We start from the raw sequence: 71,345 nt of genomic DNA, 5'->3' as shown, positions 1-71,345 counted from the left end.
CTGATACAAAATGAATACTCAAAATGTCATAGCCTAAGTAAAACAGATGTCTTTTTTAAAAACACATTTGAAACAGGGTCTCACTAGGTAGTTCAGGCTAGCCTCAAAGTCAATTCTGCCTCCCAAGTATTGGGATTACAGGTGTGTACCACCAAGCCTGTTAGATGACTTTTTGAAGAAACACAATACCAAAATTTATTTATTCAAATGAAAGTCGTTGTTTTAGGGTGAAGGGAGCTGCAAAAATCAAAGGAAGGAGCTCTGAAAAGACACCCCCAGGACTGGAGAGATGGCTCAGAGATTAAAAGCACCCACTGCTCTTCCAGAGGTCCTGAGTTCAATTCCCAGCAACCACATGGTGGCTCACAACCATCTGTAATGGGATCTGATGCCCTCTTCTGGTGTGTACTCATATAAATAAAATAAATTAAAAAAAAAAAAAGATGCCTCCAAAATTATAGGACTGCTTGAGCATTGGCCTGTGTTTTAGTTAGTATACATATTTAAAAGAATAGTTTCGTTATTTTCATAAAAAAGTAACTCAAAGGATAAAACTGGGCTGGTGAGGTAGTGACATACTTAAGAGCACTCACTGCTCTTACAGACGACCTACATTCAGTTCCCAGCACCCACATGACAGCTCACAACCATTTATCATCTCTAACTTCAGCCCCAGGGATGTGATGCTTCTTCCGTCTTCTGAAGGCTCCTGCATGCATGTAGTACACAGACATACACTCAGTCATATACACAGATAAATAAAATAAGTAATAAATAAACATTTTAAAAAGAAAAAGAAATATTTGCTCCTGGGAGCTGGGAAGAGGGCCTAGTAATTAAGTACTTACTGTGAGGTCCTGAGTTTGAATCCTCAAAGCCCACATAAAATCAGATGGTGATGGAAGTCTGTAACCCAAGCACTCCTGCAGCAAGACTGAAGGCAGAGACAGAAGAATCCTCAGAAGCTTGCAGACCAGCTAGCCTGGTGGACACAGTGACACCCAATAGAGATTCTATGTCATACAAAGTGCAAAGTGAAGACCAGTCCATGGTTCTCCTATGACTGCCACACACATGCTGTGGCACATATGTGCCCTCACACCCAGACATGCACATACATACACATACGCAAACACACATACACACTCAATTTGAGAGAGAGAGAGAGAAAGAGAAAGAGAGAGAGAGGGAGAGAGAGAGAGAGGGAGAGAGAGGGGGAGATGGAGGGAAGGAGAGGGAGAGGGAGAAAGGTCGCTTCTCGGCCTTTTGGCTAAGATCAAGTGTAGAAAGAAAAAGAAAGAAAGAAAGAAAGAAGAGAGAGAGAGAGAGAGAGAGAGAGAGAGAGAGGGAGGGAGGGAGGGAGGGAGGGAGGGAGGGAGGAAGGGAAGAAGGGAGGAAGGGAGGAAGGAAGGAAGGAAAACCATTTGCTTCTGCTCTTATTCAAACCTCAGCACTTTGCTCCTACTCCTGAACTGACAGACTGCTCAGTCCTCAGGAAATCAGTCCTGCAGTCCTCAGGTGTTCAGAAAAGTCCCCTGTCAGGTTCTGCCATTGTCCTCAGTCTCCTGTTCCCAGTTCTGGCTCTGCACTGACTCTGTAGTTATCTCCTGGGACAATGTCAGTGGTTCAGCTAAGGCAGCGCCCTTCATGACCCAAGGCTGGCGTAGCTGCCCAGACTATTACACCAGTGGGATCAGGCCACAAGACCTTGATTAGAGCAAGCTTGTAGTAAAAATAATAATAATAAAAAAAATCTCACTTTGGAGCTATGCCGCTTCTGTCACTGTGAGTGAAAGAATACTCTTGGCCTTGGGGCAGTTATGGAAGGGCAAAATGATTAGCATGGAGAATATCCTGAGTTAGGACTTCCAAAGCAAAGGCTCTCAGAATGCCTCTGAGACTGGCCTCCATTAACACAGCCAAGCAGACAAGGGACAGGCTGTTGTTTGCCCATTCCTGAGTCCCCTTCGGCATTGCTAAGCTTGGATTCCACCCAAGACTGACCTCCCCAGCCTGACATAACGGCTCATGAGAGAGTGAAATGGGGATTAGAAGCTCATGGGATACGTTCTGGTAACACACAGCTGGACCAACTGCCGAGGAACTGAATGCAAAGAACAAGTTAGCCCTCGGTGAAACCAGGAAAGCAACAGGGGAAGCTGTGCAGCGATATCTTTTAGAGGTACCAGGGGAACATTCTACTTGTAATAAAATAAAACTTCTCAAGAGTCTCCCTCCCCATCCTCTTCCTACTGTCACGGAGCACAGACATGCTATCAGTTTCATGCCTGACGCTCCCCCCAAACACCCCCAGGACCTCAGGTCTCAGCCTGCCTTGCTGTCATCCTTCCTTGCTGTTTCTGCTGAGATGCTCTCCTCTCCCTCCACTACTGCTCAGTCCTTACCAACAACGGTCACCCAGCTATCCCTAAATGTTGCCACGCATATAAGAACCTGATTCTTTTTACAATGCTGATGTTTTGAATGTGCTTGTGTCCGTTTCTTTCCTTCACCACACTGGCTCACTGAAATGAAGACTTAGATGGGAATCTGAGATCTGAAGTCAGCTAACCTGGGTTGTCTGTCACTGCATGTGACTTTGAAGCAATCAACCTAAATTCTCTTCCCTCATTTCCTTTACCATAAAACACATTAGCAGTAATATCTTCTTCACCGGAATGTGCTGATGACTAAATAGAAAAGCATGTTTTATCATAAAAATTGCAACTATAAAGCATTCCGAGAATATTAGTCCCTCAGTCTTGTCAACTTTAATTCTTTACATTGGCTAAGATATATAAATATATAATCTAATATATAATCTAATATCATTGTAAAGGTTTGGTTATCTACTTAGAGATCATTTGTTTTCCAAAGAAATCATTCTTTTCAATTTGTCTAGATTCTGCAAAGTTGGTTTTTCTTTCTTGCATTTTGAGCCATCTGACCTACCAGCCTGTGGTAGGGTATTTCATGAATTGGAATTCAGAATCTGTACACCTTCAATTCTAACTCTGAACTCTAATTCTCGGACCATATAACATTTCTAAGCTTCAGTCAACCAAAGTACAACAGTATTTCTGATCTAAGTATCTCTTTCTTTAATTCACTTCTGGAACCTCACAATGCTAAGTAAGTACTGTACCAATGAGCTACACCCCTGGCCCATAAGTTACCTTTGAAAAAACCTCTTCTGTTCAAGAAAGCAGAAGCCTAACAATATGAGTTTGATCCCCTGGACAAATATGGTAGAAGGAGCAAACTGACATCTGCATATTATCCTTTTTTTAGACTTCTACACATACACACACAAGCACATACACACACACACACACACACTCGCATACATGCGTACATGCATACATGCATACAATATGTCAATAAAAATTGAAAGAGGATAAGAAATGAAAAGGCCTATATTAGAAATGGAAAGTATATAGAATACAGGACTAGAGGAACAAAGAATCAAGGTGAGTCCCCGGAGTACTCAACAACAACAAAAATTACCAAAATCTTTCCTTTATGGCCAGACCATGATGGTGCATGTCTTTAATCCCAGCGCCAGCCTGGTCTACAGAGCAAGCTCCAGAACAGGCAGGATTGTTCCATAGAGAAACGAAAATAAAAACAAATAAACAAATCTTTCCTTCTAAAATAACCAGAGAGGAGCTGAAGAGATGGCCGGGTGGTTAAGAATGCTCACTTCTCTTACAGAGGATACAGGTTCAGTTCCCAGCACCCACATGGCAGTTCACAACCAACAGGAACTCCAGTTCTAGAGAATCCAATGCCTGCTTCTGGCCTTCCAGGAACTAGGCACACACATGTTGCATGCACACACAGACAAGCAAACACTCATATACATAAAATAGAAATAAATAAAACTTTTTAGTTAGCAGGTTGAATGGCTGGGTATATAACTCAATGAGTAAGAATGTTTGCTGCACAAACATGAACCCATATTTGAAATTTAAAAAAAAAAAGCTTAACATGGTCAAAAGCATTTGTAAGCTTTGAAGATGTAAAGACAGGAGGATTGCTGGAACTTGAACTTGCTAGTCACTAACCTAGATTGTCTCCAGATTCAACCCGTTTCCATGGAATTCCATGGAGAGTAATAGACCAGGACAACTGGTGTTCTACCCTGACCTCAACCCTCAGTATGTACATATGGGCACATATAGCACATAAACACCACACACACACACACACACACACACACACACACACACATAAAATTAATTTAATTAAAAAATAAGAATGTGAGCACACAGGAATCTACTTATTTGCAGCAAAAACCCTTCCAAATTAACCCCTTTAATTTTGATATAGAAAGATCTCAGTGGACTATATCGAAGACTACATATAGAGTTGAGGGGATGTAAAAAAAAAAGGGTGTTGGGAACAAACTGGGGGTTCTGCGGGTAAATTACTTCCTATATGGGGACTAGAAGCACCTTGCATGTAATAAAGTGGTTAATGGCTGCCCAGGGCCAAGCCTGACGTTGGGAAGAGGGAAGAACATGGCTAAGAAAGATGAGAAGAAACTGTTGGGAGCATATGCTGTCTTCATTATAGAAGACCCAGGAAAATTACATTTGCTGCTGACTTTGTCTGGTATAGGATCTGACAAAGAAAGCAACTAAATTGTCCTTTTCTTCTTTATTCCAAAGGAGTTTAATTCTACTATAGCTGGTAAGACACTAAGAGCGCTCACTGCCTGTGTGCTCGAATTAGAAGGTTTAAATGTAACACTGAAGGATACACAAATAAAATCCCGTAAAACATTTTCCACTGGTCTCTCCCTGAAGCTCCACTGCATCTTGTTTAACAAACAACTCGTCCACATGTGCCCAGAGAGGAAAATACCCTCAGAGGCGAGTGAGAAGCCGTGGAAACTCCACACTCAAGATTGGATTTCACAAGCGGACAGTCAGGCACCACCAAACTGGGTTCAGCAACCTGGCTATGGCCTCTAGTTCCCTAATCTGGCTCTATCTATGGGTCAAAGGAAACCCTAGAAATGCTATACAGTCACCAAACATGAAGATGTTCCCAAGGGATCCAGATCCCAGGCCCCAAACAGCACCTTGTCTTTCATCTGTGTGTTTCCCTGCCTTGGAAACATGTGAGAACATCCCTGAAGAGGATGAAGACACTGACTGGCTCAAGAACAACTAGGCCGGATGCTGAGATGCTCTAAAGAACTTAAGACCTCAAACAAGAATATTCTTCTGTAGAGTATGTCTGAGGAACCAAATGCCTAGCTCCACCCTTCTGTGGAAGACACTGACACTCCTCATAACGAACTTTTCTTTTTTTTTTTTTTTTTTTTTTTTTTTTTTTTTTTTTGGTTTTTTTGGTTTTTTTGTTTTGTTTTGTTTTTCAAGACAGGGTTTCTCTGTGTAGCCCTGGCTGTCCTAGAACTCACTCTGTAGACCAGGCTGGCCTCGAACTCAGAAATCTGCCTGCCTCTGCCTCCCAAGTGCTAGGATTAAAGGTGTTAGCCACCACTGCCTGGTTCATAACTAACTTTTCTTAAATCTTATCCATGGGTCTTCAGCACCCAAGCTGAAAGGGGGAGATCCTATGGAGGCTTAGTCTGAAGAGAAAATTAAAAAGAGATGACAGATGCTGACAGTGACATCCGTTGTTCATTTGTTCCTTCAATAAATATTCTTAGGACTGGAGCAACTGCTTAGCAGTTAAGAGAGCATACTGCTCTTACTGAAGACCTGAGCCTGGCCCCCAGCATCCACAGCAGGAGGCTCACAACCCCCTGCAACCTGATGCTTCCTTCTGGCTTCTGCAGACACTTATGCTCAGATACCCACATGAAGACCCAGATATATACACTTATTTAAAAATAAAAATATTCAGAACAACATCCACAACGAATATTATGTGATAAGGAAATGAGAAAAATAAAAATAGTTGATACTCCTTGTCCCTAGATAAAGAGCTACAGGCAATCAATGGTTGCTGAGAGAGAACCAGTCTTTTCCAGGGTATAGCTCCCTGATAAGTTATCCAATTCCAAATGGCCAGCCCTAATAAAATACATAGAAGAACAACACTAAATGGCCTCGGAATATTGTATTTCCATATATGTGTAACATCAATGATTAAAAACAGGTCACAAAGTTGAGGGGGACTGGGTACACAGAAAGAGCTATGTGGGAGAAGAGTGTGGATTGAAAATTATGTGAATACAGAACTAATATGGGAAATTCTGAAAAAAGAAAAGAAAAGAAAAGAAAAGAACAGTTGATACATCTGGACCCGGGGATACAGCTCAGCTCAGTGGTTAAATACATGCCTAGCACGAGTAAGGCCCTAAATTTAATCTCTAGTGACACCAAAAAAGCATGGGGTGGTGGGATTTATCCTCTCTCTCTCTCTCTCTCTCTCTCTCTCTCTCTCTCTCTCTCTCTCTCTCTCTCTCCTATCTTTTAAAGCTAAGAAAATGTGTATGTGTCCTTGTCTTTTAAAGCTAAGAAAATGTGTATGTGCCCTTGTCTTTTAAAGCTAAGAAAATGTGTATGTGTCCTTGTCTTTTAAAGCTAAGAAAATGTGTATGTGTCTTAAAATAATAAGAGAGAAAGCATCAACTTCTCAGTGAGTAGTACACAGAAAGCACCATACTCAGGACAGCTTGGACACATCTGGAATTATTGATGGTAGAGGGAATTAGGAAAAGCTTCAGAGGGGAAAAGGCATTTAAGATGACCTTTGAGAGGCGTCAGGGTTTGGATCTGAAAGATCGAACACTGAAGTGGAAGGGCGGTGTATGCAATGAGTCTGGCAAGACTCACACAGAGCAAGGCCTTTGCCTCAGTCTAGCTTGAGACTAGCTTCAGCTTCTGATAAGAACTAGGATTATGTGCTAAACAACCCAGGCCATTGAAGGTTTGTGAGCTGGTGTGTGGCGTGGCGAGACCTCAGGAATAAGTGGGCGAGGTAGGTTAGAGAAGAATACAGAGGAGGCAAGATACAAATTGCGACAGAAACACAGTTGGACAAAAAACAAAGACAGAGAGGGAGGGAGAGCTAAGGGCATCAGGGAAGGCTTGAAGGCTTGATGGGTAGATGAGAGACACTGGCAAATCCACATCAAAGATTATCCTGAAGTGGGTCTCCTGGTCTTCTGGTTGTCTATAAGGCTAGTCATACTGCTATCCTGGACTTGTTAATAAAATGATTTAGAAACAGATTCAAAAGAAACCTGGATAACAATTTTATTAGCATTTAGGAAAACAGTAGATTATACAGGCTATGTGACAATCCTGGCAGCCACCAAGAAGGGAGATGGGGGAAAGGCCACACCTTTTAAGTTAGACATGAAATAAAAACAGCTTGTTTAGAAAGGGAAAACTACATCTAGTAATCCAACTGCCCACCCCATCTCACCTCTTTATATTTCTTGGGCTTTGTTCAGAATGTTCTGTTGTCAGATGACAGCAGGGCAAGAAAAGGTTTCTGGTCTCCCTCTGCATTGGCTTCTTTTGTGTGCTAATCTTTGCAGCTCTTTTTGTCCATATTCTCCTATCACAATACTATCAACAGAAAAAGGGACCTTAAAGGTGAAGCTGCCTGTGGGGCATGTATGTGTGATGTCTACCAGGATGCAGAGCAGGCACACAGACACACACACACACACACACTCACACACCTCTTGGATCTCTGAAGCACATCCTCTCCCTCCTCCCCTTCCTCGGTGGCACTCTGTCCTGGTCTCCACATGGTCCTTTTCTCCTGGTCCCACAGATGGCACTGTTCCCAGAGCTTCAGCCTCAGTCCTCAAGGCCTAGCACCTGTCAATACAAGTCTCATTTCCACACCTGCTGCATCAGGTACCACTTGCTTGGAGATCACTCCTGTAGAATTCGCAGATAGAGGGTGTGGTGATACACAGTCACATGTTCTGCCCCTTGCTGGGGCTATACAATTAACAAAAAAAGTCATATGCCTCAATCTGTGTCGTCTATAAAACATGACTACAACATTGTTAAGAAAATTAGACATAGGAATTAAAGCATAATTGGGTACATAATTCATCCTTAGTAAATGGTGAATAGTATTAAACTGGAAATGAAAAATCTACCTCTTTTTTGATGACCACTTCCATGCAGCTAGCTATCACGTGGACAAGATCATGGCCTTCTTCATCCTCTATTCTACTGATATCCCAGCATTCATCCTATTATCTGAGGTAGAAGCCTGAGAATCATCACACTCTCTCTCTCTCTCTCTCTCTCTCTCTCTCTCTCTCTCTCCTTAGCCCAACATCCATGTGCCAATAGCTTAACTTATAGGATCAAAAGGTTTTAAGGTTTAGCTTCTGGAACAATAGAAAAATAGTTTTCTACACTGATTATGTATACATACATAGAGGGAAGAGAGATAGTGATGTATAAATAGAATTTTTTATTTTCTCATGGGTAATTTTACAAATTTTCCAAATATTCTCTGTCAATCACTTGATTATACTAAATTAGTAAGTTGGACCCACCTGATGAAAACTAACCAATTTAAAGAAAAAAACGTCCTTACATCCTGAGCTAAGGATCTCCTGTCACTGTCTTTCAGGGCCCCTACAATTTCTTAGTTGGTTCTTTAACTCCGGGCCTGTCAGTCTTCCCCTGTACAGTGACAGCTCTCTTCAGGCTTTCCCCAAGCCCCTTCCCTGAAATACTGGCAGCTGAGCTTGCAGTCTGGAGTTTAGAGAGTTGTAGACAAAAAGGTTTCTTCCTGATTGAGCTCGGTACATGGCCCAGGAAGTAGAGGGGAAATAACACAGCAGCTCATGACTTAGACAATGCTGCCACCCATAGGTCATAACTGAAACTGCCTCTGGTCTTCACCCCTAATTAAGAGTGACTTAATGGAACATTTCCCAAGGACTTGGAGTTGTTACAGGAATTGTAACTGAATTGTTACTGCCATTATTGCTAGTGCTTCAACAATAAGCTTTTGATATTTGTGACACAATTATAAAACATGCCTATGAGCTTGAGCTGCTGCAGAAATGAGGTTCTGGGATGCAAAATAAGAAATCACTTGGAGCCCAAAAAGAGAATACAGGGAGAGAGGAGTGGGCAAAGTGCCCTGAGGGGGGATAAAGGGAAGAAGAAGACACTTCTCATACAGCACGCACAAATGCAGCAGGTACTGTGTGGGACACAGAGCTTACTCCAGAGAGCAGCACTGCTGCTCTGACCTCAGCTCTCTCCACCCTGTCCTCTGTCTATTCTCAGTCGCACATCAAACCTCCTGTGCTGTTGTCGCTTTTGAGGACTCTGAGTATCTAAACTTGTTCTGATTGCAGTTTCCCGCTGGAGTGTTAGGTAAAGCTTTAAAATGATGCTTTAGGTTTACATTTTATTTATCTGAGTACACTGTAGCTGTCTTCAGACACACCAGAAGAGGGCATCGGATCCCATTACAGATGGTTATGAGCCACCCTGTGGTTGCTAGGAATTGAACTCAAGACCTCTGGAAGAAGAGTCAGTGCTCTTAACTGCTGAGCCATCTCTCCAGCCCTAGGTTTACATTTTAGACACTATTCCACATTCCAGGGCAGTTATCCTGGAAATTTTGGTGCCCCAGATTCTCCTAATTTGGGGAAGTCTTTGACCTGTTTCCACTCTCCCTCTAAAACCTTGTGCATGGCAGTGGATTCGGGCATAGTTGAAGGCTGTATCACCCAATCTGACAGCCACAACTTATCAATGATTATTGGTACCTGAAATGTGGACAGCCCAAATTGATATACACCTTGCCTATAAAACCACATTGACGTCTAAGAAGTCTTTGTGTAAAAGCCAAAATATAAACTGTCTCCTTAATGGTTTTTATATTGGCAGTACACTAATATCCACTAATTTTGGATATGTTAGGTTAAGAATATCATTAAAATTAATTTCACTGATACCTTTTTACTTTGTTATGAGTAAGTTTTCTATTGCATGGATGGGTACCACTATATTTCTATTGGGCATCTGTGGTTCAAAGATATACACATGTAAAGAAAAGCATTTCTTACATTAATTAGTACAAGGTCTCAAGCATGAAACAGAAATCTATTTCCTACTTAGTTGATGGGCAAAAAGCTGCCCCCTGAGGCTCAATTAAGACAACTATAATTATTAGTCAAGAGTTTCATGTCATTGTGGAAACTAATGAAGCTAGACTTTCTCTGGTTGTGTCTCTTGTGGGTGGGTGACTGGTTTTCTAATTATCCTAAAGTTCTCATCCTACAAATTCCATTAATAATACTGTAATTTATATGCTAAATCAAGCTCAATAAATAACAGAATATTTCCATTAAAGAAAATAGAGGGGCTGGAGAAATGGCTCTGTAGTTAGAGATTTCAGTGGAAGAATAAAGACCAGAGTTCAGTTCCCAGTACCCACTCAAATTCCCTACCTCAATGAATAAAGTGAAAAATTAAAGGAGAATGATTCCCAACACCATGCCTACACACAGGGGTGGGGGTGCACACATGTGTGTGCGCACAACATGTCTAAGGCATGTGTACACCACACAGAGAAGGAAGTGGCAGTCTTCTTCATGGAGCTGCTATATTCTACCACAAGTGCGCCCCAAAGAGAGGCTGCAGAGCCTTCCCACCCTTGCCTAGGCAGATGTCTTCAGGGAGATGAAATGCTACTGTGAATTAAAAACTTCTCACATCCTAGTTAAACCAACTCAGCCCAAAAGCTCTTTCTCAGACTAACCAGAGTTTCTTTGCTTATTATAACAACCTTGGAAACTTGTTGGATTCCTAAACAGAACCCAAATTCAAAGCACCTAACTAGGAGTTAAAAGAGTTACTTTTTTGAGGGGCCCTTGCAACAATGGTAGCCTGAGTCTCCAGTGTCACATGAATGGGCCCTGTCCGCCTGAGAATTCTAATGATGTTCCTTTCACCCTTTATGATTGTCTAAAAACAGCATATGTTCCACACGTACATGCTTTATATTTCAAATTACTCCAAATGAAATGAAACTGTTAAGCCCTGTCCCTAACCCCACCCATCACGACACTGACTTTTGGGATATGAAAGCTGATTTCTCAAGTTCATCTTAAAAACTGGACTCTGGTTCCTTGCCCTGTGCAAGAAGGAGCACTCCCAACTCGTTAAACCAGAAAGAGCAAGCAACCGTAGCCCGAGGTCCCCTAGGAACTCATTTGAATGCTGCGCAATATAAACTCAACAGATACCTTCTGCCAGCTCTTTTCCATTTTCTTTGCTATGTGTGATATTTTCCATGGATGAGACCAGAGATGTTTGGTTGCAAATGACTGTCAGATGTTTAAACAATTTTGTTGCTGAAACATGATAATTTCCAGAAGCTCTCTTTCTGTCTGTGGTGTCTTTTGGTAAGACCCACCACAAAGAAAATGGGTTGTACAAGAAAAATGGCAGAAGATCTGGGAATTAACCAGAAAAACTAGACTATAGCATGCCTCCAATAACAAAAAAATCATTAATAGGAAACAGGCCAGCTTCTAAGGGTCACGGAAAGAACGCATGCTGGCTTCTCAGCAACTGGCCGCATCTCAGAGTCGGTAACCTCCAAGTTGTCAGGGAGGATTGTGGTTAATGCTGTGAAAGATGTGTGCTGAAAGATTTCTAGTTGCCCTTGAATTCCTGAGTTTCAAGTCAGGACATCATACCACACATGTGCAAAACAGAAAGTCTGGTAAGGTCTAAATGGGTCCTGCTATAAGTAAACCTACTATATAAAATCTCAACTCATAAAATCTAGAAATCTAGAAAGCAATCATTAATTTTTTTTTTTTTTTTGGTTTTTCGAGACAGGGTTTCTCTGTGTGGCTCTGGCTGTCCTGGAACTCACTCTGTAGACCAGGCTGGCCTCAAACTCAGAAATCCGCCTGCCTCTCTGCCTCCCATGTGCTGGGATTAAAGGTGTGTGCCACCACCACCCGGCAGGAATCATTAATATTAAAAGGGGAATTGATTTTAAAATATTTTAGTGAAATGTTCCCTATTCATATATTTGTTTAAGTTATATGAAAATACCACTATTTGATTATTTTAACCCTCCCTCAAAAATAAAACTCCCACATTCTGGTCATTTTGTATGATTTAACCTACATATTGCATTATATAGGTGCTGAAGATGTTTCATGTGTATGCATGTTTTGCCCTCATATCTGTATATGCACCAAATGCCTGGTGCCTGAAGGTCAGAGGAGTGTGTCTGATTCCTGGAACCAGCTACAGGCACTTACGAACTATGGGCACTCTGGAGACTGAGCTCTGGTCTTCTAGAAAAGCAGCCAATGCTTTGAACTGCTAGGCCATTTCTCCAGCCTCCAGAAATAAATAAATTTTAAGACCTACTTTCATGGGACTAGAAAGAGGGCTCAGTCAAAGAAGCATTTACTGCACCAGCCTGAGGACCTGAACTGCAGCCTCACTGCCATAGAAACAAAAAGGCTGGGAATGGTGCAGTTGTAGTCGCAGCGCTAGGGAAGGGGGCAGGTGATTCAATGGCATCTAAACTTGCATAGTTAGTGGAACTATGGGTCAGTGAGAGACTGTCTCATAGAAATAAGGTGAATGGCACCAAAGGAAGGACAACTAAGATTGTCTGCACACACACACACACACACACACACACACACACACACACGAACTTTTCCCAAATTAAAAAAATAAACAGGAGAATATTTTATTCAATGTTTCCCATTTGTATATAACTTTTCAGTAGCACAGTTGCCTTCATCTGAGTGCCAGCGTAGACAGAAATAGTGATGTTTGCACGAGCTAGAAGGGGTTTGAGTGTTATCTGTTGAAAAAAATAATTTACAAAAAGAGAAATCTCAATAGCACAAGATGTAATGAGTGAGGACTAGGAATTTTGGAAGCAAATTTGGTAATGCCTAAAATAATGGTAATGCTAGCTACAAATTACCTATATGTGTATTTCAATGCAGCCTTGAATGAAATTAAATTTTTGAGCCACATCCCCAAATCAGTTTTAAACTGTGAGAATATAAGAGTAAAGAGGAGAGATGGATTGATTTCAGTGATCAGGATTTACCTATCCATCCTATCACTCAGAAGTGGGAAAGGAAAGATGCCAAGTTTGAGGCCAGCCTGGGCTACAGAGAGACATCTGCCTCAGAGAGCACCCTCCACCCATCTTATCCATCCAAATAAGGACTGCTTTTCAGGAAGTCCCCGAGGGAGGCTGCATATCTAATTCCGATTGACACTGGTAAATTAATCAGAAAGCCTGCGGAATGTATACTTGGAACCATCTTCGAAGATACATAAAGAAAACCAGAATGTTTCTCAGTAATCATTTTTGTTTTTATGTTCCAGAATGGCACTGGCCAGCTTCTTGACATTCTTAATTCCCAAAGTGCATTCCAGATGCTTTTCCATTAATGGTTGAAATACATATAATTTAAAAACTTAGGAAAGGGAACCGTGACTTCCTTGGGGGTATCTACACATGCCCTGTAAGCCTCCCCTTGCCCTGTCTGTCTGCTTCTCAGCCACATCCTCCATCAGCACCCTCCGCCTGGTGTGGGATCGCTAAACCAAGTGACAACAGTGAGTTGTCCATCAGGGTGCATGAATGAGCACCACGATCCCGCTTCAGTTACACCTTTGCGTTCTGCACACGATTTGGCCTATTCCAATGTACACCATAGGAGATCTGCACCTCCTTTCCAGTATGTGGCAGGCATTTAGGATGGGGTTTCTACCTGATGGGGGAAAATGCACTGTGGCACACAAATAACTATAAATGTCTAATGGGTATTTAGAAAACAAGGGTTGTGTTTCTATGGAAAAGACCAAGGGGGGGGGGGGAGAATGAGGAAAACATTTTCAGGTTACTTATTTTAAACAAATATTGACTTAGTTTAAGTAAATATTGCTCATGCCCGTGTCCAAAGCAAGTGGAATTTTACTTAATGATGAAGAATAAAGATACTGAGAGATAGGGAATAAAAGTAAGGGTCCCCTCAGTGACAGTAATTAAGCCATTGGGGTCACCCCATCCCTGTAGATATTAAAGAGCTGGGGTTGTGTCCCTGCCTGGGTTCAGCAAGCTACTATCCAGCCAACCACCAGAGCTTCTGTGGTTACCATGACAACTTGCAGCATGGAAATTGGTTTTCCAATCGGAGACCAAACTAAGGGACTAAAGCTAGCATCTACCCAGGAAGTCAAGTCTTCTCCACAACTGCTCAGTGGCGCACAATCAGTGCTACCCTCATGAAACCTGAACAGAGGTGGTTGGTTCCCCTCACCTGTGTGCACAGAGACATCAGTGGCTGACTCTGGGTAGATCTTCTGGAGAAGCTAACACTGAGAACCAAGGCTTCCTGTGGGCACTTTCTGAGGAATCCAGAGAAGTGCGAATCCATCAAGTGGCTGCTAGGATGTGACAAAGCTGGGCTCCTGAGTCAAACCTGCCAACCCTGCTCTCTGGGACAATGACACCTGCAGGGTTTGCTCACTGGGATAGAAGATTAAAAACCAGGACAGATGAAAGCCAGTAATTGTGCAAGTAAGATTCTGAGAGGAAAAAAGAAAGAATGACTTCAGGGGAAGGAATTACTGTCAAGGGGAAAACAAAGAGGAATGATTAGTATTTCTCTGGCCTCGCTCTGGTAGCAGTGACATGGAAAACAGTTTGGCAAGACAGAAATGGGGTGAAAGATTAAGAAATGGTGAAGAGAGATGTATTTGCAATGCTTGAAAGAAGAAAACTGAACTAAGAAAAAACACTGAAGAAAACGAAAATTGTCTGAGAGTAGAGTACATCCTGGATAGAACGGGGTGTTTTCTGACCTGCTGTCAGGAATATGAGAAAAGAGGTGACTACACTTGTGGGAAAAGTCATGACATACTTAAGACGTCACGATGGCCTGGCTCTCAAAGATAAGGCTATTGTACTGTCAAGCTTGTGTCCTCCACAGCTCATAGGTGCAGAAGCTTGTCCCCCAGCCCAGCCCAAAGATGAACAGATATGGATCATGGAGCTGCTCAGTCCAAGGTGTTTTCTTCAGGAAGCTTCAGAAAAAGGGAAACACCGATCTGTTCTTTTATTAGGAGTACTTTGTATTTGTTTCAGGGATGGTTAGCTGGTTGGTTTTTTATTACATGGACAAAAATTATGAAACTGTACTTTTAAGTTTGTTCTTATTCTGGAAGGAAGATTTGTGAGTTCCATGCTTTTTGTAACAGTCCAGCATGTATGACATGTTTGCCCCTTTCAAATCACTGTACCCCATGTTCTTCTCTTCTGCTTTGTGCCTGGATACATCCTGTTTTCACAGTAGCTATGCTCTGTTCACACAATAATTCCCATAGTTATGGGAATTGCTGGGATGAAACACCATGACCAAGGCAAGCTGGGGAGGAAAGGACTTGTGTGCTTTATGCTTCCACATGTTCACAGGAACTCAAGCAGGGCAGGGTCCTGGAAGCAGGAGCTGATGCAGCGACATCAAAGGATGCTACCGACTTCTGGCTTAACTCACATGGCTTACTCAGCCTGCTTTCCTTTTTTTTTTTTTAATATTTATCATATGTAAATGCACTACAGCTATCTTCAGATACCCAGAAGAGGGTGTCGGATCTCATTATGGATGGTTGTGAGCCACCATGTGGTTGCTGGGATTTGAACTCAGGACCTTTGGAAGGGCAGTCAGTGCTCTTGACCACTGAGCCATCTCTCCAGTCCACAGCTTGCTTTATAGAACCCAGGACCACGAGCCTAGGGGTGGTAGGACCCACAATGGGCTGGGCTCTCTCCCATCAATTACTAATTAAGAAAATGCCCTACAGGCTTGCCTGCAGCCAGACCATCTGAAGGTATTTTCTCCATTGAGGTTTCCTCCTCTTTGTTGGCTATGGCTATTGCCAAGTTAACATAAACCTAGCCAGCACATAATCGTTGTATTGAGTGCCCTTCATTTCTAAGCTTACTGCCTCAAAAGGTGCTAGAATTCTGGCCATGCTGTACATAGAGTCCCTTTCTAAGAGCTTTATCACACTAGATCTCAGCCAAAAGGCCAAGAGGTTATTTCTAGAGAATTTCATTAATAAAAGTAAAGGTCCCTTTTTTCATTGTGGCAATATACTAAAGGCACTTACCTTATGCCTTGACAGTCTTCTGGGGGCTCTTGTGAAAACAGTTGGCGTATAATCAATTCTCTGAGCACCTCTGTCCAGTCAGTTCCCCCGTTGTCCCTTGGCTGGTTTTCTTGTTTGGGTCTTGGATTTCAGCAGCTGGGATCTGTCTTTATTCCACATCTCTAACTTTCTAACAAGTGAATGCATAACTGTTTAGCTTTCTTGTTTCCTTGTTCTTCCTGTCCACTTTTCTCTTGGCTGATCTATGGTGCTGATGTTGGAGACATTCTATCTGTGTGTATCTGTATTCTATCTGCTAGTATATAGATGCGATCTAGTTCAGGTTCTCAAGCTATAGAAGCAGGGAGCAAGATTTTTGATGTTTACCTCAGATCCCCTGGGTCATAAGATGTCAGTATCACTCCAAGTATACTCTGAGTGGCAGGCAGGCAGTGGAAGGAAGGAGGAAGAGTGAGAGAATCTGTACGTGAAAGCTTAAACAGTGGCCAGAGGAAGTCAGCAGAATAGACTGTTCTAGAAATAGTGTGCTACAGAGGAAGAAGTGAGGAGGCTCACGGGCAAATCTGAACTATATGGTAAACAGGGCAGCTGTGTGAGGGAGGCAGAACCCTCTGTGGTCAGAAGCACAAGCTCTTGGTTCAGGTCCAAATTCTGGCACTTACAATCTGGACAACTCCAGACAAGCTATTCCACTTCGGTTCCCCTGTCCATAAAAATAAAAAAACAATGGTACCAAACTCATGCGTACTGTGAAACTCAAGTGAGTTAATAGGATGAAGTGCTTTCAATGGGACCTAGCCTTGGGGAAGTGCTAAGTAGGCTCTGACGACGGCTATTCTGCAGCCATCACCCCACACACTTATAACCGGGGCTCATTTCATCTGCCCTCCCTCTCCCATCTGAATGGTGTCTGAAGCTATTTTGTCCAGTTGTGCCTCTCTTCTCCACAGCCCATAGTCTATGGTCTATTCTTTTCCCCAGCACTCAGCCTCATTTTTTTCTTTCAACTGGTCTCTCTTCTCATGTGTAGAACCATGGACCCTCTGGTACTCCTTCTGATCCTAATCACTCATCCGATACTCACCACCCTTATGAAAAGTGAACTCTCAATGTACCTCCAAGTCATATACTCTCTGTGGGCCCTAAGTGAGGCCCATGGTGGGCTTACAGTGGCCTGGACATTTCACCAAGTTGCATCTCAACAACACTGAACAATTCTATTACTTATGAGCAATACCAGGAATTTTTCTTAGACTATATGTTCTTCTAAAGAAGAAATAGGTTGAGATATTGAAATTGAGTTCTGCCTTACTGGACTTTGCATAGAATTATAACCCAGATACAAGTAGCTTTAGAGCTAGAAAATTAGCTAAGTGGTTAAGAGCACTGGCTGCTCTTCTAGAGGACTGGGATTCAATTTCACCTACATGACAGATCACAGTTGTCTATAGCTCCTGTTCCAGGGAAATCCAATGCCCTTTTCTGACTTCTATAAGAACCAGGCATGCACACAGTGTACATACTTACACTCAGTAAAACACTCATACATATATTACAAATACATATTTTTAAGTGGCTTAGGAGTTATGAGACCTGGGTTCTAGTCTTAGATATGGCTTGTATCCTTAAACTAGATACTCTATATAATATGGTATCTTATCAGTTATAAGATGAGAATAATATCTACCTTGTAGGTTAAAAACATGTAAAGTATCTAACTCAACAAGTATTAGTCCTTTCCTCTTCATTTGCAAAATGAAGAACAGACTAGATGTTTATGTCCCTTCCAATGTTATTTATTCTAGTTCTATCTTATTACCATGATTATTCTGTTCTACATCTTATTACCTACTATACATAAATGATGAATAATGAGGTATGTCCTAATTTGAATACAGAGCAGGAGCCATCTCAGTGGGAAACTGGATTGTTTTGTGTTTCTAGAAGCTTTTACCTTTCCTTTCTCTCTAAGCCTTTGAAGAGCCAGAAAAGGTCAAGTTTTCTAGCGAAGGCTGCACATGAGTGGGAGGGGTTGCCATCTTGGACCCTTTAGAGTAGGGTAGGCTCATTTACTTCCCAAAGCAGAGTCCCTCGGAAGTGCACACTGTGGTGCTTTCTTCCCTCAGGAGTTTTCTTGTCAGTTGCCCTGTTATTCCTCACAGGAGCTCTAGGATGCTGCAAATGTTAGTATGGGAATGCTTTGGATCAGTACTAATGCCTACATGAGTTAATTCTTCCTACATATCCTTTGAGCCCAGAGCTCCATTAGGGGATCCAAAATCCGACTGAACCTGCTGCTTCATTCTCCCAGTAATTGGTCTCAGCAAACTCCCTCCGTCCCAAAAGCCTCCTAGATGAAATCTGGAGGGTTCCTGCACAGCAGCAGTAATATTTTATATCCAAGACAAAGAAGCAGAATCAGTTTCTGACTGTGACCTAACACTCCTCTCTACTGGCCTTAGACGGGGTGAACCCACTCAAAGTGATGACCCCCAGGACATGGAAGGTTAGCGCTGATACTTGAGTTGATGCTTGCAGAATTTACTGAGAAGCATGGATCTCCATACTGGATAGCATTGAGTTGACTTGTGTTTCCCCACAATTCATGAATTGATGTTCTAGCCTCTGGTATCTCAGAGTGTGACTACATTCTGAGACAGGATGTCATATGGACAGGCTCTCATCTAATGGATTTGTGTATTATAAGGAGAGATTAGGCTCAAACAGACAACAGAAGAAAATGGTCATCTATAAGGCGAGGAGAGAGGCCTTAAAAGACACTGACCCTGACACACCCTGACTCTGACTTCTCACCTCTAGTACTAGGAAAAAATATTTTCTATTGTTTAAGCTTCTTATTCTAGGTAGTTCTAGAAATTTAAAACAAGAAAAGTTATTAAAAACCCCATAACTCGCCCTTCTGAATGCCTCTGACCAGAGGTATCTACTTGCCTATACAAATTTGCTGGACTGGACTCTTCCTTGAAGACCCTGTGGTGAGACAGAAGGACAATCAGTACCAAACGGTGGGTGGCATATGCTTGCAATTCAGGAGGTGTGAAGGAGACAGGACAGAAAGTTCAAAGCTACCCTGGACTATATAGCTAGTCCTTATCTCAAACAGCACCAAAACAAAACAAAACAAAATGTGAAGGTGTTGGTGCTGGCGTTCTCTGCTTACTGTTGTCCAATCCAAATGTTCACTGGATAAGTTCTTTGTCCTTAGAGGAGTGATGTCACCAGTGCATCCGAGTTTGCTTAAAAACCCCATAACTCGGCCCTTCTGAATGCCTCTGACCAGAGGTATCTACCTGCCTATATACATTTGCTGGAAAGGATGCAAAATTCAAAACAGTCTCAAAGAGGTCAACATTAATAAAAGAATATTGAGACTGCAGATGGCATCATAATTTATGAAAAACATGTTATTTTCTTTTTTTTTTAAACATGTTATTTTCAACAGACCAACAGACAGGCTATTAGAGGAAAAGTCAGGTGCAAATGACCCTGGAATAGAAAGGGAATTTCCAGGGGAAACACAAAGCCAGTAAATTATACGGCAGAAGGGTGACAAATGTAACTACACTGAATATTGTGACAGTGTGTATATGCTTGGCCTAGGAGTGGCACTGTTGGAAGGTGTGGCCTTGTTGGATTGGGTGTGGCCTTGTGAGTGTGGGCTTTAATACCCTAGTGCTAGCTGCCTAGAAGTCAGTATTCTGCTAGCAGCCTTCACATGAAGATGTAGAACTCTCAGCTCCTTCTGCACCATGCCTGCCTGGACTCTGCCATATTTCTGCATTGATGATACCAGACTGAACCTCTGAACCTGTAAGCCAGTCCCAATTAAATGTTGTCCTTTATAAGACTTGCCTCGGTCACGGTGTCTGTTCACAGCAGAAAAACCCTAACTAAGACAAATATGTAACTTTTTCCTTGGCCAAAAATAAGTAAATAGGCAAGCAGTAATGGTACACAGTTTTAATCCCAGCACTCAGGAGGGAGAGACAGCTGGATCTCAGTGAGTTTGAAGCCATCCTGGCCTAGAGAGAGAGAGATCCAGGACAGCCAGGACTACACTTGGAAACCCTGTCTTGAAAAACAAAATAAAACTAAACTTAAAAAAATTAAAAATAAACAGGAAATAAAGCCTAAAGCTTTTTGACAAACTGAGGAGAGATATCTGCAGTACAGAAAAGCAAATAGCTAAAGTCCTCAATTTACAGTTTTATATAGGAAGAAAAAGGTCGTAATAGAAAAAAAAATCAACGAATATGCAACAGTTAAAAAATCAGAGATATAGATTGACAATAATATTCCACGTGGCACTAAGAGATGAGCATCAAGATGAAGGACTGTGTTTTCTTCTGTGAGAGCTGTAGGCAGGGCAGAGCAGGGAGCCACGCAGCCTGTGCAGACACACAGCTTCTCTGGAGCTATCCAGATCAGCAGCCCCAAATCCGTGAGGCCCATCAGGGAAGAGTTATTATTGTACACCACCACAAAACAACTGCAAAGGTACTAATTATGGACTTTTTTTTTAGGAAAAAAAAACATGACAATTGCTTCTAATACAGCACCCCAGCAGCTAGGAATCTGACCTGAGTATAAACTAGCAAAAAGTACCAGGATATGTCTCTGAGTTTAAGGTGGCTTTTTCATAATAAGAGGGTGAAATACAGCCAGCTAAATTGTCCACTACAAACTCTTCAAAGTATAAGTACCTCTATACACTGAATTGAAACACACCCTCAAAAAATGAGGCGGCCCTGAATGCTGACAAGAAAGGATGTCCCAGAGATGCCAACGTGTAGAGGGTAAAGACTTATAGTTATACTGCAATTATGTGTACAGGTATCTTGCCAGTGTGTGTGTTGGCTGGGGGATATACTGCATGCATATAGTGCCCACAGGGACCAGAAGTGAGTCAGAATCATATATAATTGTGAACCACCATGTGGTTGCTGGGATTTGAACTCAGGACCTCTGGAAGAGCAGTCAGTGCTCTTAACTGCTGAGCCATCTCTCCAGCCCAAGTTCATACATCTTAATTTTTGCTTTTTTTTTTTCTTCAGAAAGAATCACACAATGAAGCTCAGGATGGCCTAGAACTCAGGATTCTTCTTCTTCAGCCACTCAAGCACTAAAATTACAGGCATGTACCACCATGATATTTTTTGAAGATAGATTTCATGTGATCTAGACTGATCCTAACCTGGAATTTCTGCTCTTCCTTCTTCCACCTCCCAAGTGTGTACATGTGCCACCACTCCTGGTATCCGTTGTGCTAGGGATCAAACCCAGGATTTCATACATGCTAGACAGTCACTCTACCAACTGAGGTACATCCCCACCCTATCTTACTTTTAAAAGATTTCTCATGGTTACCCTGGTGGGTATTAGAAGTTTCCCAAGGAGCTGTGATTCTTTTAGCTGGGAATGGCATATGAAAAAAATAAGAGACCCAGATCCTCCTATTTTCTGGTAACTCCAATTCTAATCTAACCACAAAGGTACGTTTCTCCCCAGCCATAGAAAAATGTAAATACTTAGTACTAATATGTAGTCTGTAGAAGCAACTCCATCTAGCCAAAGATATCAAAGTGGCTTTGGAAACTTTGGTGGTAGTTTGTGGAGGTGATTTGGTGACAATGACAATTCTAGTCATGGAGGAGATGTCACTTTACACTCTGGTGGCAGTTGTATTAGTAGTACATATGACAGCAGGGGTCACCATCATGGCCTGGGTAATGGAAGACATTTTTACAATGATTTTGACAACTACAGCTATCAGCCTTCATATTTTGGACCCACGAAGGAAGAAAACTATGGAGGTAGAAGGTCTGGCCCTACAGTGATGGGGGCTAATACTCGCAAAACCACAAAACCAAGGTAGCTATGGTGGCTCCAGCAGCAGCAGCTACTATGGCAATAGCAGAAGTTTCTAATTACTTCCAGGAAACAAAGTGTAGCAGGAGAGAGAGCTGGAGAAGTGACGAGGGGGCCACAGGTGATGGCAGACCTGTGAGCTCAGCCAAGCTCAAGAAGGCAGGGCCTGGCTACAATAAAGACGTGTTCTAGACAACACTCATGTTTGTGGGCAAAAACAAAATAACAACAAAAAAAACTGTCTTAGTTAGGGTATTACTGCTATGAACAGACACCATGACCAAGGCAAGTATCTCTCTTTTTTTCTTTTTTTTACCCTCAAACTCAGAAATCCTCCTGCCCCTGCCTCCCAAGTGCTGGGATTAAAGGCATGCACCACCACTGCCCCATCAAGGCAAGTCTTATAAAGGACAACATTTACTTGGGGCTGGCTTACAAATTCAGAGGTTCAGTCTATTATCATCAAGGTTGAAACATGGCAGCATCCAGGCAGGCCTGGTGCAGGAGGAGCTGAGAGTTCTACATCTTCATCTGAAGAATGCTAGCAGAATACTGACCCTAGGCAACTAGGATGAGAAAACTTACAACCCACACCCACAATGACACACCTACACCAACAGGACCACACGGTCTAACCTGCTATTCCCTGGGCCAAGCATATACAAACCATCACAAAACCCAAACAAACAAACAAACAAACCAAGAGTTGTATTTCTGACTAGGTTGTATTTCAGTTCTGTTCAATGGAAAGTATAAAGTATCTAAACAACAGATTTTGATGTAGTTTTTTTTTACCCAAACCGTTAATTGCTATATGTAGCAGTGCTAAATAAAAGTGGGTGTGGGTGTGTAGTAGAACCAGGCATGGTGGCACTCTAACCCAACACTTGGGATGCAGAAGAAAGATCAGGAATTCAAAGTTAGTCAGACCTACATAGCAATTTCAAGGCCATCTTGAACTACAATAAGATTCTACCTCAAAAAAAATTTTAATGTAGAAATAAGAGAAAAAAAGAAATATCTGGTTATGGTGGTGCACACCTTTAATCCGAGGACTCAGGATACAGAGGTAGGCAGTTCTCTGAGAGTTCAACAGAGCCAGTTCTAGTTCCAGGACAGCCAGGGCTACATAGACCAACCCTGTCTTGAAAACCAAAAAGGAAGGAAGGAAGGAAGGAAGGGAGGGAGGGAGGAAGGGAGAATGGTCAGGAAAGAGTAAGAACTCTCTGGTTCCTCCACTGCTGCTGACACAGTGAACAAGCCCTCCAAATGTCTTTACACGGCTCTTTGTGCTGGTTTCATTTTCTGTTGTTATGATAAAAATCATGACCAAAGCTTATGCTTTTATGTCATAGTCCACTGAGAAACTCATTGGCTCATCTTTATCTATACAGACTAAGCCCTCCTGCCTAGGGATGGTATTGCCCACAGTGGGCTGCCCCCCCCCCATACCAATCATCAATCAAGACTTCTCTCAAAGATTTGGCTTAGACCAGTTTGAAGGGGACAATTCTTCAGTTGAAGTTTCCCCTTTCCAGGTAACTGTGTCAAGCTGATAACAAAAACTAACCAGGTCACTTGATTTTCTTAAGGATCAGAATCCTAGTAGCAAGCACCTGACTTCTAGAGCCAAAGATGCATGCCCACGTTCCCATGAAGCTCGAGGAGGGGAGAACTGGCTCTGTAACTTCAATACTACTAAGTTCTACCTCCACTGAAGGAAATGTGAACTTTACAACTAAAATAGTCAATGGAGTAAACGAGTCATCAAGGGAGAGTCGATGAAGGGATTCATCAGCTAGAGGAATGCAAAAAAGGAGTGGGGAGAGGTGTGTGCTCTGAGGATCCAGAACACATTTTAAGAATCGGAGAGATGAAGAGCAGCCAGCAAGACTGAGGGAAAAGCTATGGCTGACATGCTGTGGAGGGTTTACAAGGCGAATGGTAAGCTTTCAGAGAGCCGTCTGAAAGGAGGTTTGGAAGCAGAAACCGGATTGTAAATGGAGAAGGAATGAATGGTGAGTGAAGCAGGGACACAGTAACTTCTGGGCCAAGTGCTGCACATCACCTTCCTGTTGTTCTACTGGGGCCTACAAATACATTAACCTGAGGAAAAGCACACAGGGCTCTTGTGCGTAGCTCCATTTGGTCTTCACAATAGCCTCAAGATAACAGTCTTACTCCAACTCAGAAATAGAGGAAAGTATATCCAATACCCAGTACTGGGGAAAATGGTCACTGTTTTCCAGAAATGCCCATTGCTTATAGGTATCAGGAGATTTGAATAAGGATATATTCTCTGACCCAGAAATTTCTCTTTAAAGTTTAGTCAAATCATCATAAGCACACACACAGATTTACTGATAAAGTTGTTCATTATAATAGAAAAACTCCAAACAAGCTATCTTGGACAGTTGAAGAATGAACTGCAGACAATGAAGGAAAAATGGATTGCAATTTATAAAACGGACAAAAGAAAATAGTATCCACACTACCATTCTACCCGGAATGTGTACACACACATGTAATTTTGAGGGATTTCTCCTGTATCTCCCAAGGCTTCTACAAATGATAAATATTGCTTTTGTAAGGTTGGTTGATTTGGTTGATAGGGTTTTATTGATGTCTGGCTGGGTTTTTTGGTTTCTGATTGGTTGTTTGGTTGGGTTTGATGTGTGTGTGCGCGCATGCGTGTGTGTGTGTGTGTGTGTGTGTGTGTGTGTGTGTGTGTGTGTGTGTGCTAGGTAGCCCTGGATTTTCTGAACTCCTTATGCAGACCAGGCTGGCTTCAAACTCACAAAGATCTATCTGCCTCTCTCTCCCAAGAACTGGGACATTGGACACTTCCCCTGGCCTTGCAAGATTTTTAAAATAAGCTCCTAAATGATCAATTCTTGTTTCCTGTCAGACAGGAATGTCTGTGAAAGCAGCCACCAGAATTATTCTGACTTTCTGGTCATCCATTCTACCATGTAGGCTGCCTTTGCTTATACAGACCAGAAGCAAGAGGAGAATGAGGCCCCTCAAAAATACAGAAATGGTTTTTCCTAGTTGCTTCCTTAATGTTCAGTTAAAGCAAAGTCCTTTAAACCCAACACACCAGGAAATCTGAAGTAGAAACCTTTCTTGTACTTAAGGGATAAGCACTAAGAACAAATGGAAACTGATAAAGTAGCAAGAGTAGAGATTTTGGGAACCTTCAGTGTGCTTCTGGATGTGTAAGCAGGACCAGCCAGTACAAGGAAAGCCAAGCCTGGGACCCTTTTTTTATTCTAGGCTTTCCTGCTCGGGATAGTTATACTCCCAAGCACTCTTAGACGTGCAAAGTCTCCCAAAGAAGAGATTCTGGTGGAGGATGGGCTCACTAGTGCACCCCTGTAATGCCAACAGTTGGAAGGTGGAGGCAGGAAGATCAGTTCAAGACCTGTCTGGGCTACATGGAAATATGAATTTGAGGCAAGCCAGGGCTGTGAGGGAGAAAGACAGGTGGAAGAAAGGAAGGATATGCAAGCCATGTTAAAGATATGAAAATCTTAAGAATTGTATTGATTAAATTTTCAGTGATTGTGGAGGGATGGAAACCTTCCGCCAATCAAGCTAGCTTTAACATCCTTGCTAGTTATTTAAGTATTTGAACAGCAATCTTGTACCTATGATTCAAATCATTCCAGAGAGTACACACCTGCCACTAGCCTGCCTCTACGAACTCAAGAAGAAGAACGTCATCAGATAATATCAGAGGCCTTATTCCAGGCTTTGCTATAATCCACACACCTGATGCCCCCGCCCGCCCCCAACGTACATGAAAGGGGACTTGATCTATGACTTTCTTTCGTTCTGTTACTAGAAGTTCATGAAATAGCAGTTGGAACATGGTATTTGGGCAACCTGGATTTGTGTCCTGCAGTCCATGGTCACTCATTTGACTACAGAATAAACTTATTCTCTTGGGTTTGTGAGGAAGGAGGGAGGGGAGAGGCTTTAAAGGGTATGCACTGTCTGACCTAGGTTCTCAAGATAGTAGAATGTCGAGTTTCTTAAGGGCACTTCAGAGATGCGGGGGCGGGGTTGGGGGCGGTGTGTGAAAAGGGTAACTTCGGTGCTTTCTGAGGTTTAAAGCAGAACTTAAGAGAAATTAGCAGTCAAGGTCTACTTCTGCTCAGTAGGTCCTATCCAAGGCTCTGCTGGAGGCCGCCGCGAGGTGGCACAAGAGGGTGCGCCTGGGCTCTTTGTTAAGTCTGCAGGGTCTGGGGAGAAACACCTAGGCCAGCCAAACCACAGGAGCCGGCCTGTACGGGCTGGGGGAGCGGGAATGGGTGCGGCGCACTGTGTGGGCAGGGCTGCGGTACCAGCCGTGCCAACTTTGTTGGCTAAGGGAACTCCCAGACTCCCAAACGACCCCTCCCCAGGAGAGTCCAAAGGTGATACACACGCCTTCCCTCCCTCCTATCCCATACTGGCCCAAAACTACTCCCTACTTTCTGCGCACGCGCAGTGAGATGAGTTACGGTGGCCTGCTGGAGACGAATTACTAACGCGTTACTGTTCCTTCTGCTCCAACCAAGCAGAACAAATCTCTAGGACCAATTTAGGACTATAATCACGAAAAGATACCTGGGGAGGAGAGCAAATATATAGATTGGGAAGCCGGAAAAGTAAATATGCGGACTATCCGGAATAGGGAAAAAATGCAATCTCGCAGAGAGGATAGCCAAAGCCAGAGTCGGTTCGAGGGGCGGTCCCGGGGGCGTGGCCACGCGCGGCAGGGCGGGTCCTGCGGGACAGCTAGAGCCGCACCCAGACAGTGCTGCGCCACTCAGGTCTGCATCAGGAGCGCCAAGGTGAGCCAGGTAAGTGCTGGCACTTGCGTGCCGCAAGAGCTTTAGCTTTGCTGGGGCACCTGAATGCCTGCACACGCACAACCGGTATTTCAACCACTTGGAACGGAATTAGGGTCTCTCTCCAACATGCTTTCCTTATCCGTCGATTTGAGCTCTGCATTTCTACCCACTCTGCCCTCCGCCCGCCCTGCATGCTCCCCCTGATGGCACAGCTTAGGAGCTTCTCGGGGAGGCCCCTACCTAGCTATCCCTAACTCAGGGAGGTTCCCAAGGTCAGCTCATCCTCAATTCCTTATTTTCCTCCCCCTTCTTAACTCCAGTTGTGTAAAGACCTGGGGCTCCCTCTTTCGGCCTTCCAGGGACCACCTGATCTTACTCGGTGCAGCTGTAATACAGAGAAAGGAGCCCGGAGCTCTGCAGTGGGAACTGGCCATTCGGACCTAATCTAGCACAGGTTTCATAAGTGGCGTGCACGCGCCGCTCCTGCTATGGATGTCTTGTTGCTAGGATCCTTCGGGAGGGTCTCAGAGGGAATTGCATTTGTTTTCCTCTCGCCTCGTAGAAATATTTGCATTGATACCTGAACATGGGTCATTTTCTAACTTCTGTCCTAAAAGCAAGAGACTTCTTGGGAAGGGTGGGTGGGATCTTAATTCATCTCTTTCTTGCCTGTCCGCAAGTGTCCCTTCTTATCTTGTGTCCCTACAGGGAGACCCAGAACCACGGGGGTGGGGCACCTGCAGGGCGGTGGAAGGGAGAGACTCTGAGTCACTCCCCGAGGTTGTGGTTTCTGCTAATTCTTTGCTTGGGAGGCACCAGTCTACAAGTAGTCCAAGTAGTCAGGGCAGAAAAAGAAGTAGAGGAGAAGCAGACACAGATGGTCGGATGAGTAGGAGAGGATCGCAGCGGGTTGGGACTTGAATCCCTTAACTAGGGAAAGGAGGTGCCCCAGAGAGCAGCCAGCTCTCTGCTCTGTTGCCTGTACTGTGACTTAGGTGTGGCCTTGCAGAATCTGCAGCAGATTTTAAGGTAGAAGCAGAAAGCAGGGCTTCCCTGCGGAAATCTGTAGGGCACCTGCAGACTGCAGTTTCCCGGGAAGCAGCCAAGGTTATTGGTCAGGGTTAAAGGCGTGTTTTTTTTTTTTTTTCAGTGTGTCAATAATGAAAATATATTGTCTCAGTCAGGAGATCCAGAATGTTTATTCTCACAGGAGCTAAATTTATCTAAGGAGTTAAATAAAACTAACATCTGAAATCCAAACATGTGCTTTCACCCTGGGAAGTACATTCTGCTCAGCTTCTTCCTGACACAATGTTACAGAAATAGAAAACTCTGTCAAGTGATTCCTTTTTTTTTTTTCTTTAACCAGTGTTACTATATATAAAATGACAGTGATAGTGTGGCCAGCCATAGAAACTGCACTCCTGGGGCTTCCTTAGACTAAGAAACAAAATTTTGCTGGATGCAGAGGCCTGCAACTAGAATCCTTGCACCAGAGAGCCAGGAGCATGGTAATTCAAGGCCAGCCTGGGCCATTTATTGAGACCTTGTTAAAGGACAAGGGCAGAGTTCCCCTCAGACAGCACAGGGAACACACACACACACACACACACACACACACACACACACGGTGTGTTTACCCAAAAAGATGCTGAAAAGCCCCTGGACCAGTCAGGAATGAGTGGATGTCAAGTGAACCTGTCAAAAGTAATTTAACACTGACTGAACATTGAGCTAATTTTAAACCTATGCTTTAAATTTAAAGTTTTTTTTAATTTTAAGTGCAGCCAAAGTGTGTGTGTGATGTAGATGAAGTATGCATGCCCGTGAGTGACTATAAGTGCATTGCGTGTGCATACATGTGAAGATGTCTTCCTCAGTCATTCTCCACCTCAGTTTTGAGAATCTCACTGAATCTGAGCTCAAAGAGACTACCCATGCTTACTCGGCAAGCAATTTTGCTGACCCGGCCCTCTCCCCAGCTCTTGCAGCTGAGTTTATTGATCCTGCTTTCGAGTTTACTGTCTTCTGGAATAAGAAAAACTTGGCATTGTTGTCAGGTTTCCCTGTGTAAAATTATCTCTCTCACAGAGTCCACTTGCCTGTCTGGGGTGAGAAATGCAGCAAGTGGAGCAGGAAGATCACGTTGTTTTCCAAATGCATTGAGAGTTTCACAGAGCCCTTGTTGTACTTCGCGTTCTTTCTAGACTGATCTGCTCATCATCTGGAATGAATTCTGAAACTTTGGTGCCATGGCCCACTTTTTTGTTATTTTATTGAAACAGTGTCTTCACAAGCATCAGATTCTTAATCCACCTGCCTCTGTGTCCCACATACTGATGATACTCTACGCATGTGCCACACACAACACCAGGCTTTTTCTCTTTTTAAGTAAATAATACTTTCTATTTCTCCAGCTTAAGAAACACAGATGGAGACTGGGGCTATGGTTCAGCAGTTAAGAGAGAACACTTATTGCTTTTCCAGAGGACCAGAGTTCTGTCACAGTACCCAGTCACCGGCTTACAACTGCCTGTAACTCTAGCTCCAGGAGATCTGACACCTTCTTCTGGCCTTATGCAGACACACACACACACACAGCATACATTCATACGTTTCTGGCCCCAAAAGATTTATGCATAAATAATAATAAAAAAAAGAATGGCAGGTTTAAAAAGAGAGAGAGAGAAAGAGAAAATGCAAATTATTATGCCAAAGCATGCTTCTAAGTCCCAAGAAGCATGGAGGCTCAAGCCAGCAACCTAGGTGGCTCCCTCCCTGGTGTCTTCCCATGGATCTAGCATCTGCTAAGAATTATAATAACTCTAAGCTGTCTTTATTTCTTATGATGGAAAAACCAAGCAGTATTAGTGTGACTCATTCAAGACTTTTTCCTCTTCTGGAAGTCATAGCTTCGCTGCCCCGTGACTTTACACTCCACTCCTGTGTAATGTCAGCTAATGTATATATAGGATTTGTGGGAATCACGATGCAGTACTGAACAGCCAGCTTCAGGACTGCCCTGCCAAGCTGTGTGCCAGGAGCCTGGAGGAAGTGTTCTTCATTCACTTCCTTTCCTCATACCACCATACATTAAAATGAACATGTTCTTTTCCGGATCTTCTCCACGATTTTTTTTTTACCTTTCCAATTTGAAACATCACAGTCTGTAATCAGGCCCAGGCTTGGAGCTAATTATTAGCTCTACTTTCTTGTTAATATATTTTATGCTCAGGAGAGGATCAAATGTTGGCAAACTTGCTCTTCAGCTTGGTTCAGCGACAGGGCTGGTCAAGGCTTAACTAGCAGAGTCTGAAAGCACACTGCCCAGGAGTGTGGGAATCATCTAGGCTTTGCTCTGGGGGTAGCTGTGCGCTTTGAAGGATGTTACCTAATCCCTCTAATACCTAATTCCCTCACCTGTAGAGGTAGTCATTCATGATAGAGCTGCTGTGAGGATTTAAATGAGCTAATACCGAATTGCTTAGAACAGGGTTTAATCCCTACTAGATAAAGATTACAAATACTAGGCTTTTCTTCCTCTTCCTCTGAGCTCTGTAACCACCCTTCGGTCTCACGGGCCTCCTTTCTCTGCCATGTCATCACCCACCCACCTGCCTGCCTGCAAGCTTCTACACTTGCTGCTCTCTTACCTGTGACCTCTGTCACACATCCCTGTGGTAACCTCCGTGGCTTCTCCGCCCAGTCTTTCCCCCTCCTCCGTGTGCCCTCTACCCTCATACCCTGACTGCATTCTAGAGGTTCAGAACTCTTCTCCATCTTGATATCCATTACAGCCCTGCACATGGGGTGTTGTATGGTATTTGTAACCAAAGTTACAAACTGAACGCTGTAACAAAACTGAAAAAGGGAAGGAATCCCTCTGAGAGAGTGGGAGGCATGGAATTGGAGACAAGCAATTCTCTGGGTAAAATGCTGAACTGAATTAATCAAATTGCCTTCATCTGATAAATGCTTTGGGGCTGGTTTTTTCCCCCTGTCTGTATTCCTTGATAACTTTCCTTTCTCATCTGAGGAGGCTGCCTTTAAACCACTAGAAGCAAGATGTAAGATGTGTCTAGAGAGTCCTGTGTCCTGGAAGACTCACCCCTAGGCTATCTAGTATGACCCAAGGATTCAAAGTCAGGTGTCCTGGTATCCCGGCCCATGGGGCTTTAAGCATAGAGAGTCTCTTTAAGAAACCTAACATCGTACCTACAGGAAAACCTGGAATTTATTCTAACAAATCCAATGTCCTTGGATTCCTGGGGTACAGGATTGCCATTTTTTTTTCCCAAATAAGACTCACTGTCCTTCAAGCATGTATGTTTAGGATCTTGCCACATAGAAGCCAAACTCTGAGGAATAAAAGAGAAGTAATTTTCTGCCTTGGCCTTAACGGGCACAACAGTGCAAGCTTGTCCCACGGCACCAAGAGCCATTCATTTGACTTCCAGCCTCCCTGGCCCTTCCCTCCCCAGCCTCCCACCAGCCCAGTCACACACTTAGCAGTTGTTTTCAGTAGGGACAATTCTCCAGTGTTGGGATTAAAATACCATCTGAAGCTTGAACGTGGCTGAGCTGTGTCTGCTTAACTGTAGAGCTGAATGTGTTTGGATTGAAGGGGCGAGTCTTCCATCTTCCCAACGTGACTCATTTCCAGACTGGCTGACAGTGCGTGGGCAAGGCTGAAGACTGAGGTCCTAAGAAGGACCCAGTACATCCTGCCGGCTGTAGCTGGCCTCACTGGAATTAATGAGTAAGTGGTCCATACCTCAGGCTCCTGGTTCAGCCAGCCAGCTACCTGGTTGTAGCCCTTGGAGAAATAGCTGCTCGCCAGTGGGTTACATAGGTTCAGCATCTAGGTTCTGACTCCTTAAGGACCTTTAAGTTAGTGGTGACTAGCTATGGTACCCTACACCACTAGTCACGGCAGGCAGGAGGCTGAGGCAGGAGGATTTGAGCAGTGCTTATTTGAAGGTTTGACAAACAAGCGTTGATGTGTTTGTTGTGGAAATGAACTAGAACTGCCGTTATGGAACTGTGGGATGAACAGAGAAATGGTGTGACTCTCGCTGGCTCTCCATCCTGGAGAGAAAGTTACCTCGGTGTTGCTTCCCCTCACTTCCTACTTTTCCCCACCACGCTTCTCCTGAGCTTGGGAGAATCAGCTAGACGTGCTCTCCTCTAGGAATTCTGCTGGCAGATTCTCCTGAGAACATCACTATTCTGGTACTCCAGTTTCCATCAACACTGTCTCCGTTTCCTCCTTCAGTGACTTCAAGCCTTACTTCACTGGGGCAAAATCCTCTTGGGAATTACTGAGAGGCCTGTTCCTTTGTGGGAACAAAGGCCGAATCAAACCTTGATAGCTGTCTGGGGAAGCTTTACGTGAGTAAACTGAGCCTCCAGTCCCGCCCAAGTTTGCTGAGCCATCTGGTGTGTGGGACTTTAAGAGACATACGTCCTATATGATCAAGCCAGCCCTTTAAATGACCATCCCTGTCTCACCATCATTAAATCGTTGGGGGTTTGCTATATAAAATAATTGGACTGTGATGACACAGCCAACCGAGTAAGGGTTACTATGAGATTTGGGGAGAATGGTGGCTTTGGTACTTAGTCATAGTCACCTTCCTGTTTGTATTAATATAAAACACCAGCTAAAAATTTGCAAAAGAGCAACATCACAAACTGAAGTAGAAGTTGCTGTTGTCCAACCTGGGTTTTGTTTACTTAAAGTTGAAGAGAAATCTGTCATTTAAGAAAACCTAAGTAAGGTTTATGTAACTTGGTGACTCAGGAGTGATAAACTCTTTGGGGAGAGTGCCTACATCCATAACTCTGGCTTTTGCTCTCCTTATGCAATGCTGATTGTGCCCTGGGGCATTTCACTGGGCAGCCAAGAGGACTTGGGTACACAGTGAAAGAGAATGTTGCAACAGAGGCGTTCACTTGACTGTAGGCTTGCCCAGAACCCTTCCCTGTAACTGAAAGAACTATGTCCCAGTGAGATAAGGCCAGCAGTGGCGGAAGCAGGAAACAGAGACAGGGTTGGTGGAAAGTGGAGTTCTAGAATAGTGATATTCCCAGGAGAATCTGTCAGCAGAATTCCTAAAAGAGAGCACCTGAGCCTAAGAGCCCAGGAACCCCGTGCTGCTGCCTCATATGCTGGAGCCAAGTGGATCCTGGAGGTGACACCAACAACACCACATTTTAATCCGAGATTGTATGGCTCTCAGCCTGAAGATGTGGATGGTGTCAGTGACATACTTATAGCTCACTGGTGTCTGCTACCCAGCTATACGGTAGGGCTGTTGCTTTGAGTTCTGTTCTATCCCCATCCATATAGGCTGCAAGAGCTGGTTACCAAAGTATCCTCATTCTCCTGGAAACCCACCATGGCCTGGGGCTTTTATTTTATCTTATTTTTGAGGAGGAGACTACAAGATACTTTATTGAAGTTTAAAGACTAACTATATATGTACATATATATGTATATATAGTTGCTATAGTTTGAACATTTCAAAATAACTAGACTTATAACATGGCTGCACAGAGGCATCTATAAAACCTCCTTCAATATCATATGTAATGGTGAAGAACTGAATGCTTCCACCATACATGGGAAACAAGACACGCATGTCCACTTTGCCTGTTCTCTTCAACATTGTATTGGTTCTAGCTAGGGATATTCACCAAGAAGAAGAAAATAACAGCAGTGATTTAAAAAAAATTCCTATTGGTAAGGAAGCAATAACTCTTTCTCAATAGCAGATCCTGGATGTAAATATTCTAAAGACCCAGGAGTCTGGTATTTTATATATGCTCAGCTCCAAATATGTGTAGGGTTGGATCTCAATGCCATGAAAATGTAAGGTGGAACCAAAGAGGAGCTGTCTAGCTGCAGCCTCCCCGGGTTGCTATCTTTTCCCTTTGCTCCTGAAACAGAAGCAGGGTGTGGCTGTACTGCTCGGGACATAAGCTCTGCCAAGGATTGTTCCTTATAGCTGCTTCTAACTTCCAAGGTGCAAGCTCTGCAGGGCAATTTGATAGCAGATGGTTGAGACACTGGTCAGTCTGCCTGCACTCCGACCCCAGCCCTGCATCCTCCAGTGATGGAAGCTTAGGCAAATTGCCAAATTCCTCTTTGCCCTGTTTCCCTCCTGGGTAATGTGAGAACAGCAGTAATAGCAACTGTGGCATAGGATTATCATAGGGAGAAAGAGCTTACGTAAGGTCTCTGCCTGGTGTGCATGTGGCCCCGTAGTTCAATTTTTCAACATGTATTAATGAGATGATTTCCCATATTACTGTTTCTGCCAGAAAGAATGAAGAACTCCATGAGAAGTTTATTGGCTATCTTACTAAGCCCTTAGATATGTCTGTCTTTCACTTATCTCATGCTCATTTAGAATTTGAGGTACAGCAATTCATGGTAGAAGAAGTAACAACCCCTGAAGGTCCTCTTTTGCATAGTGACCATCTCTCTTGCAGTGTTTAAAGCCTTAATCTCCAACTCCTTTGACTGGTTAGAGAAAAAAAAAAAAAAAAAGTCAGGTCTGGTGATTGTGGCCAGAAAGAGAGATCTAGGAAGGCAGAGGCTGTCACTGGCCAGGGTCACTAGGTAAAGTTTTGAGGGGGACGGGGCACCCTCTTGCCCACTTGTTTAGTTCATGTTAAGCCAAATGTTAAACCTAAAAAAATGGAATTGGTCCTGTGATGTGTGCAAGCTCTGGTGTAACTGTGAAAGGTCTAGCCTCAGCTCAGCCTGCGGCCATCATCAAGTCCTAGAGATGCCACAGGCAGTGGAGGGTTCCAGGACCATCCAGTAGAAAACATTGTATAGATCACAGACACAGGAGTCTGCTTCACAGTGTGACTTGGACACAATCTTCACCACCACCTACAAATAGCCTTTTTTCCCTAAAACAAGTGTTTTAAAATTTCATTTATTTTCATAGATATGGGTATTTCACCTGTGTATGCCAGTACAACATGTGGGTGCTTGGTGTCTGTGGTAGCCAGAAGAAGGCATTGAATCCCCTGACTCTGGAGTTACAGACAGTTGTGAGCTGCCAATGGGGTGCTGGGAATTGAACCCGGGTCCTCTAGAAAAGCAACCAGTCTTCTTAATCACTGAGCCAACTTTCCAGCCCCCAAAACAACAGTTTTTAAAAACATGATCTCTTGGCAGTGATCGAAACACCAGAGAACTTTTGAAAGTTGCATTCACCGGCCCCACTGGAGCCCTGCTGAGAGTCAGAAACTCTTGAGAGTGGGCATATCTTAACACACCCTCCAGGTGAAGACTGAGAACCGAAGCAACACTCATCTGATTAATAATTAATAATTAATTTCATTAACTGTTTCTGTATTTGTGCACCTGACTATTAAGTAACACAAATGAGAGGGGACAGAATGTGTGAATGAATGAATGAATGAATGAATGAATGAATGTATATTGTATATTTCCTCCATAATTGAACATTATTTTAATGCACCAGACTGCATCACCTTGATTTGCACCTTGATAGGACCTTTTAGCTGATTCTGGAGCCTAATCCTGAAAATATCTGACATTCATTATCAATAATAAAATATCTCATGTTAAAAAAAAACAAACAAACACAAATGGGAGGCTTGTATCTTGTGTTCTCTGTGTTGAGATCATGTTACAGAAGCCAGGTGGTCTGTGGGAAACACAGTTACAAGCATTCCTAGCAGAGCTGCAGTGTCCAGACCGTGAAGACCAAGTCCAGGAAAACCTCCTCCAACTCAACAACCTTATCTGGGTGGGTCCATAAAAGGGCTGCAGGGATGTGATCAGAAGATGTGTGCAGCCCACATGAGTGCTCATAGCAGAGCGGACTTGTCTATCAGTTATCAGCTCCTCAGGCCTGGCCCTGTAAGCTATCTGCTGCCTCTGGATTTGTAACAACCCAGGGTGTGGCTGAGGCTGCCTGGGTGTGGATTCTGAACTGAGCTGCCTTTCCCTTCTCAGTGCACCCTGACCCAGAGGCCACCTTCTAAGGGCTGAGAGCATCCATCTCTTTTTTCCTAGTCTCAGAAAATAAGAACTTAGCCAATGGCAAGGTATCTTATTTTATTAATTATTATTTATATAAGTACACTGCAGCTGTCTTCAGACACATACTAGAAGAATGCATCAGATCCCATTACAGATGCTTGTGAGCCACCATGTGGTTGCTGGGGATTGAACTCAGGACCTCTGGAAGAGCACTGAGTACTCTTAACCACTGAGCCATCTCTCCAGCCCTCTGTGACAAAGTATTTTTGAACCTTGACTGAATTAAGCCAATCCTATCCTTAAAGGCTAAGGGTGTAATCATTTTTACTTCTTGGATCTAAGTTTTTAGCAACTATGATGTAGACCTCTGTGTTCTAGATTCTTCTTTCCCGTGTAATTTGTCATCCCTCTTCTTCCACAGTTTCAGTAGATGCTTTGGAGGGAAGAAAAGCAGAATTAAATAGTTTAGGTGACTATTACCAGGTACTCTGTAAGGTGACGAGCCGCCTCTTTGTATGTGTGATGGTGGGGCATTCCTGGAAGCCACAGCAGTTGCTGCTCTTACTGTGAACACTGTAAGCACCTGCGTGTGTGTGTACCATGAGCAGTCCTAGCATGAGCAATGCCAAACCATGGGGAGCTCAGTGGCTGCTCTCATTGTCTCCTCTGAGTGCAGATTAGACCTACGACGAAGTAGGGCTCCTCACTGGAAGCGGTATGCCGAGGTGTCTGAAGAGCTCTTCCACCTTTCTGAAAGGCAGCATTCCAGGCTTTGACCCTGTGGCTGTTCACAAATGTCCAAGACTCCTCAAAAAGAGACCCTATAGGAAGAAGAGGACTCCACTATAGAGGATCTCATGGTCTCTACAAACCGCTCCTGCTGGTACCCGATACCCCTTCCCCACCTTCAGTTAATTCTCTGCCTTTTCTGCTGAACCATTTCACAAGGCTCCCCCGACAATGGAAAAGGAGTTACATCATCCTCCCAACCTCCTCCCCCACCCCTGGTTTTCCTCCCTCTGGCCCCTCTAGTTACTCTCCCTCCCAAAGGCTGCCAGAATGTTTGGCTTTCTTACTGTTAGTGTGTATATGCATGTGTGTGAATGTATATGTATGCACAGATGCATATAAATACAATCTTCTGAGTCCATTTTTATTGTGCATACATGGTTTCAGAACTGACCACTTTGTTTGCATTCAGCAGCCACTAAGGGGGCTCATCCCTGGGAGAGGCTAACTCTCCATCTCCCAGCTGTCATTAGTGGCCTGAAGTTCTTTACCTAGAGGTGGCACCCTGTGAAATTTCCTCCTTCCATTAAAACATGTCCATTGATGTTGCTATTGCAGTCACTTCTAGGAGAAACTGTCTGACAGCAGACTTGCTGGTATACGGGCTCTTACGAGCTTTCTATGATGTGCCCAGAGCTGTAGGTTCAAGAGCTGTGATATATAAATCTATCAGTTTCAGCTGTACTCCCCATAGCCTCTGCATTGTGTCCAGCTATGGTATCTGTGATGGTCTCCATTTTCCATAAACAGAAGCTTCTTTGATGAGAAGCGGTGACTACACTTATCTGTGAGCGTAAGGATACGAGTTAGTATGTATAAAGAATCATATTGGTCTAGCAAAGTGGCAGATGGGGATTATTTTTCAAGGTGATCTCACCAGCTCTGGATTATTAACTAAGTTTCCAGTACTAGGCATGATAGCTTCCTGTGGAACGGGCCTTCAAGTCCAATTAGATAGCTGTTGATTGCTGCCAAGCTGACTGCACCTTTATACATTGTTGCCGGGCTGATTATTGTCCTGATTCATAGGCATTGCAAGTGGGTGGGGCTGTTTAACTGCTCCCTGCCCTTGGCAGCTTGTACAGTACTTTTGTGGAGTACAGGAAGTTGGAGTACAGGAAAAGGGCTTTCAGGTCAGATCCAGCCTTGAACCAGCCAAGGCCGGTGTCCTAAATGTCGCCAGCACGCCTTGATGCTGGGCCTCGCTTACCCCCACCCAGGTTCGTCCTAGTCACATCGACTTCTTGAGGAGAGGGACTCTCACCAGGTATGAACACCCAGCTGACTGCAGTTCTCTGAAGGAGGAACCTGGCAGAAATGTCCATTTCTGGTAGTGGACTACAGAACGGTCGCTTTGGGAACGGCTCTTACATGTAGTGGATAGTCACCCAAAGATTGCTTCTCCCGTGGTGCCTGCCTAGCTGCTCTTAGACATCAGGGAAACAGGGATCAGCAACTACGCCCCCGTTCTGGTATTCTGCAGAACTAGAGTGCTTTTATGAATTCTGAAACCTGACCTGGTCCTCGGTCTGCCCTCCTTGGCTTGAGCCTCCGGACTCACAAGCTGCCCTAGAGCAGATATGTTTCCCTTCATTGTCCTTACAAGCGTCGGAGGCAGCTTCGTTTTCAGGCCCCCGTGGTTTAACTCCAAGGATGGCGAGTAGGCTTTGATCATTTTGTATTTTCAAGGAGGTGTTCAGAGTTCACACTGTGTTCTTGCTACATAATTGATACCATAGCTTCTCACATGTGTTGACTTTACAACTTGGGAAGAGAAGGAAGGAGAAGAAACTTGGACAGCATCCAGACCTTCTCCTCTGAAGCTGGGCAGCTGTAGCTTCTCACCTGGAGGCACCTTGTGCTGAGTCATAGAGACATCTGGCCTGGCCTGTGTCTGGCCCTTCCCAAGGACAAGTGAGCAGGGCTGGGTGAAGATCATAAAAGGGGAAATCTGGAGAGAATTGATGCTGTGTCCTGTGGTGGGATGGTGACAGGTCTGAGGGGCTTAGAACCCAAATGTTCTTTTTCTAAGCCAGGAGAACTGTACATTTTAATTTATTTATTTTTATGTAAGTGGGTATTTTGACTGCATGCATGTCTGTGAGCCAGCCACATGAGTGTAGTGCCTTTGGAAGCTAGATAGAAGTAGTTATTGGATCCCCCTGGGACTAGAGTTACAGATGGCTATGAGCCACCATATGGGTGCTGCCAATCAAACCGGGAATAGCAGTCAGTGCTCTCAACCGCTGAGCCATCTCTCTACCCCTGAGAAACTTTAAAAAACAAACAAACAACAACAACAACAAAAACGAGCAACTTGCTCCCCCTCCAAATTTTATATTGAAAAAAGACATTGTGGCTCTGCTGTAAACAGGACTGAAAGAGGTCATGGGAGCCAGATAAATCTGAGTTGAATCCTACCCATAATACTTCCTGCTTTAGACTCTGGGTACAGCACATGAACTCTGGGTGTTCCTCTGATGGTAGGGGTACTGGAATCTTGTCCTTTCATTTTTAAGGATCACTTGAAATGTTCTGCAGCAGGGCAACACCCATCAAGACAGACTTTATTTCAGTGGGTGTATGGATGTGTGGGGTGGGTGTGTGGATGTGTGGGGTGGGTGTGTGGATGTGTGGGGTGGGTGTGTGGATGTGTGGGGTGGCTGTGTGGATGTGTGGGATGGGTGTGTGGATGTGTGGGGTGGGTGTGTGGATGTGTGGGGTGGGTGTGTGGATGTGTGGGGTGGGTGTGTGGATGTGTGGGGTGGGTGTGTGGATGTGTGGGATGGGTGTGTGGATGTGTGGGGTGGGTGTGTGGATGTGTGGGGTGGGTGTGTGGATGTGTGGGGTGGATGTGTTTTCATACACATGCATGTGGAAGCCCTAAGACAACCTGGGTTGTTGTTGCCCCTCAGGAGGAACACATCTTGGGGATTTTTTGAGGCAGGATCTCTCACTAACACCCAGAGTTCACCAGTCAGGCTACACTGGCTGTCCCACAAGCTCCTGGAATCTCCCTGTCTCCACAGCAGTAGGACTACAAGACCACAGGTGCCATCTTGCCTGGCTTCTTTGCATGGGTGCTAGGGATTGAACCCAGGTCCTCACGGTTGCTCAGCAAGCATTTTACTGACTAAGCCATCTCCCCACCCTTAAAGGCAAAACCCAGGTTGGCCTTGAACTTGTGATCCTCCTGCTTCCTTCTCTTAAGAATTTGCCTACCAGAGTGTGCTTTTCACAGCAGCAAGAGATCACACAGGAGCTCCTGGCTTGGGGCGGCCTTGCATGTGGTAGTGAGTCACTTCAGCATATTCTGAGGTGTTGGAGCTGCCCTTTGGGCCAGCATGCTCTGAACCCTTGGCTCACAGCGGTTATTGGACAGCCCAGTGGGCTCTGAGATGCTTAAAGCCTCTTCTACCAGCTAAATTTCATTGTCTCTGGTGCTCAGCCTAAGTCTTTCCCCTTGAGACAGGAGCTTGAATGCTGAACACCGCAAGATGAGCCAGGATTAGCTTTTTCTCAAAGCGGTTTCTCCTGCGTGGTCAGAAAAAATGAAAAGAATTGTATTGTGAAATTCTAGCTATGAAAACATAGCTACCACCCCAAAATACAGTTAACATTTGTTCAGCTTGTATTCCCAACTTTCTATGCATTCCAAAATAAGTTGCAGACTTGAGAACTCTGTGGGACTTGTGATGATCTGATGGGCAGCCTGGGTTCTCAGGAGCCTGCCAGACTGTTGTCTTATGCACACCATTGGCTCAAGGGTGTATGTGCATGCGTGTATGTGTGTGCACAAAAATAAATAATGAAGAAGTAAGGAAGTAAAATCTGTTCTCAAATCTGAAAGGGAGAGGGAGAGGAAGGAAGGAAGAGGGAAGGAAGGACATGTATGATCTGATACTTCCCTGAGACCAGACTGAAGACTGGAGTCATTTTTAATTCTGTTGTCTAATGCACAGTAGTATTTCTGATGACCTCTTAGAAACATCTTTTGTCCTTTTTAGATTGGGCAGAGTGTATGTGTGTCATATATATGTATGGTATGTGCATGTGTGTGCATATGTGTGTATGTGTGATATATGCATGTGTGTGCATGTGTGTGTGCAGGTGCTCTTAACCTGCTCCTATAAAGGCTGGAGGTTAAGTTGGAGGCTTTTTTTTTCACTCTCTACCTTCCTTTTTGAGGCATGTCCTCTCACTAAGTCCTAAGCTCACCTTTATTATTATTATTATTATTATTATTATTATTAAAATTGGCCAGCCAGTGAGCTCCAGAAATCCACTTGTCTTCATCCCCAACACAGCCCAGCACAGTAGGGGCTGAGGATCCAGTCAGGTCCTCCTGTTTGTCATCAAACAGTTTACCTGCTGAGCCGTCTTCCCAGCCCCGAAATGTCTTTGTGATCTGTGTGCCTCTGCTGGCAATGAGGCACTGTGCTAAGGCTATGCTACCCGATGCCCACAGCATTAGCTTAGTTTCCCACTGTGTTCACTTTCTTCCCCAGAGCCAAGATGGCGGTCCTCTCTAAGGAATATGGATTTGTGCTTCTCACTGGCGCTGCCAGCTTTGTCATGGTGCTCCACCTAGCCATCAATGTGGGCAAAGCCCGCAAGAAGTACAAGGTAGAGGTAAGTAAGCTCAGCAGCAGGTGCCTCTGTGGGCTTCCTGAGGCCACCAGCTTATCTAAGGCTTGTTTTCAGTCCTGGAGGGAGAGCTAAGTTATGATTAGTGGATGACAGGTGGTGCCAGTTTTTGGACAACGCCCATTAGGATTTTGTTCCTAAGAGTCTGGGACGTAATTTGCACTTTGTTGGACTTTGGCTCCTCTGTAGAGAGACCTGGCCTACTGGAATTAAAAGTCCATTTCTGTCTAGAGCCATTTGCCAGGGACACTGCTGTTTTCTAAAACAGGATGAAGCAGCTGTATTGCTTCCTAGTTTGCCACTTTAAAAAAGGTGTCTTAAGTTGATTTTCCTGATTCCTAAATAGAGACAAGATGCTTAACCTGAGTTTGGCCAGTAGCTGCAGAAAGGAAGTCTGTTAAATACTTCCTCTAGTTCTAACTGAACTAGAAGAAAACTTCTAAAGCTCTCCCTGGTGAGCAATTAGAAGTCTGTTTGCATTTAGCATCTTGTAATTAGACTCCCTCAGTGGAGGTTCTTTTCAAGCGTGCCTATCTGGCTGCCTCTCCTTTGATTCTAATGGACACTTGCAATAATAAAAGTCTCACTCACTCAATTATCTATTCCCTGTTAAGGGAGATCTTAAGAGGATGTGGTGTGTGGTGACTCTTGGGTGACTCATAGCCATTTCTCTATGGTGTCTCTGTAATCATCTGCAGTCCACCATTGACTTATGACATCAATGAGAAACACTGGCTGGGCAGAAGCCACTCCTGTCTCTTTTGTAACCACAACTCGGTCACAGGTTCTCACTACCTTATGCTGGCTAGAACCGCCAAACCTGCCGCTGAGAACTGAAAACCTCGCCACTACAGAGAGAGCAAAGCTGCAGTTCATCCGTCAGGAGGACGGTAGAAGGTGCTTTGCGATGTCTCTGTCTCGGTGTTAGTCAATTCTCAACACTCCCGCTCTGCTTGCTTCAACAGTACCCTGTCATGTACAGCACAGACCCTGAGAACGGGCACATGTTCAACTGCATTCAGCGCGCCCACCAGAACACGTGAGTGTCATGCTGCCACACGGCAAAGATCTCCATCACTCCAGAGTCTCTGAATCTGCTCAGTAATAGCATGGCAATCATGGGTACCTCGTTTAGAGCATCATTAAAACGTTAGTGTTGGGGTTGGGAATGGGGCAAGATGGCTCAGAAAGTTAAGGCACTTTCTGCCAAACCTGATAATCTAAATTTGATCCCTGGGACCCACATGTCAGGAGGAGAGAACCAAGTCTAATGTATACATGTGAGCCCAGGACATTGGTACACACACATTAGTTCGCTCATACACACAAATAAAAATAAACTTAAGTTACTGGGTGAACAGATTTGAATGCTGAATAAAACTAAGTATTTTTAGAACAGAAAACTTCTTAGCCAGGCTGTAGTGGCACACATCTTAAGTCCCAGCACTCGGGAGGCAGAGCCAGGCATGATCTCTGTGAGTTTGAGGCTAGCCTGGTCTATAGAGTGAGTTCCAGGACAGCCAGGGCTACCCAGAGAAATCTTGTCTTGGAAAACAAAACAAAACAAAACAAAACAAAACAAAGCAGCTTCTGAGTCGTCTTTTTAGAAGTGTCTTTTCCTATCACTGTGATAAAATGAATTTAGGGAGAGAGGTTTATTCCAGCTCACAGGTCAAGGACCAGTCCTTCATGGTGGAGAACTCATGATAGAAAAGTCAAGGTGACAGGAGCCTGAAACAAGGCACAAGAGGTTCCATCCATCCACAGACAAGAAGCAGAGAGTGGTGAAGGCCTCCTACTGCTCGGCTCCTTTCTCTTACACAGTTCAGGTCCCAGCCAGGGATTGGTGCCACCCATGGTGGGCAGTTCTTTCTACTTCAATTAACAAACACAATCCAAATAATCTCCTATGGGCATGCTCATCCTCCAGGTGAGCCTTGGTCCTGTTAACAATTATCAGCTATCACAATGTCTTTACTGTGACCCTCGGCAGTGTTTGCAGGTCCCATCTAACTAATTGCATTCACACACACACACACACACAGCTGACAGAGAACTGAGTAGTGGAAGGATTTATCTTGGCTCACAATTAGATGAGAGTAGTCCATGATGGAAGGTTTCCTGACCAGACTCGTACTGGTGATGGCGGAGACTTGCAGCTGATCACAAAGACAGACAGGAAACAGATCTTCTGCTGGGCTGTATCCCTCAAAGCCCATACCTTAGTGGCCTATACCTGCCAGTCAGGTCCCTGTCCCCAAAGGTTCCACAGCCTCCAAAACAATGCCACTAAGAGGAGACGGGTATCTGAATGCATGAGCCTGTGAGATATTTCAGATTGTGAGTCGTTCCATTAGGAGACCTTTTCCCAACCTAACACCTTCCTCATGAGTTTGAAGGATGTGAAGTTCTTTTACTCTCAACTAGAGCAAAAGCCGTTGGGTCCTGGTAAGCAGTATTCCCCCTTCAGCCAGTATTTGTACTTGAGCTTCTAGCCTTCCAGCAAGAAGGTAGAGTTCCTTATAGTTCTTAAAGTTCTGGACAGACATCCATGAGGAAACTTTTTTTGTTGTTGTTGTTTGGGGGGGAGGTTGTTTGTTTCTCAAGACATGGTTTCTCAATATAGCCTGGAATTCATTTTACATCAGGCTGGCCTCAAATTCACAGAGATCCACATGCCTCTGCCTCCCCAGGTATAAAGATTAAAGGTGTGAGCCACCACCGCCAAGTTTGAGGACGCTTTTTTAAAAGTTACTTTCTGTCCATTCTAGGTTGGAGGTGTATCCTCCCTTCCTGTTCTTCCTAACCGTGGGAGGTGTTTACCACCCGGTAAGTTTCTTCTGGGGCTGTTCATCCATTTAGATGTGGTTCCCTGGGCTACTCTAGGCTACCCTGGGCACAGGGAGAAGTGAAGGAACATTGAAGGAGGAGCTTTGGTGTCAAGCAGCACATATTTAAAGGCATTTTATTTACTGATTTATTATGAGGATTGCTTTAAAGTGGACAGTAGTTCACCTAGTCGTTTTCAGAGTGAGGAGAAACCTCTTAGACAATGTTTAACTTTCATGGGGTCAGCTAAGCCACAGAAGCATGGAACTTTGAACCCAGGTCGATTTCTAAAACGTTTGTTCCACAGAGAGTGGATTTGACTTTACTCTATGCAAAAAAAAAAAAAAAACAAATCTATCCACACCCAAGGTTACAGCCTCGAACAAGACAGGCAGATGCCTGGATTAATCGCCCTTTCCTTTAATCGGAGGCATAAATAAATTATTTGGTATGTTAGAAAGTGGTGAGTGCCCAGTAGCAGGCAGCTGGGAGGCAGGGCAGGAGTGTGGGGCTCAGCGATTATGAGTAGCATGAGGACACTTACTGAGGTGACAGTGAAGCAAACTCACAAGAGGTGAGAGGAAGCAGGTGTCTGTCTGTAGCACTCGGCCTGGAGAAGGTGGGTGGTCATTAGTCATGCCTGAGGTTATGGCTGTGAACAGGATGGGCGGGCCACTGGACAACGGGAATCAGCCCTAAAACTTACGCAGCACCGCCTGCGTGAAGAACCGCCTGACAGAAACTAAACTCAAACAGAGAGTAACTGGGGCTCTGTCAACTGTTGAACTCATCCTCCCTCGGATACTTCTCAGCCAGAGTCAATTCAAGCAGAAATCCTCCCATAGCAACCAGCACCACCCATAGCACCAGATTGGAAAAGGACTTGGGAAGGTCACCTACTCACCTTACCCAACTTTTGTTCCCTCTTATTCTGTCTGGCCAGTTAGATTACTCAAAATGAAATGAAGAGAAGGGAGTTTCAACCTTCATAAGGCTCACTCTCTCCTCTCAGGAGTGTTGGGAATGGGGAGCCCTTTTCCCTCTGAGCACACATAGTCAGGGGTTTGCTATGCATTTTTTCTCAGCTTGTCTCATGGAGCTCCGCCCCTACTGTGTGCAGGCTGCCGTACTGGCTGCATCCAGGCCTTGTCCCTGCAGACAGTGTAGCCCAGCAGCTGTTCAGTCAGTGTTGGACCCAGGGTCCCGTTTCAGACATTAGAGTTTACTCTTTTTACTCACCCTGGAACCCTGTGTCCTACCTGCCTTGACCTGGGCTCCAGAACCAGCTCCCCCAGTTGCCCTGAGCAGGAAATTCTTTCTAATCCACCCATCGGGAAAGCTAGGACTCACCTCACAGTTGAGCATGCCATTGTAGACAATGGCAGGTCTTCAACTTTCCTGACTGAAACAAATAACCCCACTATTCCTTAACTCTGTGAGAAATATATTAGCAAATGCATGGAATTACCTTTGGCCAACACAAGTGTAATCAGTTCTGGGCATTAATTAATGAAGGTCTGTTTCTTCAGTGCAAATACTGAGCTGTCCTTTTATCTTAGCGTGTAGCTTCTGGCCTGGGCCTGGCCTGGATTATTGGGCGAGTTCTTTACGCATATGGCTACTACACAGGAGGTAAGTACTTATTGACATTTGTCAAGGAAATACATTTTAGATTTATCTTCTTTAACATGTATTATGTACCTATGTCCATGGGCCCACAGAGGGCACAGAATGCCCTGGAGCTGCAGTTACAGGTGGTTGCAGTCCCCCTAACATGGGTGCTAATGACTATATTCTGGTCCTCTGCAAGAGCAGTAGATGTGCCTAACCACTGAGTCATCTTTTCTGCCCCCAAAACAAATTTTATTTTTTTTATTTTTATTTTATTTTTATTATTTATTTATGTATTTATTTATTTATTTAGAAACAGGGTTTCTCTGTGTAGCCCGGGCTGCCCTGGAACTCACTCCATAGACCAGGCCGGCCTTGAACTTAAAGAGATATGCCTACCTCTACCTCACGAATCACTACCCAGCCAAATTTTAAATATTGTTAGTGTCGGTTGCTTGTCTGTGAACTTTACGTCCACTGTGCAACCTCACAGCAATTCCACATACAGCTAACAAGCCTGTTTTACAGATGAGGAAACAGCCTTAGAAATATTAAGGGGCTAACCAGAGCTACCAGGAATCAAACCAAGGTGCTATGTACGCAAAACCTGACCATTGCTGGGATAAAGGGCCAGCAGAGAAGAAAAGGCATTGTTCCAGAGGCAGATGCTCCTATTGGGCCTAAGACAAAGTTGCGTGACTTACAGAGTTCTCCATAGTCTAGGCCATGCTATTGTAGAATTACTTCGCACATAGTTTCTAGCATGCTGATGGTCCTAGGCTAGAGTTGGTCAACCTCCCAGGAACAGGCGTTGACTGTGCAACCTCAGATGCTAGAGCAGACTGCTTGTGCATGTTCTGGTAACTTCTGCTGTCTTGTTTTTCAGACCCTAGCAAGCGGTATCGAGGAGCTGTGAGCTCTCTTGCCCTCTTTGCCCTGATGGGCACAACCGTGTGTTCTGCTTTCCAGCATCTCGGCTGGATCAGACCGGGCTTGGGCAGGGGGCCCAGACACTGCCACTGAGGAATGGGGGGCCTTTCAACTCTCATTCACCTTCAGCCACTTACCCTTATTTCCAGTTCCACTGTTTTTTTAAATATAATAAAACCTTATCTGGCATCAGCCTCGTACCTAAACCTCCTGACTGCATCTCTTTTTGAGAGTCTTACTGAAATAAGGATGCCATTTCTACCGATGAAGAGCAAAGCTGTGGGTATCCCTCCTCACGTAGTCTGTGAAGCCAAGATAGTCTGATTATGGTGATGAGGGAGGAAAAATTGAGCCTTAGCTCCAGTTTAAAAGTAGTACTGCTTGATGCTAATAATTAACAACATGGACATTTTTTAAAAAATCTATTGAAGATTGTTTATATTGCTTAAAAAGTTAAGTAACGGGTTCAGTCAGACGACAGAAAAAGACACTTGCCATGAAGCCCGATGAACTGAGTTTCTCTGTCTCCCACCACTTATCCTCTGACCTCTATGTATATAATAATTAATACTAATTATTAGTATTATTATTGTAGTAGTAGTATACTTAGGGGAGAGTATTATTATACTTAGATATAATAATAACAACAAGCGGGACCAACCGGAGCGAGCAGAGGTCCTGAATTCAAATTCCCAGTACAGCTCTCAACCACCATCAGTACAGCTACAGTGTACTCATACACATTAAATAAATAAATAAATCTTAAATAAATAAATATAAGTCTATGTCAATGTCTGGTTAGGAACAAACAGGAAAGGCCTTTAGAGAACAGTCTAAGCTGGCAAAATAATGACTGAAGTATGAACAGGAACACGGTGTCTAGACCTTTGCCGCCCATCAGGGTGGCCGCTAGGTGGACCACCATCAGGTGGTCCACCATGAGTGGCTTTCAGATGGACAATATTTAAAACAAACCCACAAGTTCTTCATTGGGCCAGCCACCATGCACATGCTCCATAGCTTCTGAGGATCAGAGCTGGGAGTTGAACAGAGGCTCAACTCTTAAAAACCCACGCATTTTCCGTTGTACTGAGTGGTTCAAGCTTCAGAGACAGAAGCACTAAAGGGAGGCTCAGCCTTGTCTGGACAACTGTGATGCCCTTGGGATTTAGATCAGAATACATTCCCGGGGTTGGGTCATGAGAATATGTCACCAGAGTACTGAAGAAAATAAAAGGAAATGCTCCCCCATCCCTCCCATAAAGCTTTCAATTCACCTTCATATTTGCCTTCATTTTAGCAGCAGTAGGTGCTCCCTCATGAAATGGTAATAGGGAGATAAGAAGTTTGGGGTCGGGACTAGAAAAGGTGACATCGGCAAACCAACGCAGTAACTGGGTTTTATTCATGTTATATATGAAGTGCACCCCGGGGACCTGGAGAACTGCTCCCTCTCACTGCAGACTCGCTGAGGCGGGACCCAGTGCTGGTCTCCGGAGCACTGGCTTCCCTGTGTGACATCAGTGAGCAGTGGCAGTAACCAGGTGGGAACAGCAGCTTGGGGTGCCTTCTAGTGTTACAGTCCTGATGCGGGCATTCATGCCTCTAGGTCAGGGGTTCTCAACCTTCCTAATGCTGGGGCCCTTTAAATATAGTTCCTCATGTATGGTAAACCCCCCCCCCAACTTTAAATTTTTTCATAGCTACTTCATAACTGTTGTTTTGTTATGGTTACAAATCATGATGTAAATGACAGATATATAGGATATCTGATACACGACCCCTGTGAAAAGGTCATTCAAACCCCTAGGGGTCGCGACCCACAGGTTGAGAACTCACTGCTGTAGCAGCCAGTTAAAGTTCTTGGCCCAGGATGTATGTATGATCCTTGGTCTTAACGAGGACAGCTCTCTCAGACTCTTCTAGCAACCAGTGACTGCTGTTTCTTGTCTCTGGGTCCTAACAGACACTGTCTGTTCTCAGTTCTGTCCTCTGTTACTGCTTCTGCTGCGACACCTTCCTGCCCTGGCGTCCCTCAGACGGCAGCTGCTGCTTTCTCCACGTGACCAGCTGTACTCACATAACCAAAAGTGGGCCAGACCAGTGGGGAGACAGCTTTTATTGGGTATAATGATGTGAATCAGGAGAGGCAGCCAGAGTATCTCCCCACCTAGCTAAAGTATGTCCCAAAGATTCCACAGCCTCCTGAAACATCAGCTGGGCACCAAGTTTGAGCCATTCAAAGCCTAATAGTAAGGATATTGGAAACACTTGTACACGATTACTGAGGATTCATGATCGCGAGTGCACAGTAGGGGGCGCTCACGACCTGAAGCTGGGCTCAGGCTCCCACAAGCTGTGGTAGCAAGCTTGGGCGCCTCCTGCTGGTCTAACCTAGCAAATGTCAGCAACCTGGTTAAGTCTGTTCTGCAGTCTTCCAGAGTTTGGATAACTCACCTTTACATTCTTAACCAATCAAATGACCAGTCTTAGGCCATGGAGATAGCTCAGCCTGCAGAAGCATTTACCACCAATCCTGACCTCCAGAGTTCAATTCCCTTAATCCACATAAAGGAGAAAATCCACTTCCTTGGGTGCGGCCCTGATCCCCACACTCCTGCCCACACACATCCTCTTACACAGACAAATATATAAATGAACAGTCTATCTGTTCCATCCCTCGAAAACAACTTTCCAGTCCAACATTCTGACACGACGGGAACACTCTGTACTGTCCAATAAAGTAACCAGCACCTGTGTTCAAATACTGAGGACGTGCGATGTAGCCAAGGGGAACTCACACGCTTAATGTCTGTAATTAAGCGTAAGTACTCGGAGCAGTTCTTACCCCAGCTGCCTACTGAACTCACCTGAGAACTTTTCAGACTCCAGATCATTCACATTAGCATTTCAGTATCTTCAAAGTTCCACATGCAGCTCTAACGAAGAGCCACACTTGAGACCCGTCTCTCTCGAAGCTCTGCCTGGCAAGCTGTGTGTGTGCCCCATCTGAGGATCTTACTAAAATGCAGACTGATTGACAGGTCTGAGGTGCGTTCAGTCTGCTTCTCGTCAACCAGGCGCTGCGGCTTCCTGGGCCACACTGAGCGTTACCTGGTCAAACATTCAACACTCTGAGCCTAGAGACGGGGCAGTTCTTGCTTTCAGTTAGTGTTCTAGTTAAGGAAGGATAAAGTCTGCATGACAACCGTTACAGTGGAGTAATGACAGGAATGGAGGAGGCCGTGTGTGACAGGTACGTTACCTTGGAACAGAGTTTAGTTTGTGGTGTAAGGAGCCTGTGAGGTGAAGAGCTGGGAAATGTGAAGTTGAGAAGGAACAGCCTGGCAGAGAACCCAGAGGAGAAAGCAGAGTAACAGACGACATGAGGACAGCGTGGGTGGACGTGATGAGGCACACAGCTTTTACCCTAACTGCAATTGAAAGCTGCAGCGGGGTCTGAGCAAGAGCAAACTGGAATCTCACTGCTGTTTGCTTTCTTTTGCCAACTCCCCCCAACCTTGAAAAGGAAGACAAAACAGGGCCTTTGTGTGTAAAGGGAACACAAGGATTTGTAACTATCTCAGAACAAATAGCACCAAGAAAGGCTGCTGCCATCATTCTGGTGCGAACGGCCATAACTGCCACCCAGGGACAAGAGACTGCTTTCCCTCTCCAAATGCCACCTTCACTGTACTTAGCTGGTCCACGGGAGGAGCGCTGGGCTGGCCTGAACTGCAGCAGCCAGCAGTTACAAGGTCTGCCCACAGACAGCAGGGAAGGCCAGGGCACAAAAGGTCGGCCTGCCTTCCACCCCCACCCCCACCCTTTGTACCTGCAGGGTTCGCCTCCCCCCTTCCGACCCCCGCCCCATGCTTTCTCCTCTGTCCTATCCAGCCTTGAGATTCAAAATGCAGATACTCACAGCCAAGCACTGGACAGAGGTTGGGGACCCCTATGGAAGAGTTAGAGGAAGGACTGAAGGAGCTGAAGGGGATGACAAACCCATAAGAAGACCAACAATGTCAGCTAACCTGGACTCCTGGGAACTCCCAGAAACTGAGTCACTAACCAAAGAGCATACATGGGCTGGTTCTAGGGTCCCAGCACATAGTAGAGGGCTGTCTTGTCTGCCCTCAGTGGAAGAGGATGCACCTAATCCTGTAGAGATGTGATGTTCCATCGGGACACCTTGGGGGAGCATCCTTTCAGAGGCAAAGGGAATGAGGGGATAGACAAAGAACTTTGTGAGGGGGCAATATTTGGAATGTAAATAAATAAAATGATTAATTAAAAAAGAAAAAAAGACAGCAAAAAGATTAGCAGTGTGATAGGTTTTTTTTCACTGTCACAGTAGCATACAAGTAACTCACATATTCTAAAGGTTCTCTTCGGTTCTAAGACCACAGGCTGTACTGAAAGGACCAGAGAGAAGTGTCTGCTGTGGAATAACAGGGTGGGTGTTTACTGAGGCAGGTCAGCATCTGCACAAAACCTGACTCCATCAACTACCTTCCCCTCTAGCCAGGCTGTCAGGTTTCTCAATGAAATGAAATGACAGAAAAGCACAGCGTTTTAGAAAGATTTTATTATTGTGCTTTATAAGATGTGGGGGAGGGGCTACCACCTTGATGTGGGTTCTGGAGATAAACTGAAGTCGTCATCCGGCTTATGTACTAAGAACTTAACCACTGCGCCATCTTGCTAGCCAAGAAGAAGATAGCTAGCTTTTGAAAATGCCAGTAAATCACATTTTCCACAAGTATTAAGACTTTAATATCTCCGAATAACAGCTTTTTACACTTTATTTTTGGCTTTTTGAGACAGAATTTATCTGTGTAGCCTTGGCTAGACTGGAACTCACTCTGTAGACCAGGCTGGCCTTGAACTCAGATATCCGCCTGCCTCTGCCTTCCCAGTGCTGGGATTACAGGTGTGTGCCACCACCGTCCGGCTCCAAATAAAAGCTTTAAGATTTTTTTTTAACTTGTCAATGAACAAAGAACGTATTTCTATGGATTCGCCAGGAACCCAGGAAGGAAGGACTTCTTCGAAGCAAACTAGAAAGTTGCCAGTGTTGGTGGGACAAGTGTGTCTGAGCAGAGCTGTGGCCTGCCCATGTCTCAGCAGTGTGTTGTTGGGGTTACAGACTTCTCAGGGACTTGCTAGAAGAACAGGTTCCCTGGATACCATCTGAAAGGCACTTGTGCACATTTTCAATTAGGAAGGTGACTGCAAGACAGAGGACAGTACTGCCCCGTTATCACACTAATGACCTAAAGCCTGGACTGGACGTAAGGCGGACGTAAGGAGCTATTCAGTCACACTGCCTGGTCAAGGCAGTCAACTCATTCCACAGCTCGGCTAGGGAACAGGTGTCGCTGGTTTTCAAAAGGCCGACTCCACATCGCCCATCTCCACACACACCGTCTTCAGCTGTGAATAGTACTCAATTGTCACACGGCCGTTCTCTCTGCCAAACCCTGAGAAGACACGGGGTCAGAGTGAGCTGGTTACTACAGTGATCTGACGTCAGTCACGCTCGGCTGGTCAGGGTGGGGAGCAAGGCCTCAGAGCTGGCCCTTCTGTGGAGCTGGGCCAGCCAGTGTCAGGACACTTGTCAGCAGAGTACCTGCTTCCGGTGCTTACCACTCTGTGTGAGCATCTGTCAAATGTTCAGTCTGTTGAAGGAAGAGTGCTACAGGCAGGGGCATCGCTCCTGGGTAGAGTGCTTGCCTACCAAGCACAAAGCCCTGGGTTCAATCCCCAGCATATCAGCCTGGGCACAGTCTCACACTCCTATAATCCCAGCACTTCGCACAGATGAGGCAGAAGGAACTCTGCTCCACTACACAATGAGTTCAAGGCTAAGCCCAGACACGTGAGACCGTGTTCTCCATCCTCCCCACCCCTAGTCCCACAAAATATAAGCATGTTGAAAGCAGCCTCTACACCAATCAACCTGAGGGCCCTGAAAAGCAGTGTCCATCAAAGCTTGACTGTGTGACAAGACTTACCAGCCTTCAGCATGTGCTAAGAGCAGACTTTCCATTCCTTCAAAGTCCTATGCGTGGACTTTGTGTGGTACCCAAGCCCACACATATAAGGCCAGGCCCTCTGCAGACCAAGCCCTTTCTCTCTTACCATTTGCTCTCAAAAGGAATGAAAATCAGCCTGGGGTTGGGGCCCCTAAGGCCCACGCCCTATACTAAATGCTGGCCACTAATAAAAAGCCCCGTGACTAGCAGGGTACCATGAGGATAGCACCATGTATGAGAGAAAACCGCCCATGCCCACCACTCTACCACTCCTCCTAATATCAAGGTGGCCAGAGAATATGGGCTGGACTCTCAAAACTCTGTTCAAACCAATGTTTAGTTTAAATGAAAAGAAGTATAGAAAATGAATGAATACAGGCACCACGTACAGAGAAAAAAACAGTGATGGCATATCCCTCTGCCTCAAACCCCTGACACACCGGACCGCACATCCGTGGTGACAGAAATCAATGAACAGTAGCTTAGGGGACCATTTTGGTGCCATCCAGGTCAGAGAATTGTGTGGAATATCCAGTGTGGGCCCAAAAGAGAAAAACAATTAACACAAGCTCTCTGGACTTCGACTTTAGAGACACCTAAGCCCTACTGATGGGCATGTCTGACGTGGAAGCCCTATAGGAATGTTTAGTGTTCAGAGTAAGACAAGGTAACACTGCCCACAGGACACACCCTGAGATGTGATCAGCAGTTCATGTGCCATGCTACACAACAGAGCTGTCTGGCGGGGCCTGGCCTGCACTCCAGCGAGGCCAGCGAGGCCCGAGTCTTCCTGTATTTCCACGGCTGGGCCAGACCACAGTCAGAACACTGGAGAGCCGGGACTGGCTAGGCTGACAACCCTGCAAAGCTGGTTTGGCTGTGCTTCTCCCAACGCCTCACCTGACTTCTTGTAGCCACCAAAGGGCAACTCCACTGGGCTGACATTATAGTTGTTAATGTAGCACGTTCCGGCCTGCAGCTCCGCTGCCACCCTGTGCGCCCTCTGGATGTCCCTGTAAGAGAAAAGATAGTATTGGTTATTAGCAAATTTCCTCAGAAAACCTCAGAGTATGAGCTCTGAGGCTCTGAAATTCTGGCAAACTGTTGTTTCTTCAAACTGTTCAAAGCACTTTCAGACAGACCTAGACTTAAAAATATATAAACTAGGAGACAGTAAAGGCACCACCATTCAGTGGTGTGGGAACAACTATACAACCACCCCCCCCCCCCACACACACACACACACACACGGATAAAGCTGGTGGATTCCCTTACACCGTACATACGCATTCACTCACACAGAGAGCAGGACTATGAAACTTTTAGGGCAGAAATATGTCTCCATGATCCTGGATTAGACAAAGCCTCCTTAAGTATAAACAGCCAAAAGCAAAAGGAAATCCACAGTAATGCAAACCAAACACAAGGGCTGGTATAGGTATAGAGAAATTAGAGGTGTAGGGGTGTGTGTGTGTGTGTGGGGGGGTGTCTGTCTGTGAGTACACGCACAGGCTTACACATTTGTGTGCACATACACACTGCACATGTGTGCTGGTCAGAGGACAACCTGACCCAAGGCCCGCCTCGGCTGCAGAGCTGTCGTGGCTGGTACTGGCAACTTAGAGAACCTAGTAAGAAGTAAAAAGAATATCTGGTGATACAGAAGATAGACAGCTCAATGTAGGACGCTTGTTTCCCATGTGCAAGGCCCTTGGGCACTCAGTCTCCAAACCAGAAAAGCAAATGGAGCCTTGGCATCTTCTAAATTAAGAAGCGCATGGAGTTAGGGGTGCAGCTCAGAAAACAAACCGAAGCAGAGATGCTGATGACTCTAATGACAGCACAGTGGGGAGGAAGGACAATGATTACATACTCAAGGAGACACATAACCCCTCCCTCCCTCCCAAGATGCTGCGCATGTCCTGATCCACATACCTGGTGAAGACCCCAGCTGCAAGTCCAAACGTGGTGTCATTGGCCCGCTCCAGAACCTCGGCTTCAGTTTCAAATGTTAAGATGGACATAACCGGTCCAAAGATCTCTTCTTTTACACAAGTCATGTCATCTGTGCAATTAGCTGCCAACATTCATAACAAAACCAGACAGTGAGGGGACCGCCATCTCACAGACCCAGAACACAGTATCTATAGTACACAGTGAGACATGTAGCTTTATAGGGAAAAATTCAACAGGGTATTGCCACTGGGGATATCCATCAGATCCTCCTTCTGCATGGCAATTTGGCTAAGACATATTAGCAGGTCATCCTCGTGATTCTAAAGCCACCCTTGAAAATGTCTAAGAAGTCTCCAGTGAGGTACACAGGCTCACTTACAGAGCTCTTCTCTACAGTATTATCTATACTGACGAAAGCAAAGGCAACAGACTAACCAAAAGAGGAGGAAATGATCACAGACCGGGTACATCCTAATGATCAACTTTTATTATAAAGCTTCTCAGAGCCATGCCTTTGAACAGTAAGAAGATGTTCATAAAATACTCACTGAAAATGACTCAAAATACATTAACAAGACTTCTGTTAAAATGTCATGTAGTTTTTCTATTCAGGTTGCCACACTTTTTAAATGATTCTCTCATGTAATTACAAGTAGAAACTGCTATACAAAGATGCAAGGGCTGGAGCGACGGCTCAGTGGTTCAGGAGGTACTCTGCCCTTGCAGAAGACCCACGTTTGTCTCCCAGCACCCACATCAGGCAGCTGGAAACACCTGTAACTCAGGCTCCAGGGAATCCAACGCCTTCCTCCAGCCTGCACTGTCCATCTATGCATGCAAATGCGTATGCAAGACACACACACACACACACACACACACACACACACACACAGAGATAATTGTTTTTAGAAAGAAAATGCAATATAAAAACAAAATTTAAAAATACGTGAAGGTATTTTTGCTTTGTAAAACCTGTCCTTAATGTTCCTATAAACAACTCACTCCCTAAAATGATTTAATTACTGCTTGACATTTGAGTGCTGTGCTTAAAACTCAGAGAAAAAGCGGAACTGAGCCCCTGTGAGTGTCCGAGGGAGAGCACTCACCGCTGTTTCAGCAGCACTACACGGGAAGTTCTGAGGGATATGGAACTTGAAAAGGGCTCGGAGTATGTTAGAAACACTGGCTCATTAGACAGTCTGAAAAACAATTCTAAAATCTCTTCAGGGGCTGGAGAGATAGCTCAGCAGTGAAGAGCACTGACTGCTCTTCCGAAGGTCCTGAGTTCAAATCCCAGAAACCACATGGTGGCTCACAGCCATACGTAATGAGATCTGACACCCACTCTCTCCTGGAGTGTCTGAAGACAGCTACAGTGTATATAGTAAATAAATAAATCTTTAAAAAAAAATCTCTTCAGAACTGGGAGGAGTGGAGGGAGGGGAGGCTGTGGTCAGGATATAAGAGAATAAATTTTTAAAATGAGGAAAAGAAAATCTCTTCAAAGGTGGGTTAGATGTGCACTTGAGAGACACCAGTGCCTCAAGGCTTAATAATCTTTAGATTGTGCTTACAAATAGCTGGTTGTGTTCTCAGTCTTTGAAAACTAATAGTCCACATGTAAGTTTTATTTAACTAATAATTAATTAAGTAAGTAAAAAACAATTATCCAACTATCTCTGAAACTATTTTATCAGTTTACAAGCCTGGGAACTCGAATGGCTCTGTGGGCAGTTAGCTTTACACTGTAGAGCGGAAGGAATGGCTGACACGTAACAACAGGAAGCACACCTGTCTGAAACACAGACTAAACCTGAAACCTTAAGCAAGTTAAAGACAGACTCTCAGCTGGGCGGTGGTGGCGCACACATTTAATCCCAGCACTTGGAAGGCAGAGGCAGGCAGATTTCTGAGTTCAAGGCCAGCCTGGTCTACAGAGTGAGTTCCAGGACAGCCAGGACTACACAGAGAAACCCTGTCTCGAAAAAGCAAAAAAAAAAAAAAAAAGACAGACTCTCAGGCCAGACCTAACCTGTCATGTACAAAGGTCAACAGTGGGTCTGTGACAGCGCACATCCCTAGGCCCCAGGCTCTAAGAATGACAGTCAGAAGTCTAGGGCAGGGACCAGAAATCTGTCTCAATAGATTTTCCAAGTCACATATATGTTAGGACACAAGCCAGCTTCCAGCATCACCAGAATAAAGAGTTAGCTCCCTTTCCTTCACCTAGCTTCACAGTCTGCATAAAGTCAAGTTAATCCCAGCACACAGAGAACTCTATTAATATGGTCTCCGTTCCTTCTTCTCCTGTACACATTCAAACTGCTCTTCAATGGATTCAGAATAATACTGCATACTTTATTGTCTAACCCATATCCTTCACTTAACAACATATAACGCTTCCCTACTTGTCAATTTTAACTCGCCTGGTGCAGGATCTGGACGTTAGACTCAGCTTTTCAACATCAGTGCCTATACCTTTAGGCCAAACTGCACCGTGTCAAGTGTTGAAAGGGCAAGGGCTGGAATCGGCAGAGGGTTTGAGTAGGGTGTCTATGCATACCTGACTGTCTGAAGCAGAGTTTTAAGAGTGAAAAGATGTACTAAAACTTACCAAAATTACATCTGACAAACTGGTTTTGTTATACTGCTACATTATAGTTCAGAGGAAAGGCATGTTCTACATTACTGAGGATGACATTACCCTATTTTTTTTTTTAATCAAACATGTATTTTTGAGTTTTGGGGTTTTCCCCCCCTCTTTTTGTTTTAAGCTTGTTCCCAGAACAGGTGTCTCCAGCAAACCAATGCATATGGCTGTCCTAGTGCAGGGGCACCTGGGGGCTTCAAGAGTAACAAGTACTTCATAAGCGTGGGCAGTGGGGCCAACCCTTACTCTGTGCCATTATATATGTTATAAATATTCATTTATAGCTACTTAGTATTTATTCCAAGACATTTAAAAGTGAACAAGACATACTTAAAATGCAAGGTGTCATGTAATATCCCTGTTTTAATTTGGGGTCCTCCGGGACATGCGGCTCGCCACCACACAGCACAGTAGCCCCCTAAGAGAAAGAGAAAAGGTAGGCATCTTCTGTATTGAACTCACAATCTATGTGTGACCCCCCCCAAAGACAGAGTGTAGCCCAAGCACGCATGCGCATTTTCCCTCCCAAAGCAGACCTCTCAGGGACCACAATCACCAGTGGCAGACAGGGACCAGGGTAAGGAGCCAGGCCGCACGCCTCCCTGCCCTTCCCAGCTCCTGTCATTTCCCACCTGCTCCTTTGCCGACTTGACAAACCCGAGGACTCGGTCCAGATGCGGGGCATTGATGAGTGGGCCCATCCTTGTGTCTTCCAGAAGTGGGTCTCCAAGTTTTATCTTCTGAGTCTGCTTCACAACCTCTTTTGTAAATTTATCAGCAATTTCCTTTTGCACAAAGACTCTAGTGCCATTGCAGCAGACCTAAAGGAGACACGAGACAGAAATTTGTATATGGGATAAAAAAAAAAAAATGGGGAAAAAATGCCTAACAACCTTAAAGGTGCTACAATACACATTCTTTGACGTTTTATTTTATGTATACTGATGTCTTGCCTGCATTACGTCTGTGTACCGTGTGTCTGCTGCCTGCATTACGTCTGTGTACAGTATGTGTGTCTGCTGCCTGCATACGTCTGTGTACCGTATGTGTCTGGCACCTGTGGCAGCCAGAAGAGGGCCCTGGATTTCTTGGACCTAGAGCTGATGATGATTGTGAGCTGCCCTGTGGATGCTAGGAATCGAACCCGGGTCCTCTGCAAGAGCAGCTAGTGCTCTTAACTGCTGTGCCATGTCTCCTGCTCCATAACACACAAAAAAGAATATTTTCATTTCTAAAAAAACTGCCCACAGAGGCTGGAGAGATGACTCAGTGCTTCAGTGTACTGGCTGCTCTTCCGAGGACTTGGGTTCAATTCCTGGCAGCCACATGGCAGCTCATGACTGTAACTCCGTTCCACAGGACCTGACACCTTCTCACATACATGCAGGCAAAACACCAATGCATATAAAATAAAAACAAATTATTTAAAATAAAACTGCCCATAGTAATTAGGAAAAATCATACATGTGATTGTAGACACACAGTCCACATGCATCATCTGCCCCTCTCATTCCTGCGTCACCAGACCTCGCTCTGGCTGTTTCTAAAGTGTGGGCTGAGAGTAAAATGAGGCTGAGAACTATAGTCTTCAACCCAATTTCTAAAATGGAGCATTTTAAGCTAGGCGCTGGTGACGCATACCTTTAATCCCAGCACTTGGGAGGCAGAGGCAGGTTATGGAATTCCAGGACAGCCTGGGCTACACAAAGAAACCCTAAGGGGGGTAGGGAGAGTGTTAGTCACTATTCTCTCTATCTCTAAAACTGTAAAGCACCACTAGTCATTCTCACAGGAATGAGCATGAATACTGTTAAATACCACACAAATATACAGTAGAACAGACAGCAAAATCCAGGAATTAGATCCTTTTGATGTTAAATGGAGTGATTTCCATGACATATTAAAACTATATATAAAATTATATGTAAAAAGTGGTGCTTCTAACCTGCTTCCTTTTGTGAAAGAAAATAGAGGACACTGGAACTATACAAATATCTGGTCACTGTATTCAAAGAACAGCACAGAATGGGAAATGGGTGAGAATGGGAGGGGGAGGGGAACAGGGGAGCCGGAGTGGAGACTTACAGCCTTAGGGGGAGTAGGGGGGGAGTGGGAGTGGGGACTTACAGCCCTAGGAAGGGAGAGGGGAGTGGGGACTTATAGCCCTAGGACTGGAGGAGGAGTGGGGACTTACAGCCCTGGATGGGCTCTTTAAAAATGTTTCACATTTGGAAATATGGTCATGTTTTGCCTGATGAAAACAGATCTTAAACGTCTTTAAAGGACAGAGGAAAGAACACTTAAAATAACACACGAACAGGAAGCAGTGGACCTGCTATGTAAATGAGCATTGTAACCAGACTGAAAGCAAGGCGGGGTAGAAGAGACCCAGCACCTTTAGGACTCAGTATTCATGCAGACTAGACAAGAGGAACTATAACGTGCCTGGAACTTCCAACTTATTTTTCACAATGCTATTTTAGGACCAGGTGATCCAATACACTGTGGATAAGAAAAGCTAAATATGTCACTATCAGAAAAGGAAACTACAAATATAGACAGGGAAGAAGAAAAAAGCCAAAATGACTTAAAGTAATTGGATGAATTTGTGTTTATTAATACAGATACAAAAAAAAAAAAGGGCTGGGCAGTGGTGGCACACACCTTTAATCCCAGATTAAATCCTCTTGGGAGGCAGAGCCAGGCACATCTCTGAGTATGAGGCCAACCTGGTCTACAGAGCAGGTTCTGGGGCTGCCACAGTGTGTGTGGGTGGTGCCCGGAAAGAGGGGGAGCTACACAGAGAAACCCTGTCTTGGGGGAGGGGAGGGGTGCGCAGCTCTGTGCCTGCACACACAGTCATGCATTCCCTAGGCCAGCCTGAGCGTTAGAGGCAGCGTGGACACCTCAGTAGCAGACGGGCCAGGCACTGAGATCCTGGTGCTCTTTCCCTTGGCTTGCAGGGGTTAACTCAGGGTCTCACAGTGCCCAGAAGCACTTATTCTACCACTGAGCTGCAGCCCGGCCAAGAACTTGGTTTCTAAGTATCACTTACCACTCACTGAAATCAGGACTGAGGACAAATGGCTAATTCCAGAGTTCAGCTGGAAAAACAACGAGATGGATCTACAATACCTTAATGCGCTAGAAATCAAAGGAACTTCTTAGGTCAGAGGGAGGAAAAACTGGCATGATTCCACACGCCTGTGCTCCCAGCACTGGGAAGTTAGGAATTCAAGGACAGCCTGGGCTACTCAGAGGGACTTTGTCTCAAAACATCAACACTCATACCGTAAACAATGCCAATTACTCCAGTTACTTCGGACTGTACCCACTGTTTAGCATTTGATCTGTACCAGATTACCACACGGCACCACAGAAACATGCATGGTTTAGAGAAACAATAACCAAGGCTGGAGACGACTCTTGCTTTTGCAGAGGACCCATGCTGAGTTCCCAGCACCCACTGGGTGGCTGCCTCACAACCATCTATAACTCCAATTCCAGGGGACCAAATGCCTCCTCTGGTCTCTAGGGACACCTGGTACACATGGGGTACAGATTCATACACTCAGGTAAAACATTCACATGCATAAAATAAGTCTAAAATTTTTTTACAGAGAATTAGCAACTGAGCATAATAGGGAAAACACACAAAACACTAAATCTACTGCCTCATCATTGATAGTTCCTTCTGGTTTTTCGTTTACTTATTTGGTTTTGTTTTTTGTTTTGGGTTTTTTTTTTTTTTTGTGGTGTTATGGCTCCTGTCTCAGACCCTACGGTAGACAAGTGCTCTACCACTGTACCATTTTTGACCCTTCAGCTAGATCTTGTCCCAGAATAAACAAAAATTATTTTCAATTACTAAGTGTACTGTCTGGTTTTGTGTGTCAACTTGACACAGGCTGGAGTTATCACAGAGAAAGGAGCTTCAGTTGGGGAAGTGCCTCCATGAGATCCAGCTGTGGGGCATTTTCTCAATTAGTGATCAAGTGGGAAGGGTCCCTTGTGGGTGGTATCACCTTTGGGCTGGTGTTCTTGGGTTCTATAAGAGAGTAGGCTGAGCAAGCCAGGGGAAGCAAGCCAGTAAGGAACATCCCTCCATGGCTTCTGCATCAGTTCCTGCTTCCTGACCTGCTTGAGTTCCAGTCCTGACTTCCTTTAGTGATGAACAGCAATGCAGAACTGTAAGCTGAATAAACCCTTTCCTCCCCAACTTGCTTCTTGGTCATGATGTTTGTGCAGGAATAGAAACCCTGACTAAGTCAAATTGGTACCAGAAATGGGGTATTCCTGTGACAACTGACCATGTTTTGGGGAGGATTGTGGAAGGACTTTGGAACTTTGGGCTAGATGATCCATTCAGTGTTAAGAGCTCTGTGGAAAATTCTGTAGGAGCTTGGAACATAATGTTGAGAACATTGCAGAAGATGGAGGCCTGACTTGTGAAATTTCAGAGGAAAGATTAAAGACTCTTACAGTGGCCATGTTTTGATTGTGAAGATTCTGTGGTTTTGGTTAGCTGGGGCTGAAGAATCAGCTGTAATTAACAAGATACCAGAACCACTAAAGCAAACCTTTTTGTTACTGGGACTACTGATGCTGATTAGCTGGAGCTAAGAACTTAGCAGTAATTAAGAACAGACCAGCATCACTGAGGTGAAATCTTCTGGGGAGTGTTTTCTGAGAGCACAGAGGCTGTGTTCCAGAGATAGCCACAGTTGTATTTTGTGCTGTGGCTAGACTTGGTACTGTGTAAGAGTCACCCAGATGGTTCTGGTTTTGAAGGCATGAAGGGGTCATGAAGAGCAGCTGAGGTTCTTGGCACAGTGAGAGGCCATGGAAGGCCATTGGTGAAGGTGCAGCCTCAGTTGCAATTGATGGCCCAGGACTTGAATGGGTCATGCATAGGAGCAGAGGCTTGTCTCCATGAAAAGAGCCTATAAGAGGCTGTAAAGAGCCTATAAGAGGTGAAGCCTAATTACAGTGGAAGATAGCAGTGTTTTGGAGATGCCAGTACCATGTGATGACCACCAAGAACAGCAGGGGCCATGGAGTACAGGCAGCTGGAGCCTAGAAGACAAGCTGTGTGCTACAAAGGGCAGAGCTGAAGAAGTGACCCAAGCCCTTGGAGAAGCCCAGAAGATCGTGAGTTGGATCCCAGGCATTGAACCATTAGAGTTTGAGTTTTGCTTTTGGTTGTGACTGTGCCCTGTTTCCCTCTTGAAGGAAGAAAGTATTTTAGTGGAGCCCACAGTTAAGAGACTTTGAATTTTTAAGAAGACTTTGAATTTTAAAGATATTGGACATTTTAAAGTGATTGAACTTTTAATATGTAAAGACTGTGGGACTTTTAAAGTAATTTAGATCTTGGGGATGAATAAGAAAGTAAGGGTTGAGGTTTAATAGTGATGTGTTTGTGTGTCAAGTTGACAAGGGGTCAATTGTACTGTCTGGTTTTGTGTGTCAACTTGACATAGGCTGGAGTTATCACAGAGAAAGGAGCTTCAGTTGGGGAAGTGCCTCCATGAGATCCAGCTGTGGGGCATTTTCTCAATTAGTGATCAAGTGGGGAGGACCCCTTGTGGGTGGTACCACCTTTGGGCTGGTGCTCTTGGGTTCTATAAGAGAGCAGGCTGAGCAAGCCAGGGGAAGCAAACCACTAAGGAACATCCCTCCCCACCCCACCCATGGCCTCTACATCAGCTCCTGCTTCCTGACCTGCTTGAGTTCCAGTCCTGACTTCTTTTTGTAATGAACAGCAATGCAGAACTGTAAGCTGAATAAACCCTTTCCTCCCCAACTTGCTTCTTGGTCATGTTTGTACAGGAATAGAGACCCCGACTAAGACACCAAGATATCAGTCAAATAAGTGATCAGGTTTTAGTAAGGGTTTCAGACGGAAAAATGTAAAAATCAGAAAGTTAACACCCATAAGAGTACTGACAGTGCTATGCTTTGGGGGTGGGGGTGGGGGTGGGGGGTAGTGTGGTAATTCTATATAAAAGATTGTGGGTTTTTTGGCTACATTGGAATATTTCAGAGTTTCAGACCTTGTGCCTATAAATACTATAAACACTACATGAAAGCGTAGCATTTACATATTATGTGTATAAGCAGATGTGAGAAGGGTAAACACCATAGCTTCTGCAGTGGTTCTGCAACCTGCGGGCTGCGACCCCTTTGGCAAAGCTCTATTTCAAAAACTATTCACATTACGATTCATAACCTTTGCAAAATTACAGTTATGAGGTAGCAGCAGAAATAACTTTATGGTTGGAGTCACCGCCACATGAGGCACTGCGTTAAAGGGTCACAGCGTCAGGAAGGTTGAGAACCAATGTATTAGAGTGACGTGGTTCAAGGAGCCACAGGAAGCCTGTGCTATTTGCTCAACTGTCCTGCAATTCTCAGTGTCGAGTGTGCTGGAGGGCGGGGAGGAGGCGAGCTTCTGTCCCGGGGAAGAGTGCATACCTGGCCTTGTGTGAGGAAGTTGGCCATCAGGGCTCCCTTCACAGCATTCTCCAGGTTACAGTCTGAGAAGATGATGAGAGGAGATTTGCCCCCAAGTTCCAAAGTAATGGGTTTGACTCCTTTAGCGGACATCTCCATGATCTACAGAACAGAGCAAGTTTAGCGTAACAAGGTCAACGCGACCTGAACCCACCAGCCATCTTGATCTGATGGAGCCCTTCATCCTCTTAAGATATCCTTAGGCAAGCGTTTATGAGAATCTACAAAACTTCACTTCAGACCCTGAAACAGGAGCTCATCCGAAACATAATGACAATTCACAGGGCTCTCACTGCCAGGAATTCTCTATTGAATTTTTGTGACTACAGCTGTTTAGAACTTGGAACATAAACTGTGGTCAAAGTAATGAATCTGAAGTGACCTGCGAAAATATTCTTCCTTCTATATGATATAGTTAACTCACCAAACAAGAGACGTGCCAGTGCAGCCTAGGCCGCAGTCCCTCAAACACGTCTCCTTCGGCGGGGAGGAGGATTTCCACCCCATTTGGCCCATCACTGACCACTCACACATGCTCTCTTTCTCTCCCACACTTGAACAGGAAACTTTAGACCTGCAGAATTTCCTGGCCCATTCCCAATACAAACTAGGAAATACAAAATACGAAAAGTACACAGCAGGCAGGAACGCCTTTGCCAGAGCTAGGCATTTGTTAACCAAAATCAGTTTCATCTGCACCTTCATGCCAGTGGGCACACTTCCAGTGAAGGAGATTTTGGCCACATCACGATGCTGACACAGGAACTGGCCTGTGGCAGCCCCACCTTGCACCACGTTGAAGAGCCCGGGAGGTACACCAGCTTTGGTATAGATCTCAGCCAGGAGCAGAGCAGACACAGGCGTGAAGGGAGAAGGCTTGAAGATCATGGCATTACCTGTAGAAAGTCAAATGCTCCTCTTAAACAAGAGTAGACTATTCCAGCCGGTTCCTGTTCTCCCAAATTCACCAAAGGTGTTATTAACAACAGAAATGTCTAGGACCAAAGTGACGGCTCAGCGGTTAGGAGCACTTGCCTCGCTGGCGGATGATTGGAGATTGGTTTCCAGCACACAAAGGTTGGTCTATAACCAGCTATATAACTCCAGATCCAGAGAATCTAGCATCCTCCTCTAGCCTCTCTAGGTACCAGTAGTGTGTACTGTATAATACATATATATATATATATATGCAGGCAAAATACTCATACACATACATACACACACACACACACCCCTAATAAATCTGAAATTAACTAGCATTTTTTTAAAGGACATAGCTCGTTTCCCTACCTTGGGTTCTCACGTATCAAGATCTCAGCACATGTATTATCCCATTTAAAGCTTGCAACTTCAGAGTAAAGTCAGGATAACCAGTCTCATTTTATAGAAGTTAAAGATCTGAAACTCTCATTTCCTTTAATTCCAACACTAGAGAGGCTGATGCAAAAGGACAGCCTAGACTACACTGCAGAACCCATGTCAGACAAACTAGACAGATGCAAAATAGAGACACTGAAAACAGGACCCGTGTGCGACCTCAGCCTTAAATTCCTTCAGGGGTGAGGCAGAGCAGGGACAGGCCCACAGCCTCAAGATCGACTGCCCTAAAGCACATCAGAAACAAACAGCAGGTCTGCTGGAGTCAGGGAGGGGAGTTATTCATTCTTACCACAGGCCAAAGCCGGAGCAGACTTCCAACAGGCGATCTGGAAAGGGTAGTTCCAAGCTCCTATCCCCACACACACCCCAAGTGGTTCTCTTCGGGTGTAGCCAAAGGACCCTCCTGGGAGCTGGATGTGCTCTCCTAGAGGTAAAACAGAACAAGGAATGGCGCATGTCTCTGCTCCCCACAACTTCACTAGCTGCACATTCTAGTTCATTTCATTCTCTAAGTATCTCCAGCAGGGGCTGGAGAGGTGGCTCAGCAGTTAAGAGCACTGGCTGCTCTTCCGGAGGACCCAGGTTCAGTTCCCAGCACCCACACAGTGACTCCAAAGCATCTGTAATTCCAGTTCAAGGGGACCCTACACCCTCATTTTGGCCCCCAGTGATACTAGGCATGCAAGTGGCACACAATACGCACACAGGCAAAATAGCCATACACGCATAATTTTAAAAAATAAGAGTATAAGGCAGCTCTGGTGGTGCCTGCCTGTAGTTCAATTCCTAGAGAGGCAGAGACAGGTGGGTTTCTGTGAGTTCAAGGCCAGCCTGGTCTATATAGCAAGAGCCAGGCAAACCAAGGCTACATGGCAAGTCCTTGTCTCAAAAATAAATTAAAAAATACTTAAAAACAAACCAAACTATCTCCTGAGCTCTAGTGGGCAACTTAGGTAAAATAATATGGAAACGAGGGGACAGCACAGCAGCAGAGGTAGAAGCCCGAGGGCCCTAAACCCTGGGCTGGTCACCTGCCACACATGACTGGGGTGGGCCCTACCGACCGCTCACTAGGAACTGCTGTAAACACATGTTTTTTATGTTTCATTTACTTCAGGCTAGCCTCAAATTCACTGTAGCTGAGGGTGCCCTTAACCTTCCGGTCCTCCTGCCTCTGCCTCCTAGGTACTAAGATTATAGGCAGGCATCACCACACTAAAAATTATGTAATATTTGGAATTGGATCCAAGGATCCATGCACATCAGGCAGGCAGGCAGTCAACCAACTTAGTTACACTCCTGGCCCAGCGGTAAACGTGACAATGAAACGCACGCACGGTATGGACTCTGTACTACAAACTAGTGCCTCTGTTTGGCCTCAGGTTCAATGCTGGGCCCTTTTCATGTACTATCTCACTGAATCCTTAAAATGCAAGAAATTAGGTGTTATCACCTCTACCTTATCTAAGAAAGATAATAAGGGAACCTTTAAGCCACCCAGAAGGTGACAATGAACTTAAGACTTTGCCCTTCACAGCTAGGTTCTGCTCTTCTGCCCTCCTGTCCTCTGAGGCCAGGCCAGGCCAGGCCTTACCTGCCATGGACGCAGCCAGGCCGGCATAGTATTCCAGGCACTGCCAGCAAGTGTCAACATCCAGGCGGGCCTCGAATATGGACTTGCCATTGTTGATGGTCTCCACGGTGGCGATTTCATCCTTCCGCTCCTTTGGGGAGATCAGAGGAAGACTGAATACATAGAGTGATGTCTCAACACGGTCCATGTTTAAATAGAATGTGTCGCTGCTCCAGCTCTAAGCCTGGAGAAGGTGGGCGTCTGCAATGAGACTCTACAGAGGAACGGCGCTGTCCTGGGAGATAAAACCCTGCTGTCCTGTCATAGAGGAGTCTCCTCTTCATCATCGTGTGACAAAGATTCAGAACACAACCTCATCTCCATATCAGTTAGAAATGGGAACTTTTAAGCACTATTCTGTGCATGTGTGTAAATAAAAACATGTATTTGAGCATATCCTGGGACATTTTGGCGCGGCCTGAGCTATCTGAACAAAGACACCAGGCAGGCCAACTGAAAAGCAAAGGCAGCGGAAAACCGAGATTACATTACCCTAGAAAGAGATCTTTGGAGCTGTCGTTTCCTGTTCCTGAAGCCACCAGTTTATACTCCAGGGTAATAACCATAGTGATCCTTTCCTCTCTGTCCCGGGAGACTTGATTGATAATTAATCTCAGTACCTCCCAGAGGAGGATAGGAAGATCTTCAGATAACTAACTCTCTGAGGTGCAACCCTTTGCCTGTGCAAGCTGTACTAAACCTCTTTTCCCTCTAATCTCCAAAGCCTCATGGGTTTTATCAGAATACATGTTTGCACTGATATGTGTGTATACGGATATTTGGGTACACATACTTATACATACTCTTGCAAGCAGGTTAATCTTTAGGGCCTTCAAGGTTTCTCACAGCATAGCTAACACACACAAACACACTAAAACGCACCCTACAGTCCCACCAAAGATACAATTCACGTTTTGATGTCTATTACTCTGAATTTTTCTACAAGTATGCCTGGTAGAAAACACACCAGAAAAAGATAGGCTTAAATGTTATCAGAAGGGGTTAAAAAAAAAAAAAAGCAAAAACAAAAAATAAAAAGCAAACACCAAGTACACATTAAAAACAAGCATCCGGCCGGGCGGTGGTGGCGCATGCCTGTAATCCCAGTACTCTGGGAGGCAGAGGCAGGCGGATTTCTGAGTTCGAGGCCAGCCTGGTCTACAGAGTGAGTTCCAAGACAGCCAAAGCTACACAGAGAAAACCCTGTCTCGAAAAAAAACAAATCCAAAAAAACAAAAAACGAAAACAAAAGCAAGGATCCTGGTCTGGGAAGATGGCTGAGTCTGGGAAGATGGCTGAGTCTGGGAGGTGCCTGCTTACTGTGTAAACACAAGGACCTGAGTTCTAATTCCCGCTTCCCAAAAAGGCCAGACATGCCAGCACCAGAGCCACAGCCCAACACAAGGGAGGCGGGGCAGGCAAACCCCCGGGGCTCACTGACAAGCCAATGGAGCCATTAGTGAACCCTAGGTCCACTGACAGAAACCATCTCAAAAAGTATGGCAGGCAGAGATCAAGGATGCACTGACCTCAACCTCTACTGGCATTCGTACATACATGTACATGTACACACACAATCATGTGCATATACACATACACAGATAAATAGGTAACTATCCTTTTAAATAAAAATAACTTAAGTGAAAACGCAAGTAAATCATAAAGATCACGCTCTAATTCAAAACAAAGTCAGGAAAGAAAGCATGCCAAGGAACTGTCACTGGGGCACACGTACCAAGGTGGGCACATGGGAACGTTTCTCCACTGCACAGAAACGTCACCACCTAAAGCTGCATCCGAGTCTACCTGCAACTCCCCTCGGAGCAGCGTGAACGGCGCTTTCTGGCAAGGAACGCACTGGTACGCACCCTGATGATCCGGGCGGCCTCCAAGAGGACCTGACCGCGCTCCATGCCACTTTTCTTACGCCAGATTTGAAAGGCGGCCTTTGCATTTTCAACAGCCAGGTTCACTTCCTTTTCTCCCGAACATGCGAAAGTGGCTATCACTCGGCCTACAAAGAAGCAGAAAGTCAGTTTCATCTCAAGCAGTTGCAGTGCGTCTGAATTGTTTCTATCAGCATTCTCTGGGGGAGGGATCCAAGTTAAGGGTTCTTAACTCTTTTTTTTTTTTTAACCTGGAATCCCTTTAAAGTCCAACAAAGGTTACAGATCTATTGCCATAAAAGCAAGAATTTAGCCGGGCAGTGGTGGTGCATTCCTTTAATCCCAGCACTTGGGAGGCAAAGGCACGTGAGATTTCTGAGTTCTAAGCCAGCCTGTTCTATAGAGTGAGTTCCAGGATAGCCAGGGCTACACAGAGAAACCCTGTCTCAAAAAACCAAAAAAACAAACAAATAAAACCCCCCAAAAAACCACAACAAAAACCAAAACCAAGAATTTAACCACATTTCAAAATTGCTGAGACTCTCTGGTGTCTAAAATTCACCATGGCCTGAGACTACTATTGATGCCCTGCCCTCCTCCGCTCCATAGCTAAGTTGACTGACATTAACCTTCAAGAAGTCATCTTGACAAGTCTTGCAAAGTCCAGGTTGAAAGGCATCAGTTTACTGCTGAAAACGCAGTAAACTCTAAAGAGGGCCTATCAGACTACCACCTGATGATAAGACCATAAACAGAAAGAAATTTTTTAGGCCAAGGATCATAACCCAAACTAACTCCACCAAGAAAAGTTCTTCAGCAGTTTCTTTTCACAAGGAATTCCTGAGATTTCATAAACCTGCTTCTTTGACAAACCAGAAGGGTCAGCTAGTAAAGGCTGGAGATCACCTGCGGGCAATTCTGCTTTTCTCTCAGTAAAGGGAGGAGGCAGAGAAGCTGGTCCCATCTATCATGGCCTCCGGCCAGTTCAAATTCTAGCAAATCACTGTAACGTGGCTTAGTGTAGCTGCCCGCAGCCACATGTAAACCGAGTTCCAGGACAGTCAGGGCTATACAGCTTAGTATTCGAGGGAGGTAAATCCACTTTCATTGCTCTCACTAAACATGCCCTTCTGATTTACGAACGCATTTTTTGCCCAGAATATTCAATAGAAGTAATCAAAACAAAGACAAAAGTCAACCCACAGTCCTAGAAACAAAGAACTCTCTTCCTCCTTCGCTTTCGCTGTTTGTTCCAAGCATTAAGTGCTTGCACGGTTGAATTGCGGAAATCTAATGAACGTCGTGATTACAGTTAGTAAAACGGTAAAATCCACATTCACTTAAAGTCTGCCAAGTGTACAGAGTATGAAAGTTCTCACTACTCAAAAATGGAAACTACTTGGAGGTAACGGGTAAGTTCATTAATTTGACAGTGGTAAGCATTACACAAGATTACACAAAACTTGTTAACCTGGAGGGCTAGCGGACACTAACGCTAAACGGATGTTTTGGCTGCTGTTTTTTTCTTTCTTTTCCCAATTCTTATTAATGTTCAGAAATATCCCAGTACTAGAAGGTGGAAGGCCATGTGGGACGTCATGCATAACAGAAATCACCTGTGAGTCAACAGCACAGCAGCAGACGTTCCTGCAGGCCCAGCTCTCAAAACTCAAAAGACCCGCAGCTCCTCCGCTCCAGCCGAGTAGTTACTCCCGGTCCCCAGCGCACCCCTCTTTTCCAGGAGCCTCCCCAGCACTCTGTGCTCCGTGCTGCGACCACACAAGTTCAGCAACCCTCTGCGGAGAGCTCGGAAGGACTCGGGGCAGCAGACCCAGTGCACAGGGCCGGGAAGGCCCACCCTACCCGCGTGCCGCCCCGCGCCCGGTTACCGGTGGCTGGCTCGAACGCTTTCTCCGTGCCGGAGGCATCCACCGGCTCCACACGGGCCCCGCCGCGGTAGTTGAGAGGCTGCGACACGACGAAGGTACCAGTGCTCATGGCGGCGACTGCAGCAGGCCGGGGAATGCGGAGGAGCGAGGTCAGCACAGATCCGACTGCACCAAGAAACATCTGTTGAGTGTGCAGTGGGTCCGGAAGCCCCGCGGATCACTCGCAAGGGAATGGCTGGGGGTGAAGGGGCGGGAGCGGCGAGGGGCGGAGTCTTGGGGGCGTGGCCCAGGAAAGGAGGCGACGCTGGCTGGGCGAGTGTGGACCGCGGAGGGGCGTGGCCTCGGGGAGGTGTGGACCGTGAGTCGGAGGGCGTTGGGATCGCAGGGAAAGCCCAGTAGAGCCCGCAGGAAGGAAAGGACAGTGGGAGGGGCGTGGCCGCGTGCCACGATGGGTGTGTCTTGGGAGGACGGCCGGTGAGCCTAGAGTGAGAAGCTTGGGCCCAGCCTGAATAGTTGAGAAATTGAGGCCCGGTGAGAGTTTCTTGGGTTGAGAGCTGGAAGACCTCTGGCCTAGCTGAGAGCATGGAGCACCACACCACACTACCCAAGTCCTCCAGTCCAGATCCCCAAGGAGCTCCAGGAAGGGGAATGAGACTTCCTCCTATTGGGCCTGCAGGCT

General features: G+C 45.0%; 2 protein-coding genes across 4 annotated transcripts; one reads left to right on the top strand and one right to left on the bottom strand.

The window, feature by feature from the left end:
* Positions 1-26,784: 26,784 nt before the first annotated feature.
* Positions 26,785-46,924, top strand: Mgst3 (microsomal glutathione S-transferase 3). Of its 3 annotated transcripts, XM_052200389.1 has the most exons (7): positions 26,828-26,890; positions 32,157-32,272; positions 41,210-41,333; positions 42,314-42,387; positions 44,120-44,177; positions 45,737-45,809; positions 46,675-46,924. In XM_052200389.1, exons 3-7 carry the CDS (start codon positions 41,217-41,219, stop codon positions 46,809-46,811), a joined length of 459 nt encoding a protein of 152 aa, XP_052056349.1. In that variant the 5' UTR covers positions 26,828-26,890; positions 32,157-32,272; positions 41,210-41,216; the 3' UTR covers positions 46,812-46,924. The 3 variants fall into 3 exon arrangements, with proteins under 3 accessions (XP_052056348.1, XP_052056349.1, XP_052056350.1); XM_052200388.1 differs by lacking the exon at positions 32,157-32,272 and having other exon boundaries at positions 26,785-26,890; XM_052200390.1 differs by lacking the exon at positions 32,157-32,272 and having other exon boundaries at positions 26,835-26,881.
* Positions 46,925-51,037: 4,113 nt separating this feature from the next.
* On the bottom strand, positions 51,038-70,896 carry Aldh9a1 (aldehyde dehydrogenase 9 family member A1). The gene is made up of 11 exons (XM_052200541.1): positions 70,667-70,896; positions 68,760-68,905; positions 66,853-66,982; positions 65,548-65,682; positions 64,578-64,774; positions 63,840-63,980; positions 57,995-58,183; positions 57,693-57,780; positions 54,692-54,833; positions 53,657-53,769; positions 51,038-52,201 (listed from the first exon to the last, which is right to left on the bottom strand). Exons 1-11 carry the CDS (start codon positions 70,845-70,847, stop codon positions 52,107-52,109), a joined length of 1,557 nt encoding a protein of 518 aa, XP_052056501.1. The 5' UTR covers positions 70,848-70,896; the 3' UTR covers positions 51,038-52,106.
* Between the last annotated feature and the right edge of the window lie 449 nt (positions 70,897-71,345).

This window comes from Apodemus sylvaticus, chromosome 12 (assembly GCF_947179515.1).
Source record: "Apodemus sylvaticus chromosome 12, mApoSyl1.1, whole genome shotgun sequence".
In the NCBI taxonomy this organism is placed as follows: Eukaryota; Metazoa; Chordata; class Mammalia; order Rodentia; family Muridae; genus Apodemus; species Apodemus sylvaticus.
The sequence above is the reverse complement of the archived record's forward strand: the minus strand, read 5'-3'. Positions and strand labels throughout refer to the sequence as shown.

What these genes read in the sequence shown, in the direction of transcription:
- Mgst3 (XM_052200388.1), top strand. Translation starts at nt 41,217, where the DNA reads ATGGCGGTCCTCTCTAAGGAATATGGATTTGTGCTTCTCACTGGCGCT. An exon ending in GCAAGAAGTACAAGGTAGAG is followed by an intron (nt 41,334 to 42,313) that starts GTAAGTAAGCTC and finishes TTGCTTCAACAG; the next exon opens with TACCCTGTCATGTACAGCAC. An exon ending in CAGCGCGCCCACCAGAACAC is followed by an intron (nt 42,388 to 44,119) that starts GTGAGTGTCATG and finishes TGTCCATTCTAG; the next exon opens with GTTGGAGGTGTATCCTCCCT.
- Aldh9a1 (XM_052200541.1), bottom strand. Translation starts at nt 70,847, where the DNA reads ATGTTTCTTGGTGCAGTCGGATCTGTGCTGACCTCGCTCCTCCGCATT. An exon ending in AGCGTTCGAGCCAGCCACCG is followed by an intron (nt 68,906 to 70,666) that starts GTAACCGGGCGC and finishes GCTTCTTTGTAG; the next exon opens with GCCGAGTGATAGCCACTTTC. An exon ending in TGCTCCGGCTTTGGCCTGTG is followed by an intron (nt 64,775 to 65,547) that starts GTAAGAATGAAT and finishes GACTTTCTACAG; the next exon opens with GTAATGCCATGATCTTCAAG.